The sequence below is a fragment of the Papaver somniferum genome, unplaced genomic scaffold, assembly GCF_003573695.1.
Source record: "Papaver somniferum cultivar HN1 unplaced genomic scaffold, ASM357369v1 unplaced-scaffold_109, whole genome shotgun sequence".
NCBI lineage: Eukaryota > Viridiplantae > Streptophyta > Magnoliopsida > Ranunculales > Papaveraceae > Papaver > Papaver somniferum.
The window spans coordinates 93,519-165,607 of NW_020619825.1; positions in this window are offsets into that span (position 1 = coordinate 93,519).

Consider the following 72,089-nt stretch of genomic DNA (forward strand, 5'->3'; position numbering starts at 1 on the left):
GTTCAAAACTTGGCTAAAATATCAAGATCATGTGGGTCTATAGACCAACATGTCCTGAAAATTAGCATGTTTTCAATCAAAATAGACACCTCTTGAGCTAAATTATAGCGTTCGAGTCTTTTCGAGTGTGTATTTTTCGAATATACACTCGAAACTGCTCTAAGTAGAAAATTCATGTGTATGAGGCCTAGGCTTCAAAACATGGCTAAAATATCAAGATCATGTGGGTCTATAGACCAACATGTCCTGATAATTAGCATGTTTTCAATCAAAATAGACATATCTTGAGATAAATTATAACGTTCGAGTCTTTTCGAGTGTGTATTTTTCGAATGTACACTCGAAACTGCTCTAAGTAGACAAATCTTGTTTATGAGGCCTAGACTTCAAAATTTAGCTAAAATATCAAGATCATCTGGGTCTATAGACCAACATGTCCTGATCATTAGCATGTTTCCAATAAAAATAGACACCGGTTGAGCTAAATTATAGCGTTCGAGTCTTTTCGAGTGTCTATTATTTGAATGTACACTCGAAACTGCTCTAAGTAGAAAATTCGTGTTTATGAGGCCTAGCCTTCAAAACTTGGATAACATATCAAGATCCTGTGGGTCTATAGACCAACATGTCCTAATCAATAGCATGTTTTCAATCAAAATAGACACCTCTTGAGCTAAATTATAGCGTTCGAGTCTTTTCGAGTGTGTATTTTTCGAATGTACACTCGAAACTGCTCTAAGTAGACAAATCTTATTTATGAGGCCTAGATTTCAAAATTTTGCTAAAATATCAAGATCATGTGGGTCTATAGACCAACATGTCCTGATCATTAGCATGTTTCCAATAAAAATAGAAACATGTTGAGCTAAATTATAACGTTCGAGTCTTTTCGAGTGTGTATTATTCGAATGTACACTCGAAACTGCTCTCTAAGTAGAAAATTCGTGTTTATGAGGCCTAGGCTTCAAAACTTGGCTAAAATATCAAGATCATGTGGGTCTATAGACCAACATGTCCTGATAATTAGCATGTTTTCAATCAAAATAGACACCTCTTGAGATAAATTATATCGTTCGAGACTTTTCGAGTGTGTAATTTTCGAATGTACAGTCGAAACTGCTTTAAGTATAAAAATCTTGTTTATGTGGCCTAGACTTCAAAATTTGGCTAAAATATCAAGATCATGTGGGTCTACAGACCAACATGTCCTGATCATTAGCATGTTTCCAATCAAAATAGACACCTCTTGAGCTAAATTATAGCGTTCGAGTCTTTTCGAGTGTGTATTTTTCGAATGTACACTCGAAACTGCTCTAAGTAGAAAATTCGTGTTTATGAGGCCTAGGCTTCAAAACTTGGCTAAAATATCAAGATCATGTGGGTCTATAGACCAACATGTCCTGATAATTAGCATGTTTTCAATCAAAATAGACATCGGTTGAGCTAAATTATAGCGTTCGAGTCTTTTTGAGTGTGTATTATTTGAATGTACACTCGAAAATGCTCTAAGTAGAAAATTCGTGTTTATGAGGCCTAGCCTTAAAAACTTGGATAACATATCAAGATCCTGTGGGTCTATAGACCAACATGTCCTGATCAATAGCATGTTTTCAATCAAAATATACACCTCTTGAGCTAAATTATAGCGTTCGAGTCTTTTCGAGTGTGTATTTTTTGAATGTACACTCGAAACTGCTCTAAGTAGACAAATCTTATTTATGAGGCCTAGATTTCAAAATTTTGCTAAAATATCTAGATCATGTGGGTCTATAGACCAACATGTCCTGATCATTAGCATGTTTCCAATAAAAATAGAAACATGTTGAGCTAAATTATAGCGTTCGAGTCTTTTCGAGTGTGTATTATTCGAATGTACACTCGAAATTGCTCTCTAAGTAGAAAATTCGTGTTTATGAGGCCTAGGGTTCAAAACTTGGCTAAAATATCAAGATCATGTGGGTCTATAGACCAACATGTCTTGATAATTAGCATGTTTTCAATCAAAATAGACACCTCTTGAGATAAATTATAGCGTTCGAGTCTTTTCGAGTGTGTATTTTTCGAATGTACACTCGAAACTGCTCTAAGTAGAAAAATCTTGTTTATGTGGCCTAGACTTCAAAATTTGGATAAAATATCAAGATCATGTGGGTCTATAGACCAACATGCCTGATAATTAGCATGTTTTCAATCAAAATAGACACCTCTTGAGCTAAATTATAGCGTTCGAGTCTTTTCGAGTGTGTATTTTTCGAATGTACACTCGAAACTGCTCTAAGTAGAAAAATCTTGTTTATGTGGCCTAGACTTCAAAATTTGGCCAAAAAAAAAAGATCATGTGGGTCAATAGACCAACATGTCCTGATCAATAGCATGTTTTCAATCAAAATAGACACCTCTTGAGCTAAATTATAGCGTTCGAGTCTTTTCGAGTGTGTATTTTTCGAATGTACACTCGAAACTGCTCTAAGTAGAAAAATCTTGTTTATATGGCCTAGACTTCAAAATTTGGCTAAAATATTAAGATCATGTAGGTCTATTGACCAACATGTCCTGATCATTAGCATGTTTCCAATCAAAATAGACACCTCTTGAGCTAAATTATAGCGTTCGAGTCTTTTCGAGTGTGTATTATTCGAATATACACTCGAAACTCCTCTAAGTAGAAATATCCTGTTTATGAGGCCTAGCCTTCAAAACTTGGCTATCATATGAAGATCATGTGGGTCAATAGACCAACATGTCCTGATCAATAGCATGTTTTCAATCAAAATAGACACCTCTTGAGCTAAATTATAGCGTTCGAGTCTTTTCGAGTGTGTATTTTTCGAATGTACACTCGAAACTGCTCTAAGTAGACAAATCTTGTTTATGAGGCCTAGATTTCCAAATTTAGCTAAAATATCAAGATCATCTGGATCTATAGACCAACATGTCCTGATCATTAGCATGTTTCCAATAAAAATAGACACCGGTTGAGCCAAATTATAGTGTTCGATTCTTTTCGAGTGTGTATTATATGAATGTACACTCGAAACTGCTCTAAGTAGAAAAATCTTGTTTATGTGGCCTAGACTTCAAAATTTGGCTAAAATATCAAGATCATGTGGGTCTATAGACCAACATGTCCTGATCATTAGCATGTTTCCAATAAAAATAGAAACCTGTTGAGCTAAATTATAGCGTTCGAGTCTTTTCGAGTGTGTATTATTCGAATGTACACTCGAAACTGCTCTCTAAGTAGAAAATTCGTGTTTATGAGGCCTAGGGTTCAAAACTTGGCTAAAATATCAAGATCATGTGGGTCTATAGACTAACATGTTCTGAAAATTAGCATGTTTTCAATCAAAATAGACACCTCTTGAGCTAAATTATAGCGTTCGAGTCTTTTCGAGTGTGTATTTTTCGAATATACACTCGAAACTGCTATAAGTAGAAAATTCATGTGTATGAGGCCTAGGCTTCAAAACATGGCTAAAATATCAAGATCATGTGGGTCTATAGACCAACATGTCCTGATAATTAGCATGTTTTCAATCAAAATAGACATATCTTGAGATAAATTATAACGTTCGAGTCTTTTCGAGTGTGTATTTTTCGAATGTACACTCGAAACTGCTCTAAGTAGACAAATCTTGTTTATGAGGCCTAGACTTCAAAATTTAGCTAAAATATCAAGATCATCTGGGTCTATAGACCAACATGTCCTGATCATTAGCATGTTTCCAATAAAAATAGACACCGGTTGAGCTAAATTATAGCATTCGAGTCTTTTCGAGTGTCTATTATTTGAATGTACACTCGAAACTGCTCTAAGTAGAAAATTCGTGTTTATGAGGCCTAGCCTTCAAAACTTGGCTAACATATGAAGATCATGCGGGTCAATAGACCAACATGTCCTGATCAATAGCATGTTTTCAATCAAAATAGATACCTCTTGAGCTAAATTATAGCGTTCGAGTCTTTTCGAGTGTGTATTTTTCGAATGTACACTCGAAACTGCTCTAAGTAGACAAATCTTGTTTATGAGGCCTAGATTTCAAAATTTTGCTAAATTATCAAGATCATATGGGTCTATAGACCAACATGTCCTAATCATTAGCATGTTTCCAATAAAAATAGAAACCTGTTGAGCTAAATTATAGCGTTCAAGTCTTTTCGAGTGTGTATTATTCGAATGTACACTCGAAACTGCTCTTAGTAGAAAATTCGTGTTTATGAGGCCTAGGCTTCAAAACTTGGTCAAAATATCAAGATCATGTGGGTCTATAGACCAACATGTCCTGATAATTAGCATGTTTTCAATCAAAATAGACACCTCTTGAGCTAAATTATAGCGTTCGAGTCTTTTCGACTGTGTATTTTTCGAATGTACACTCGAAACTGCTCTAAGTAGAAAAATCTTGTTTATGTGGCCTAAACTTCAAAATTTGGCTAAAATATCAAGATCATGTGGGTCTATAGACCTAAATGTCCTGATCAATAGCATGTTTTCAATAAAAATAGACACCTCTTGAGCTAAATTATAGCGTTCGAGTCTTTTCGAGTGTGTATTTTTCGAGTGTACACTCGAAACTGCTCTAATTAGAAAAATCTTGTTTATGTGGCCTAGACTTCAAAATTAGGCTAAAATATTAAGATCATGTAGGTCCATAGACCAACATGTCCTGATCATTAGCATGTTTCCAATCAAAATAGACACCTCTTGAGCTAAATTATAGCGTTCGAGTCTTTTCGAGTGCGTATTTTTTGAATATACACTCGAAACTGCTCTAAGTAGACAAATCTTGTTTATGAGGCCTAGATTTCAAAATTTTGCTAAATTATCAAGATCATATGGGTCTATAGACCAACATGTCCTAATCATTAGCATGTTTCCAATAAAAATAGAAACCTGTTGAGCTAAATTATAGCGTTCAAGTCTTTTCGAGTGTGTATTATTCGAATTTAGACTCGAAACTGCTCTAAGTAGACAAATCTTATTTATGAGGCCTAGGCTTCAAAACTTGGCTAAAATATCAAGATCATGTGGGTCTATAGACCAACATGTCCTGATAATTAGCATGTTTTCAATCAAAATAGACACCTCTTGAGCTAAATTATAGCGTTCGAGTCTTTTCGACTGTGTATTTTTCGAATGTACACTCGAAACTGCTCTAAGTAGACAAATCTTGTTTATGAGGCCTAGATTTCAAAATTTTGCTAAAATATCAAGATCATATGGGTCTATAGACCAACATGTCCTGATCATTAGCATGTTTCCAATAAAAATAGAAACCTGTTGAGCTAAATTATAGCGTTCAAGTCTTTTCGAGTGTGTATTATTCGAATGTACACTCGAAACTGCTCTTAGTAGAAAATTCGTGTTTATGAGGCCTAGGCTTCAAAACTTGGTCAAAATATCAAGATCATGTGGGTCTATAGACCAACATGTCCTGATAATTAGCATGTTTTCAATCAAAATAGACACCTCTTGAGCTAAATTATAGCGTTCGAGTCTTTTCGACTGTGTATTTTTCGAATGTACACTCGAAACTGCTCTAAGTAGAAAAATCTTGTTTATGTGGCCTAAACTTCAAAATTTGGCTAAAATATCAAGATCATGTGGGTCTATAGACCTAAATGTCCTGATCATTAGCATGTTTCCAATAAAAATAGAAACCTGTTGAGCTAAATTATAGCGTTCGAGTCTTTTCGAGTGTGTATTATTCGAATGTACACTCGAAACTGCTCTCTAAGTAGAAAATTCGTGTTTATGAGGCCTAGGGTTCAAAACTTGGCTAAAATATCAAGATCATGTGGGTCTATAGACCAACATGTCCTGAAAATTAGCATGTTTTCAATAAAAATAGACACCTCTTGAGCTAAATTATAGCGTTCGAGTCTTTTCGAGTGTGTATTTTTCGAGTGTACACTCGAAACTGCTCTAATTAGAAAAATCTTGTTTATGTGGCCTAGACTTCAAAATTAGGCTAAAATATTAAGATCATGTAGGTCTATAGACCAACATGTCCTGATCATTAGCATGTTTCCAATCAAAATAGACACCTCTTGAGCTAAATTATAGCGTTCGAGTCTTTTCGAGTGTGTATTTTTTGAATATACACTCGAAACTGCTCTAAGTAGAAAATTCGTGTGTATGAGGCCTAGGATTCAAAACTTGGCTAAAATATCAAGATCATGTGGGTCTATAGACTAACATGTCCTGATAATTAGCATGTTTTCAATCAAAATAGACATCGGTTGAGCTAAATTATAGCGTTCGAGTCTTTTTGAGTGTGTATTATTTGAATGTACACTCGAAAATGCTCTAAGTAGAAAATTCGTGTTTATGAGGCCTAGCCTTAAAAACTTGGATAACATATCAAGATCCTGTGGGTCTATAGACCAACATGTCCTGATCAATAGCATGTTTTCAATCAAAATAGACACCTCTTGAGCTAAATTATAGCGTTCGAGTCTTTTCGAGTGTGTATTTTTCGAATGTACACTCGAAACTGCTCTAAGTAGACAAATCTTATTTATGAGGCCTAGATTTCAAAATTTTGCTAAAATATAAAGATCATGTGGGTCTATAGACCAACATGCCCTGATCATTAGCATGTTTCCAATAAAAATAGAAACCTGTTGAGCTAAATTATAGCGTTCGAGTCTTTTCGAGTGTGTATTATTCGAATGTACACTCGAAACTGCTCTAAGTAGAAAATTCGTGTTTATGAGGCCTAGGCTTCAAAACATGGCTAAAATATCAAGATCATGTGGCTCTATAGACCAACATGTCCTGATAATTAGCATGTTTTCAATCAAAATAGACACCTCTTGAGCTAAATTATAGCGTTCGAGTCTTTTCGAGTGTGTATTTTTCGAATGTACAGTCGAAACTGCTCTAAGTAGAAAAATCTTGTTTATGTGGCCTAGACTTCAAAATTTGGATAAAATATCAAGATCATGTGGCTCTATAGACCAACATGTCCTGATCATTAGCATGTTTCCAATAAAAATAGAAACCTGTTGAGAAAAATTATAGCGTTCGAGTCTTTTCGAGTGTGTATTATTCGAATGTACACTCGAAATTGCTCTCTAAGTAGAAAATTCGTGTTTATGAGGCCTAGGGTTCAAAACTTGGCTAAAATATCAAGATCATGTGGGTCTATAGACCAACATGTCTTGATAATTAGCATGTTTTCAATCAAAATAGACACCTCTTGAGATAAATTATAGCGTTCGAGTCTTTTCGAGTGTGTATTTTTCGAATGTACACTCGAAACTGCTCTAAGTAGACAAATCTTGTTTATGAGGCCTAGATTTCAAAATTTTGCTAAAATATCAAGATCATCTGGATCTATAGACCAACATGTCCTGATCATTAGCATGTTTCCAATAAAAATAGAAACCTGTTGAGCTAAATTATAGCGTTCTAGTCTTTTCGAGTGTGTATTATTCGAATGTACACTCGAAACTGCTCTAAGTAGAAAATCCGTGTTTATGAGGCCTAGGCTTAAAAACTTGGATAAAATATCAAGATCATGTGGGTCTATAGACCAACATGTCCTGATAATTAGCATGTTTTCAATCAAAATAGACACCTCTTGAGCTAAATTATAGCGTTCGAGTCTTTTCGAGTGTGTATTTTTCGAATATACACTCGAAACTGCTCTAAGTAGAAAATTCGTGTGTATGAGGCCTAGGCTTCAAAACTTGGCTAAAATATCAAGATCATGTGGGTCTATAGACCAACATGTCCTGATAATTAGCATGTTTTCAATCAAAATAGACATATCTTGAGATAAATTATAACGTTCGAGTCTTTTCGAGTGTGTATTTTTCGAATGTACACTCGAAACTGCTCTAAGTAGACAAATCTTGTTTATGAGGCCCAGACTTCAAAATTTAGCTAAAATATCAAGATCATCTGGGTCTATAGACCAACATGTCCTGATCATTAGCATGTTTCCAATAAAAATAGACACCGGTTGAGCTAAATTATAGCGTTCGAGTCTTTTCGAGTGTCTATTATTTGAATGTACACTCGAAACTGCTCTAAGTAGAAAATTCGTGTTTATGAGGCCTAGCCTTCAAAACTTGGCCAACATATGAAGATCATGCGGGTCAATAGACCAACATGTCCTGATCAATAACATGTTTTCAATCAAAATAGACACCTCTTGAGCTAAATTATAGCGTTCGAGTCTTTTCGAGTGTGTATTTTTCGAATGTACAGTCGAAACTGGTCCAAGTAGAAAAATCTTGTTTATGTGGCCTAGACTTCAAAATTTGGCTAAAATATCAAGATCATGTGGGTCTATAGACCAACATGTCCTGATAATTAGCATGTTTTCAATCAAAATAGACACCTCTTGAGCTAAATTATCGCGTTCGAGTCTTTTCGAGTGTGTATTTTTCGAATGTACTGTCGAAACTGCTCAAAGTAGAAAAATCTTGTTTATGTGACCTAGACTTCAAAATTTGGCTAAAATATCAAGATCATGTGGGTCTATAGACCAACATGTCCTGATCATTAGCATGTTTCCAATAAAAATAGAAACCTGTTGAGCTAAATTATAGCGTTCGAGTCTTTTCGAGTGTGTATTATTCGAATGTACACTCGAAATTGCTCTCTAAGGAGAAAATTCGTGTTTATGAGGCCTAGGGTTCAAAACTTGGCTAAAATATCAAGATCATGTGGGTCTATAGACCAACATGTCCTGATAATTAGCATGTTTTCAATCAAAATAGACACCTCTTGAGCTAAATTATAGCGTTCGAGTCTTTTCGAGTGTGTATTTTTCGAATATACACTCGAAACTGCTCTAAGTAGAAAATTCGTGTGTATGAGGCCTAGGCTTCAAAACTTGGCTAAAATATCAAGATCATGTGGGTCTATAGACCAACATGTCCTGATAGTTAGCATGTTTTCAATCAAAATAGACATATCTTGAGATAAATTATAACGTTCGAGTCTTTTCGAGTGTCTATTTTTCGAATGTACACTCGAAACTGCTCTAAGTAGACAAATCTTGTTTATGGGACCCAGACTTCAAAATTTAGCTAAAATATCAAGATCATCTGGGTCTATAGACCAACATGTCCTGATCATTAGCATGTTTCCAATAAAAATAGACACCGGTTGAGCTAAATTATAGCGTTCGAGTCTTTTCGAGTGTCTATTATTTGAATGTACACTCGAAACTGCTCTAAGTAGAAAATTCGTGTTTATGAGGCCTAGCCTTCAAAACTTGGCCAACATATGAAGATCATGCGGGTCAATAGACCAACATGTCCTGATCAATAACATGTTTTCAATCAAAATAGACACCTCTTGAGCTAAATTATAGCGTTCGAGTCTTTTCGAGTGTGTATTTTTCGAATGTACAGTCGAAACTGGTCTAAGTAGAAAAATCTTGTTTATGTGGCCTAGACTTCAAAACATGGCTAAAATATCAAGATCATATGGGTCTATAGACCAACATGTCCTGATAATTAGCATGTTTTCAATCAAAATAGACACCTCTTGAGCTAAATTATCGCGTTCGAGTCTTCTCGAGTGTGTATTTTTCGAATGTACTGTCGAAACTGCTCAAAGTAGAAAAATCTTGTTTATGTGACCTAGACTTCAAAATTTGGCTAAAATATCAAGATCATGTGGGTCTATAGACCAACATGTCCTGATCATTAGCAAGTTTCCAATAAAAATAGAAACCTGTTGAGCTAAATTATAGCGTTCGAGTCTTTTCGAGTGTGTATTATTCGAATGTACACTCGAAATTGCTCTCTAAGGAGAAAATTCGTGTTTATGAGGCCTAGGGTTCAAAACTTGGCTAAAATATCAAGATCATGTGGGTCTGTAGACCAACATGTCTTGATAATTAGCATTTTTTCAATCAAAATAGACACCTCTTGAGATAAATTATAGCGTTCGAGTCTTTTCGAGTGTGTATTTTTCGAATGTACACTCGAAACTGCTCTAAGTAGAAAAATCTTGTTTATGTGGCCTGGACTTCAAAATTTGGATAAAACATCAAGATCATGTGGGTCTATAGACCAACATGTCCTGATCAATAGCATGTTTTCAATCAAAATAGACACCTCTTGAGATAAATTATAGCGTTCGAGTCTTTTCGAGTGTGTATTTTTCGAATGTACACTCGAAACTGCTCTAAGTAGACAAATCTTGTTTATGAGGCCTAGATTTCAAATTTTGCTAAAATATCAAGATCATCTGGATCTATAGACCAACATGTCCTGATCATTAGCATGTTTCCAATTAAAATAGAAACCTGTTGAGCTAAATTATAGCGTTCGAGTCTTTTCGAGTGTGTATTATTCGAATGTACACTCGAAACTGCTCTAAGTAGATAATCCGTGTTTATGAGGCCTAGGCTTCAAAACTTGGATAAAATATCAAGATCATGTGGGTCTATAGACCAACATGTCCTGATAATTAGCATGTTTTCAATCAAAATAGACACCTCTTGAGCTAAATTATAGCGTTCGAGTCTTTTCGAGTGTGTATTTTTCGAATATACACTCGAAACTGCTCTAAGTAGAAAATTCGTGTGTATGAGGCCTAGGCTTCAAAACTTGGCTAAAATATCAAGATCATGTGGGTCTATAGACCAACATGTCCTGATAATTAGCATGTTTTCAATTAAAATAGACATATCTTGAGATAAATTATAACGTTCGAGTCTTTTCGAGTGTGTATTTTTCGAATGTACACTCGAAACTGCTCTAAGTAGACAAATCTTGTTTATGAGGCCCAGACTTCAAAATTTAGCTAAAATATCAAGATCATCTGGGTCTATAGACCAACATGTCCTGATCATTAGCATGTTTCCAATAAAAATAGACACCGGTTGAGCTAAATTATAGCGTTCGAGTCTTTTCGAGTGTCTATTATTTGAATGTACACTCGAAACTGCTCTAAGTAGAAAATTCGTGTTTATGAGGCCTAGCCTTCAAAACTTGGCCAACATATGAAGATCATGCGGGTCAATAGACCAACATGTCCTGATCAATAGCATGTTTTCAATCAAAATAGACACCCCTTGAGCTAAATTATAGCGTTCGAGTCTTTTCGAGTGTGTATTTTTCGAATGTACAGTCGAAACTGCTATAAGTAGAAAAATCTTGTTTATGTGGCCTAGACTTCAAAATTTGGCTAAAATATCAAGATCATGTGGGTCTATAGACCAACATGTCCTGATCATTAGCATGTTTCCAATAAAAATAGACACCGGTTGAGCTAAATTATAGCGTTCGAGTCTTTTCGAGTGTCTATTATTTGAATGTACACTCGAAACTGCTCTAAGTAGAAAATTCGTGTTTATGAGGCCTAGCCTTCAAAACTTAGCTAACATATGAAGATCATGCGGGTCAATAGACCAACATGTCCTGATCAATAACATGTTTTCAATCAAAATAGACACCTCTTGAGCTAAATTATAGCGTTCGAGTCTTTTCGAGTGTGTATTTTTCGAATGTACACTCGAAACTGCTCTAAGTAGACAAATCTTGTTTATGAGGCCTAGATTTCAAATTTTTTCTAAGATATCAAGATCATCTGGGTCTATAGACCAACATGTCCTGATCATTAGCATGTTTCCAATAAAAATAGAAACCTGTTGAGCTAAATTATAGCGTTCGAGTCTTTTCGAGTGTGTATTATTCGAATGTACACTCTAAACTGCTCTAAGTAGAAAATTCGTGTTTATGAGGCCTAGGCTTCAAAACTTGGATAAAATATCAAGATCATGTGGGTCTATAGACCAACATGTCCTGATAATTAGCATGTTTTCAATCAAAATAGACACCTCTTGAGCTAAATTATAGCGTTCGAGTCTTTTCGAGTGTGTATTTTACGAATGTACACTCGAAACTGCTCTAAGTAAAAAAATATTGTTTATGTGGCCTAGACTTCCAAATTTGGCTAAAATATCAAGATCATGTGGATCTATTGACCAACATGTCCTGATCATTAGCATGTTTTCAATCAAAATAGACACCTCTTGACCTAAATTATAGCGTTCTAGTCTACTCGAGTGTGTATTTTTCGAATGTACACTCGAAACTGCTCTAAGTAGAAAATTCGTGTTTATGAGGCCTAGGCTTCAAAACTTGGATAAAATATCAAGATCATGTGGGTCTATAGACCAACATGTCCTGATAATTAGCATGTTTTCAATCAAAATAGACACCTCTTGAGCTAAATTATAGCGTTCGAGTCTTTTCGAGTGTGTATTTTTCGAATGTACACTCGAAACTGCTCTAAGTAGAAAAATCTTGTTTATGTGGCCTAGACTTCAAAATTTGGCTAAAATATCAAGATCATGTGGGTCTATAGACCAACATGTCCTGATCATTAGAATGTTTCCAATCAAAATAGACACCTCTTGAGCTAAATTATAGCGTTCTAGTCTTTTCGAGTGTGTATTTTTCGAATGTACACTCGAAACTGCTCTAAGTAGAAAACTTGTGTTTATGAGGCCTAGGATTCAAAACTTGGCTAAAATATCAAGATCATGTGGGTCTATAGACCAACATGTCCTGATAATTAGCATGTTTTCAATCAAAATAGACACCTCTTGAGCTAAATTATAGCGTTCGAGTCTTTTCGAGTGTGTATTTTTCGAATGTACACTCGAAACTGCTCTAAGTAGAAAAATCTTGTTTATGTGGCCTAGACTTCAAAATTTGGCTAAAATATCAAGATCATGTGGGTCTATAGACCAACATGTCCTGATAAATAGCATGTTTTCAATCAAAATAGACATCTCTTGAGATAAATTATAGCGTTCGAGTCTTTTCGAGTGTGTATTATTCGAATGTACACACGAAACTGCTCTAAGTAGAATATCCGTGTTTATGAAGCCTAGGCTTCAAAACTTGGATAAAATATCAAGATCATGTGGGTCTATAGACCAACATGTCCTGATAATTAGCATGTTTTCAATCAAAATAGACACCTCTTGAGCTAAATTATAGCGTTCGAGTCTTTTCGAGTGTGTATTTTTCGAATGTACACCCGAAACTGCTCTAAGTAGAAAAATCTTGTTTATGTGGCCTAGACTTCAAAATTTGGCTAAAATATCAAGATCATGTGGGTCTATAGACCAACATGTCCTGATCAATAGCATGTTTTCAATCAAAATAGACGTCTCTGGAGCTAAACTATAGCGTTCGAGTCTTTTCGAGTGTGTATTTTTTGAATGTACACTTGAAACTGCTCTAAGTAGAAAAATCTTGTTTATGTGGCCTAGACTTCAAAATTTGGCTAAAATATCAAGATCATGTGGGTCTATAGACCAACATGTCCTGATAATTAGCATGTTTTCAATCAAAATAGACATCTCTGGAGCTAAATTAGAGCGTTCGAGTCTTTTCGAGTGTGTATTTTTTGAATGTACACTTGAAACTGCTCTAAGTAGAAAAATCTTGTTTATGTGGCCTAGACTTCAAAATTTGGCTAAAATATCAAGATCATGTGGGTCTATAGACCAACATGTCCTGATAATTAGCATGTTTTCAATCAAAATAGACATCTCTTAAGATAAATTATAGCGTTCGAGTCTTTTCGAGTGTGTATTATTCGAATGTACACTCGAAACTGCTCTAAGTAGAATATTTGTGTTTATGAGGCCTAGGCTTCAAAACTTGGCTAAAATATCAAGATCATGTGGGTCTATAGACCAACATGTCCTGATAATTAGCATGTTTTCAATCAAAATAGACACCTCTTGAGCTAAATTATAGCGTCCGAGTCTTTTCGAGTGTGTATTTTTCGAATGTACACTCGAAACTGCTCTAAGTAGAAAATTCGTGTTTATGAGGCCTAGGCTTCAAAACTTGGCTAAAATATCAAGATCATGTGGGTCTATAGACCAACATGTCCTGATAATTAGCATGTTTTCAATCAAAAAAGACACCTCTTGAATTAAATTATAGCGTTCGAGTCTTTTCGAGTGTGTATTATATGAATGTACACTCGAAACTGCTCTAAGTAGACAAATCTTTTTTATGAGGCCTAGACTGAAAAATTTAGCTAAAATATCAAGATCATCTGGGTCTATAGACCAACATGTCCTGATCATTAGCATGTTTCCAATAAAAATAGAAACCTGTTGAGCTAAATTATAGCGTTCGACTCTTTTCGAGTGTGTATTATTCGAATGTACACTCGAAACTGCTCTAAGTAGAAAATTCGTGTTCATGAGGCCTAGGATTCAAAACTTGGATAAAATATCAAGATCATGTGGGTCTATAAACCAACATGTCCTGATAATTAGCATGTTTTCAATCAAAATAGAAACCTGTTGAGCTAAATTATGGTGTTCGAGTCTTTTCGAGTGTGTATTATTCGAATGTACACTCGAAACTGCTCGAAGTAGAAAATTCGTGTTTATGAGGCCTAGGATTCAAAAATTTGCTAAAATATCAAGATCATGTGGTTCTATAGACCAACATGTCCTGATAATTAGCATGTTTTCAACCAAAATAGACACCTCTTGAGCTAAATTATAGCGTTCGAGTCTTTTCGAGTGTGTATTTTTCGAATGTACAGTCGAAACTGCTCTAAGTAGAAAAATCTTGTTTATGTGGCCTAGACTTCAAAATTTGGATAAAATATCAAGATCATGTGGGTCTATAGACCAACATGTCCTGATCATTAGCATGTTTCCAATCAAAATAGACACCTCTTGAGCTAAATTATAGCGTTCGAGTCTTTTGGAGTGTGTATTTTTCGAATGTACAGTCGAAACTGCTCTAAGTAGAAAATTCGTGTTTATGAGGCCTAGGCTTCGAAACTTGGCTAAAATATCAAGATCATGTGGGTCTATAGACCAACATGTCTTGATAATTAGCATGTTTTCAATCAAAATAGACATCGCTTGAGCTAAATTATAGCGTTCGAGTCTTTTCAAGTGTGTATTTTTCGAATGTACACTCGAAACTGCTCTAAGTAGAAAATTCGTGTTTATGAGGCCTAGGATTCAAAACTTGGCTAAAATATCAAGATCATGTGGGTCTATAGACCAACATGTCCTGATAATTAGCATGTTTTCAATCAAAATAGACATTTCTTGAGCTAAATTATAGCGTTCGAGTCTTTTCGAGTGTGTATTTTTCGAATGTACACTCGAAACTGCTCTAAGTAGACAAATCTTGTTTATGAGGCCTAGATTTCAAAATTTTGCTAAAATATCAAGATCATCTGGGTCTATAGACCAACATGTCCTGATCATTAGCATGTTTCCAATAAAAATAGAAACATGTTAAGCTAAATTATAGCGTTCGAGTCTTTTCGAGTGTGTATTATTCGAATGTACACTCGAAACTGCTCTAAGTAGAAAAATCTTGTTTATGTGGCCTAGACTTCAAAATTTGGCTAAAATATCAAGATCATGTGGGTCTATAGACCAACATGTCCTGATCATTAGCATGTTTCCAATAAAAATAGACACCGGTTGAGCTAAATTATAGCGTTCGAGTCTTTTCGAGTGTCTATTATTTGAATGTACACTCGAAACTGCTCTAAGTAGAAAATTCGTGTTTATGAGGCCTAGCCTTCAAAACTTAGCTAACATATGAAGATCATGCGGGTCAATAGACCAACATGTCCTGATCAATAACATGTTTTCAATCAAAATAGACACCTCTTGAGCTAAATTATAGCGTTCGAGTCTTTTCGAGTGTGTATTTTTCGAATGTACACTCGAAACTGCTCTAAGTAGACAAATCTTGTTTATGAGGCCTAGATTTCAAAATTTTTCTAAAATATCAAGATCATCTGGGTCTATAGACCAACATGTCCTGATAATTAGCATTTTTTCAATCAAAATAGACACCTCTTGAGCTAAATTATAGCGTTCGAGTATTTTCGAGTGTGTATTTTTCGAATGTACACTCGAAACTGCTCTAAGTAGAAAAATCTTGTTTATGTGGCCTAGACTTCAAAATTAGGCTAAAATATCAAGATCATGTAGGTCTATAGACCAACATGTCCTGATCATTAGCATGTTTCCAATCAAAATAGACACCTCTTGAGCTAAATTATAGCGTTCGAGTCTTTTCGAGTGTGTATTTTTCGAATATACACTCGAAACTGCTCTAAGTAGAAAATTCGTCTGTATGAAGCCTAGGCTTCAAAACTTGGCTAAAATATCAAGATCGTGTGGGTCTATAGACCAACATGTCCTGATAATTAGCATGTTTTCAATCAAAATAGACATCGGTTGAGCTAAATTATAGCGTTCGAGTCTTTTCGAGTGTGTGTTATTTGAATGTACACTCGAAAATGCTCTAAGTAGAAAATTCGTGTTTATGAGGCCTAGCCTTCAAAACTTGGATAACATATCAAGATCCTGTGGGTCTATAGACCAACATGTCCTGATCAATAGCATGTTTTCAATCAAAATAGACACCTCTTGAGCTAAATTATAGCGTTCGAGTCTCTTCGAGTGTGTACTTTTCGAATGTACACTCGAAACTGCTCTAAGTAGAAAATTCGTGTTTATGAGGCCTAGATTTCAAAATTTTGCTAAAATATCAAGATCATGTGGGTCTATAGACCAACATGTCCTGATCATTAGCATGTTTCCAATAAAAATAGAAACCTGTTGAGCTAAATTATAGCGTTCGAGTCTTTTCAAGTGTGTATTATTCGAATGTACACTCGAAACTGCTCTAAGTAGAAAATTCGTGTTTATGAGGCCTAGGCTTCAAAACATGGCTAAAATATCAAGATCATGTGGGTCTATAGACCAACATGTCCTGATAATTAGCATGTTTTCAATCAAAATAGACACCTCTTGAGCTAAATTATAGCGTTCGAGTCTTTTCGAGTGTGTATTTTTCGAATGTACAGTCGAAACTGCTCTACGTAGAAAAATCTTGTTTATGTGGGTTAGACTTCAAAATTTGGCTAAAATATCAAGATCATGTGGGTCTATAGACCAACATATCCTGATAATTAGCATGTTTTCAATCAAAATAGACACCTCTTGAGCTAAATTATCGCGTTCGAGTCTTTTCGAGTGTGTATTTTTCGAATGTACTGTCGAAACTGCTCAAAGTAGAAAAATCTTGTTTATGTGACCTAGACTTCAAAATTTGGCTAAAATATCAAGATCATGTGGGTCTATAGACCAACATGTCCTGATCATTAGCAAGTTTCCAATAAAAATAGAAACCTGTTGAGCTAAATTATAGCGTTCGAGTCTTTTCGAGTGTGTATTATTCGAATGTACACTCGAAATTGCTCTCTAAGGAGAAAATTCGTGTTTATGAGGCCTAGGGTTCAAAACTTGGCTAAAATATCAAGATCATGTGGGTCTATAGACCAACATGTCTTGATAATTAGCATTTTTTCAATCAAAATAGACACCTCTTGAGATAAATTATAGCGTTCGAGTCTTTTCGAGTGTGTATTTTTCGAATGTACACTCGAAACTGCTCTAAGTAGAAAAATCTTGTTTATGTGGCCTGGACTTCAAAATTTGGATAAAATATCAAGATCATGTGGGTCTATAGACCAACAGGTCCTGATCAATAGCATGTTTTCAATCAAAATAGACACCTCTTGAGATAAATTATAGCGTTCGAGTCTTTTCGAGTGTGTATTTTTCGAATGTACACTCGAAACTGCTCTAAGTAGACAAATCTTGTTTATGAGGCCTAGATTTCAAAATTTTGCTAAAATATCAAGATCATCTGGATCTATAGACCAACATGTCCTGATCATTAGCATGTTTCCAATTAAAATAGAAACCTGTTGAGCTAAATTATAGCGTTCGAGTCTTTTCGAGTGTGTATTATTCGAATGTACACTCGAAACTGCTCTAAGTAGAAAATCCGTGTTTATGAGGCCTAGGCTTCAAAACTTGGATAAAATATCAAGATCATGTGGGTCTATAGACCAACATGTCCTGATAATTAGCATGTTTTCAATCAAAATAGACACCTCTTGAGCTAAATTATAGCGTTCGAGTCTTTTCGAGTGTGTATTTTTCGAATATACACTCGAAACTGCTCTAAGTAGAAAATTCGTGTGTATGAGGCCTAGGCTTCAAACCTTGGCTAAAATATCAAGATCATGTGGGTCTATAGACCAACATGTCCTGATAATTAGCATGTTTTCAATTAAAATAGACATATTTTGAGATAAATTATAACGTTCGAGTCTTTTCGAGTGTGTATTTTTCGAATGTACACTCGAAACTGCTCTAAGTAGACAAATCTTGTTTATGAGGCCCAGACTTCAAAATTTAGTTAAAATATCAAGATCATCTGGGTCTATAGACCAACATGTCCTGATCATTAGCATGTTTCCAATAAAAATAGACACCGGTTGAGCTAAATTATAGCGTTCGAGTCTTTTCGAGTGTCTATTATTTGAATGTACACTCGAAACTGCTCTAAGTAGAAAATTCGTGTTTATGAGGCCTAGCCTTCAAAACTTGGCCAACATATGAAGATCATGCGTGTCAATAGACCAACATGTCCTGATCAATAGCATGTTTTCAATCAAAATAGACACCCCTTGAGCTAAATTATAGCGTTCGAGTCTTTTCGAGTGTGTATTTTTCGAATGTACAGTCGAAACTGCTCTAAGTAGAAAAATCTTGTTTATGTGGCCTAGACTTCAAAATTTGGCTAAAATATCAAGATCATGTGGGTCTATAGACCAACATGTCCTGATCATTAGCATGTTTCCAATAAAAATAGACACCGGTTGAGCTAAATTATAGCGTTCGAGTCTTTTCGAGTGTCTATTATTTGAATGTACACTCGAAACTGCTCTAAGTAGAAAATTCGTGTTTATGAGGCCTAGCCTTCAAAACTTAGCTAACATATGAAGATCATGCGGGTCAATAGACCAACATGTCCTGATCAATAACATGTTTTCAATCAAAATAGACACCTCTTGAGCTAAATTATAGCGTTCGAGTCTTTTCGAGTGTGTATTTTTCGAATGTACACTCGAAACTGCTCTAAGTAGACAAATCTTGTTTATGAGGCCTAGATTTCAAAAATTTTCTAAAATATCAAGATCATCTGGGTCTATAGACCAACATGTCCTGATAATTAGCATTTTTTCAATCAAAATAGACACCTCTTGAGCTAAATTATAGCGTTCGAGTCTTTTCGAGTGTGTATTTTTCGAATGTACACTCGAAACTGCTCTAAGTAGAAAAATCTTGTTTATGTGGCCTAGACTTCAAAATTAGGCTAAAATATCAAGATCATGTAGGTCTATAGACCAACATGTCCTGATCATTAGCATGTTTCCAATCAAAATAGACACCTCTTGAGCTAAATTATAGCGTTCGAGTCTTTTCGAGTGTGTATTTTTCGAATATACACTCGAAACTGATCTAAGTAGAAAATTCGTCTGTATGAAGCCTAGGCTTCAAAACTTGGCTAAAATATGAAGATCGTGTGGGTCTATAGACCAACATGTCCTGATAATTAGCATGTTTTCAATCAAAATAGACACCTCTTGAGCTAAATTATAGCGTTCGAGTCTTTTCGAGTGTGTATTTTTCGAATGCACAGTCGAAACTGCTCTACGTAGAAAAATCTTGTTTATGTGGCCTAGACTTCAAAATTTGGCTAAAATATCAAGATCATGTGGGTCTATAGACCAACATGTCCTGATCATTAGCATGTTTCCAATAAAAATAGACACCGGTTGAGCTAAATTATAGCGTTCGAGTCTTTTCGAGTGTCTATTATTTGAATGTACACTCGAAACTGCTCTAAGTAGAAAATTCGTGTTTATGAGGTCTAGCCTTCAAAACTTGGCTAACATATGAAGATCATGCGGGTCAATAGACCAACATGTCCTGATCAATAGCATGTTTTCAATCAAAATAGACACCTCTTGAGATAAATTATAGCGTTCGAGTCTTTTCGAGTGTGTATTATTCGAATGTACACTCGAAACTGCTCTTAGTAGAAAATTCGTGTTTATGAGGCCTAGGCTTCAAAACTTGGCCAAAATATCAAGATCATGTGGTTCTATAGACCAACATGTCCTGATAATTAGCATGTTTTCAATCAAAATAGACACCTCTTGAGCTAAATTATAGCGTTCGAGTCTTTTCGACTGTGTATTTTTCGAATGTACACTCGAAACTGCTCTAAGTAGAAAAATCTTGTTTATGTGGCCTAAACTTCAAAATTTGGCTAAAATATCAAGATCATGTGGGTCTATAGACCAACATGTCCTGATCAATAGCTTGTTTTCAATAAAAATAGACACCTTTTGAGCTAAATTATAGCGTTCGAGTCTTTTCGAGTGTGTATTTTTCGAGTGTACACTCGAAACTGCTCTAAGTAGAAAAATCTTGTTTATGTGGCCTAGACTTCAAAATTAGGCTAAAATATCAAGATCATGTAGGTATATAGACCAACATGTCCTGATCATTAGCATGTTTCCAATCAAAATAGACACCTCTTGAGCTAAATTATAGCGTTCGAGTCTTTTCGAGTGTGTATTTTTCGAATATACACTCGAAACTGCTCTAAGTAGAAAATTCGTGTGTATGAAGCCTAGGCTTCAAAAATTGGCTAAAATATCAAGATCATGTGGGTCTATAGACCAACATGTCCTGATAATTAGCATGTTTTCAATCAAAATAGACATCGGTTGAGCTAAATTATAGCGTTCGAGTCTTTTCGAGTGTGTGTTATTCGAATGTACACTCGAAACTGCTCTAAGTAGAAAATTCGTGTTTATGAGGCCTAGCCTTCAAAACTTGGATAACATATCAAGATCATGTGGGTCTATAGACCAACATGTCCTGATAATTAGCATGTTATCAATCAAAATAGACACCTCTTGAGCTAAATTATAGCGTTCGAGTCTTTTCGAGTGTGTATTTTTCGAATGTACACTCGAAACTGCTCTAAGTAGAAAAATCTTGTTTATGTGGCATGGACTTCAAAATTTGGATAAAATATCAAGATCATGTGGGTCTATAGACCAACATGTCCTGATCAATAACAGGTTTTCAATCAAAATAGACACCTCTTGAGATAAATTATAGCGTTCGAGTCTTTTCGAGTGTGTATTTTTCGAGTGTACACTCGAAACTGCTCTAAGTAGAAAAATCTTGTTTATGTGGCCTAGACTTCAAAATTAGGCTAAAATATCAAGATCATGTAGGTCTATAGACCAACATGTCCTGATCATTAGCATGTTTCCAATCAAAATAGACACGTCTTGAGCTAAATTATAGCGTTCGAGTCTTTTCGAGTGTGTATTTTTCGAATATACACTCGAAACTGCTCTAAGTAGAAAATTCGTGTGTATGAAGCCTAGGCTTCAAAACTTGGCTAAAATATCAAGATCATGTGGGTCTATAGACCAACATGTCCTGATAATTAGCATGTTTTCAATCAAAATAGACATCGGTTGAACTAAATTATAGCGTTCGAGTCTTTTCGAGTGTGTGTTATTCGAATGTACACTCGAAACTGCTCTAAGTAGAAAATTCGTGTTTATGAGGCCTAGCCTTTAAAACTTGGATAACATATCAAGATCATGTGGGTCTATAGACCAACATGTCCTGATAATTAGCATGTTTGCAATCAAAATAGACACCTCTTGAGCTAAATTATAGCGTTCGAGTCTTTTCGAGTGTGTATTTTTCGAATGTACACTCGAAACTGCTCTAAGTAGAAAAATCTTGTTTATGTGGCCTGGACTTCAAAATTTGGATAAAATATCAAGATCATGTGGGTCTATAGACTAACATGTCCTGATCAATAGCATGTTTTCAATCAAAATAGACACCTCTTGAGATAAATTATAGCGTTCGAGTTTTTTCGAGTGTGTATTTTTCGAATGTACACTCGAAACTGCTCTAAGTAGAAAAATCTTGTTTATGAGGCCTAGATTTCAAAATTTTGCTAAAATATCAAGATCATCTGGATCTATAGACCAACATGTCCTGATCATTAGCATGTTTCCAATAAAAATAGAAACCTGTTGAGCTAAATTATAGCGTTCGAGTCTTTTCGAGTGTGTATTATTCGAATGTACACTCGAAACTGCTCTAAGTAGAAAATCCGTGTTTATGAGGCCTAGGCTTCAAAACTTGGCTAAAATATCAAGATCATGTGGGTCTATAGACCAACATGTCCTGATAAATAGCTTGTTTTCAATAAAAATAGACACCTCTTGAGCTAAATTATAGCGTTCGAGTCTTTTCGAGTGTGTATTTTTCGAGTGTACACTCGAAACTGCTCTAAGTAGAAAATTCGTGTGTATGAAGCCTAGGCTTCAAAACTTGGCTAAAATATTAAGATCATGTGGGTCTATAGACCAACATGTCCTGATAATTAGCATGTTTTCAATCAAAATAGACATCGGTTGAGCTAAATTATAGCGTTCGAGTCTTTTCGAGTGTGTGTTATTTGAATGTACACTCGAAACTGCTCTAAGTAGAAAATTCGTGTTTATGAGGCCTAGCCTTCAAAACTTGGCTAACATATGAAGATCATGCGGGTCAATAGACCAACATGTCCTGATCAATAGCATGTTTTCAATCAAAAAAGACACCTCTTGAGCTAAATTATAGCGTTCGAGTCTTTTCAAGTGTGTATTTTTCGAATATACACTCGAAACTGCTCTAAGTAGAAAATTCGTGTGTATGAAGCCTAGGCTTCAAAACTTGGCTAAAATATCAAGATCATGTGGGTCTATAGACCAACATGTCCTGATAATTAGCATGTTTTCAATCAAAATAGACATCGGTTGAGCTAAATTATAGCGTTCGAGTCTTTTCGAGTGTGTGTTATTCGAATGTACACTCGAAACTGCTCTAAGTAGAAAATTCGTGTTTATGAGGCCTAGCCTTCAAAACTTGGATAACATATCAAGATCATGTGGGTCTATAGACCAGCATGTCCTGATAATTAGCATGTTTTCAATCAAAATAGACACCTCTTGAGCTAAATTATAGCGTTCGAGTCTTTTCGAGTGTGTATTTTTCGAATGTACACTCGAAACTGCTCTAAGTAGAAAAATCTTGTTTATGTGGCCTAGACTTCAAAATTAGGCTAAAATATCAAGATCATGTAGGTCTATAGACCAACATGTCCTGATCATTAGCATGTTTCCAATCAAAATAGACATCTCTTGAGCTAAATTATAGCGTTCGAGTCTTTTCGAGTGTGTATTTTTCGAATATACACTCGAAACTGCTCTAAGTAGAAAATTCGTGTGTATGAAGCCTAGGCTTCAAAACTTGGCTAAAATATCAAGATCATGTGGGTCTATAGACCAACATGTCCTGATAATTAGCATGTTTTCAATCAAAATAGACATCGGTTGAGCTAAATTATAGCGTTCGAGTCTTTTCGAGTGTGTGTTATTCGAATGTACACTCGAAACTGCTCTAAGTAGAAAATTCGTGTTTATGAGGCTTAGTCTTCAAAACTTGGATAACATATCAAGATCATGTGGGTCTATAGACCAACATGTCCTGATAATTAGCATGTTTTCAATCAAAATAGACACCTCTTGAGCTAAATTATAGCGTTCGAGTCTTTTCGAGTGTGTATTTTTCGAATGTACACTCGAAACTGCTCTAAGTAGAAAAATCTTGTTTATGTGGCCTGGACTTCAAAATTTGGATAAAATATCAAGATCATGTGGGTCTATAGACCAACATGTCCTGATCAATAACAGGTTTTCAATCAAAATAGACACCTCTTGAGATAAATTATAGCGTTCGAGTCTTTTCGAGTGTGTATTTTTCGAGTGTACACTCGAAACTGCTCTAAGTAGAAAAATCTTGTTTATGTGGCCTAGACTTCAAAATTAGGCTAAAATATCAAGATCATGTGGGTCTATAGACCAACATGTCCTGATCATTAGCATGTTTCTAATCAAAATAGACACCTCTTGAGCTAAATTATAGCGTTCGAGTCTTTTCGAGTGTGTATTTTTCGAATATACACTCGAAACTGCTCTAAGTAGAAAATTCGTGTGTATGAAGCCTAGGCTTCAAAACTTGGCTAAAATATCAAGATCATGTGGGTCTATAGACCAACATGTCCTGATAATTTGCATGTTTTCGATCAAAATAGACATCGGTTGAGCTAAATTATAGCGTTCGAGTCTTTTTGAGTGTGTGTTATTCGAATGTACACTCGAAACTGCTCTAAGTAGAAAATTCGTGTTTATGAGGCCTAGCCTTCAAAACTTGGATAACATATCAAGATCATGTGGGTCTATAGACCAGCATGTCCTGATAATTAGCATGTTTTCAATCAAAATAGACACCTCTTGAGCTAAATTATAGCGTTCGAGTCTTTTCGAGTGTGTATTTTTCGAATGTACACTCGAAACTGCTCTAAGTAGAAAAATCTTGTTTATGTGGCCTGGACTTCAAAATTTGGATAAAATATAAAGATCATGTGGGTCTATAGACCAACATGTCCTGATCAATAACATGTTTTCAATCAAAATAGACACCTCTTGAGATAAATTATAGCGTTCGAGTCTTTTCGAGTGTGTATTTTTCGAATGTACACTCGAAACTGCTTTAAGTAGACAAATCTTGTTTATGAGGCCTAGATTTCAAAATTTTGCTAAAATATCAAGATCATGTGGGTCTATAGACCAACATGTCCTGATAATTAGCATGTTTCCAATAAAAATAGAAACCTGTTGAGCTAAATTATAGCGTTCGAGTCTTTTCGAGTGTGTATTTTTCGAGTGTACACTCGAAACTGCTCTCTAAGTAGAAAATTCGTGTTTATGAGGCCTAGGGTTCAAAACTTGGCTAAAATATCAAGATCATGTGGGTCTATAGACCAACATGTCCTGATAATTAGCATGTTTTCAATCAAAATAGACACCTCTTGAGCTAAATTATAGCGTTCGAGTCTTTTCGAGTGTGTATTATTCGAATGTACACTCGAAACTGCTCTCTAAGTAGAAAATTCGTGTTTATGAGGCCTAGCCTTCAAAACTTGGATAACATATCAAGATCATGTGGGTCTATAGACCAACATGTCCTGATAAATAGCTTGTTTTCAATAAAAATAGACACCTCTTGAGCTAAATTATAGCGTTCGAGTCTTTTCGAGTGTGTATTTTTCGAGTGTACACTCGAAACTGCTCTAAGTAGAAAAATCTTGTTTATGTGCCCTAGACTTCAAAATTAGGCTAAAATATCAAGATCATGTAGGTCTATAGGCCAACATGTCCTGATCATTAGCATGTTTCCAATCAAAATAGACACCTCTTGAGCTAAATTATAGCGTTCGAGTCTTTTCGAGTGTGTATTTTTCGAATATACACTCGAAACTGCTCTAAGTAGAAAATTCGTGTGTATGAAGCCTAGGCTTCAAAACTTGGCAAAAATATCAAGATCATGTGGGTCTATAGACCAACATGTCCTGAAAATTAGCATGTTTTCAATCAAAATAGACATCGGTTGAGCTAAATTATAGCGTTCGAGTCTTTTCGAGTGTGTGTTATTTGAATGTACACTCGAAACTGCTCTAAGTAGAAAATTCGTGTTTATGAGGCCTAGCCTTCAAAACTTGGCTAACATATGAAGATCATGCGGGTCAATAGACCAACATGTCCTGATCAATAGCATGTTTTCAATCAAAAAAGACACCTCTTGAGCTAAATTATAGCGTTCGAGTCTTTTCGAGTGTGTATTTTTCGAATATACACTCGAAACTGCTCTAAGTAGAAAATTCGTGTGTATGAAGTCTAGGCTTCAATACTTGGCTAAAATATCAAGATCATGTGGGTCTATAGACCAACATGTCCTGATAATTAGCATGTTTTCAATCAAAATAGACATCGGTTGAGCTAAATTATAGCGTTCGAGTCTTTTCGAGTGTGTGTTATTCGAATGTACACTCGAAACTGCTCTAAGTAGAAAATTCGTGTTTATGAGGCCTAGCCTTCAAAACATGGATAACATATCAAGATCATGTGGGTCTATAGAACAACATGTCCTGATAATTAGTTGGTTTTCAATCAAAATAGACACCTCTTGAGCTAAATTATAGCGTTCGAGTCTTTTCGAGTGTGTATTTTTCGAATGTACACTCGAAACTGCTCTAAGTAGAAAAATCTTGTTTATGTGGCCTGGACTTCAAAATTTGGATAAAATATCAAGATCATGTGGGTCTATAGACCAACATGTCCTGATCAATAGCATGTTTTCAATCAAAATAGACACCTCTTGAGATAAATTATAGCGTTCGAGTCTTTTCGAGTGTGTATTTTTCGAATGTACACTCGAAACTGCTCTAAGTAGACAAATCTTGTTTATGAGGCCTAGATTTCAAAATTTTGCTAAAATATCAAGATCATCTGGATCTATAGACCAACATGTCCTGATCATTAGCATGTTTCCAATAAAAATAGAAACCTGTTGAGCTAAATTATAGCGTTCGAGTCTTTTCGAGTGTGTATTATTCGAATGTACACTCGAAACTGCTCTAAGTAGAAAATCCGTGTTTATGAGGCCTAGGCTTCAAAACTTGGCTAAAGTATCAAGATCATGTGGGTCTATAGACCAACATGTCCTGATCAATAGCTTTTTTTCAATAAAAATAGACACCTCTTGAGCTAAATTATAGCGTTCGAGTCTTTTCGAGTGTGTATTTTTCGAGTGTACACTCGAAACTGCTCTAAGTAGAAAAATCTTGTTTATGTGGCCTAGACTTCAAAATTAGGCTAAAATATCAAGATCATGTAGGTCTATAGACCAACATGTCCTGATCATTAGCATGTTTCCAATCAAAATAGACACCTCTTGAGCTAAATTATAGCGTTCGAGTCTTTTCGAGTGTGTATTTTTCGAATATACACTCGAAACTGCTCTAAGTAGAAAATTCGTGTGTATGAAGCCTAGGCTTCAAAACTTGGCTAAAATATCAAGATCATGTGGGTCTATAGACCAACATGTCCTGATAATTAGCATGTTTTCAATCAAAATAGACATCGGTTGAGCTAAATTATAGCGTTCGAGTCTTTTCGAGTGTGTGTTATTTGAATGTACACTCGAAACTGCTCTAAGTAGAAAATTCGTGTTTATGAGGCCTAGACTTCAAAACTTGGCTAACATATAAAGATCATGCGGGTCAATAGACCAACATGTCCTGATCAATAGCATGTTTTCAATCAAAAAAGACACCTCTTGAGCTAAATTATAGCGTTCGAGTCTTTTCGAGTGTGTATTTTTCGAATGTACACTCGAAACTGCTCTAAGTAGACAAATCTTGTTTATGAGGCCTAGATTTCAAAATTTTGCTAAAATATCAAGATCATCTGGGTCTATAGACCAACATGTCCTGATCATTAGCATGTTTCCAATAAAAATAGAAACCTATTGAGCTAAATTATAGCGTTCGAGTCTTTTCGAGTGTGTATTATTCGAATGTACACTCGAAACTGCTCTAAGTAGAAAATTCGTGTTTATGAGGCCTAGGCTTCAAAACTTGGATAAAATATCAAGATCATGTGGGTCTATAGACCAACATGTCCTGATAAATAGCATGTTTTCAATCAAAATAGACACCTCTTGAGCTAAATAATAGCGTTCGAGTCTTTTCGAGTGTGTATTTTTCGAATGTACACTCGAAACTGCTCTAAGTAGACAAATCTTGTTTATGAGGCCTAGATTTCAAAATTTTGCTAAAATATCAAGATCATCTGGGTCTATAGACCAACATGTCCTGATCATTAGCATGTTTCCAATAAAAATAGAAACCTGTTGAGCTAAATTATAGCGTTAGAGTTTTTTCGAGTGTGTATTATATGAATGTACACTCGAAAATGCTCTAAGTAGAAAATTCGTGTTTATGAGTCCTAGCCTTCAAAACTTGGTTAACATATCAAGATCATGTGGGTCTATAGACCAACATGTCCTGATCAATAGCATGTTTTCAATCAAAATAGACACCTCTTGAGCTAAATTATAGCGTTCGAGTCTTTTCGAGTGTGTATTTTTCGAATGTACACTCGAAACTGCTCTAAGTAGACAAATCTTGTTTATGAGGCCTAGATTTCAAAATTTTGCTAAAATATCAAGATCATCTGGGTCTATAGACCAACATGTCCTGATCATTAGCATGTTTCCAATAAAAATAGAAACCTGTTGAGATAAATTATAGCGTTCGAGTCTTTTAGAGTGTGTATTATTCGAATGTACACTCGAAACTGCTCTAAGTAGAAAATTCGTGTTTATGAGGACTAGGATTCAAAACTTGGCTAAAATATCAAGATCATGTGGGTCCATAGACCAACATGTCCTTATAATTAGCATGTTTTCAATCAAAATAGACACCTCTTGAGCTAAATTATAGCGTTCGAGTCTTTTCGAGTGTGTATTTTTCGAATGTACACTCGAAACTGCTCTAAGTAGACAAATCTTGTTTATGAGGCCTAGATTTCAAAATTTTGCTAAAATATCAAGATCATCTGGGTCTATAGACCAACATTTCCTAATCATTAGCATGTTTCCAATAAAATAGAAACATGTTGATCTAAATTATAGCGTTCGAGTCTTTTCGATTGTGTATTTTTCGAATGTACACTCGAAACTGCTCTAAGTAGAAAAATCTTGTTTATGTGGCCTAGACTTCAAAATTTGGCTAAAATATCAAGATCATCTGGGTCTATAGACCAACATGACCTGATAATTAGCATGTTTTCAATCAAAATAGACACCTCTTGAGCTAAATTATAGCGTTCGAGTCTTTTCGAGTGTGTACTTTTCGAATGTACACTCGAAACTGCTCTAAGTAGACAAATCTTGTTTATGAGGCCTAGATTTCAAAATTTTGCTAAAATATCAAGATCATCTGGGTCTATAGACCAACATGTCCTGATCATTAGCATGTTTCCAATAAAATAGAAACCTGTTGAGCTAAATTATAGCGTTCGAGTCTTTTCGATTGTGTATTTTTCGAATGTACACTCGAAACTGCTCTAAGTAGAAAAATCTTGTTTATGTGGCCTAGACTTCAAAATTTGGCTAAAATATCAAGATCATGTGGGTCTATAGACCAACATGTCCTGATCATTAGCATGTTTCCAATCAAAATAGACACCTCTTGATCTAAATTATAGCGTTCGAGTCTTTTCGAGTGTGTATTTTTTGAATGTACACTTGAAACTGCTCTAAGTAGAAAAATCTTGTTTATGTGGCCTAGACTTCAAAATTTGGCTAAAATATCAAGATCATGTGGGTCTATAGGCCAACATGTCCTGATCAATAGCATGTTTTCAATCAAAATAGACACCTCTTGAGCTAAATTATAGCGTTCGAGTCTTTTCGAGTGTGTATTTTTTGAATGTACACTTGAAACTGCTCTAAGTAGAAAAATCTTGTGTATGTGGCCTAGACTTCAAAATTTGGCTAAAATATCAAGATCATGTGGGTCTATAGACCAACATGTCCTGATCAATAGCATGTTTTCAATCAAAATAGACACCTCTTGAGCTAAATTATAGCGTTCGAGTCTTTTCGAGTGTGTATTTTTCGAATGTACACTCGAAACTGCTCTAAGAAGACAAATCTTATTTATGAGGCCTAGACTTCAAAATTTAGCTAAAATATCAAGATCATCTGGGTCTATAGACCAACATGTCCTGATCATTAGCATGTTTCTAATAAAAATAGACACCGGTTGAGCTAAATTATAGCGTTCGAGTCTTTTCGAGTGTATATTATTTGAATGTACACTCGAAACTGCTCTAAGTAGAAAAATCTTGTTTATGTGGCCTAGACTTCAAAATTTGGATAAAATATCAAGATCATGTGGGTCTATCGACCAACATGTCCCGATAATTAACATGTTTACAATCAAAATAAACACCTCTTGAGCTAAATTATAGCGTTTGAGTCTTTTCGAGTGTGTATTTTTCGAATGTACACTCGAAACTGCTCTAAGTAGACAAATCTTGTTTATGAGGCCTAGACTTCAAAATTTAGATAAAATATCAAGATCATCTAGGTCTATAGACCAACATGTCCTGACCATTAGCATGTTTCCAATAAAAATAGACACCGGTTGAGCTAAACTATAGCGTTCGAATCTTTTCGAGTGTATATTATTTGAATGTACACTCGAAACTGCTCTAAGTAGAAAATTCGTGTTTATGTGGCCTAGACTTCAAAATTTGGCTAAAATATGAAGATCATGTGGGTCTATAGACCAACATGTCCTGATCAATAGCATGTTTACAATCAAAATAAACACCTCTTGAGCTAAATTGTAGTGTTCGAGTCTTTTCGAGTGTGTATTTTCCGAATGTACACTCGAAACTGCTCTAAGTAGAAAAATCTTGTTTATGTGGCCTAGACTTCAAAATTTGGCTAAAATATCAAGATCATGTAGGTCTATAGACCAACAAGTCCTGATCATTAGCATGGTTCCAATCAAAATAGACACCTCATGTATAAAATTATAGCGTTCTAGTCTTTTCGAGTGTGTATTTTTCGAATATACACTCGAAACTGCTCTAAGTAGAAAATTCGTGTGTATGAGGCCTAGGCTTCAAAACTTGGCTAAAATATCAAGATCATGTGGGTCTATATACCAACATGTCCTGATAATTAGCATGTTTTCAATCAAAATAGACATCTCTTGAGATAAATTATAGCGTTCGAGTCTTTACGAGTGTGTATTATTCGAATGTACACTCGAAACTGCTCTAAGTAGAAAATCCGTGTTTATGAGGCCTAGGCTTCAAAACTTGGATAAAATATCAAGATCATGTGGGTCTATAGACCAACATGTCCTGATAATTAGCATGTTTTCAATCAAAATAGACACCTCTTGAGCTAAATTATAGCGTTCGAGTCTTTTCGAGTGTGTATTTTTCGAATGTACACTCGAAACTGCTCTAAGTAGAAAAATCTTGTTTATGTGGCCTAGACTTCAAAATTTGGCTAAAATATCAAGATCATGTACGTCTATAGACCAACAAGTCCTGATCATTAGCATGTTTCCAATCAAAATAGACACCTCTTGAGCTAAATTATAGCGTTCGAGTCTTTTCGAGTGTGTATTTTTCGAATATACACTCGAAACTGCTCTAAGTAGAAAATTCGTGTGTATGAAGCCTAGGCTTCAAAACTTGGCTAAAATATCAAGATCATGTGGGTCTATAGACCAACATGTCCTGATAATTAGCATGTTTTCAATCAAAATAGACATCGGTTGAGCTAAATTATAGCGTTCGAGTCTTTTCGAGTGTGTGTTATTTGAATGTACACTCGAAACTGCTCTAAGTAGAAAATTCGTGTTTATGAGGCCTAGCCTTCAAAACTTGGCTAACATATGAAGATCATGCGGGTCAATAGACCAACATGTCCTGATCAATAGCATGTTTTCAATCAAAAAAGACACCTCTTGAGCTAAATTATAGCGTTCGAGTCTTTTCGAGTGTGTATTTTTCGAATGTACACTCGAAACTGCTCTAAGTAGACAAATCTTGTTTATGAGGCCTAGATTTCAAAATTTTGCTAAAATATCAAGATCATCTGGGTCTATAGACCAACATGTCCTGATCATTAGCATGTTTCCAATAAAAATAGAAACCTGTTGAGCTAAATTATAGCGTTCAAGTCTTTTCGAGTGTGTATTATTCGAATGTACACTCGAAACTGCTCTAAGTTGAAAATTCGTGTGTATGAGGCCTAGGCTTCAATACTTGGCTAAAATATCAAAATCATGTGGGTCTATAGACCAACATGTCCTGATAATTAGCATGTTTTCAATCAAAATAGACATATCTTGAGATAAATTATAACGTTCGAGTCTTTTCGAGTGTGTATTTTTCGAGTGTACACTCGAAACGGCTCTAAGTAGAAAAATCTTGTTTATGTGGCCTAGACTTCAAAATTAGGCTAAAATATCAAGATCATGTAGGTCTGTAGACCAACATGTCCTGATCATTAGCATGTTTCCAATCAAAATAGACACCTCTTAAGCTAAATTATAGCGTTCGAGTCTTTTCGAGTGTGTATTTTTCGAATATACACTCGAAACTGTTCTAAGTAGAAAATTCGTGTGTATGAGGCCTAGGCTTCAAAACTTGGCTAAATCATCAAGATCATGTGGGTCTATAGACTAACATGTCCTGATAATTAGCATGTTTTCAATCAAAATAGACATATCTTGAGATTAATTTTAAAGTTCGAGTTTCGAGTGTGTATTTTTCGAATGTACACTCGAAACTGCTCTAAGTAGACAAATCTTGTTTATGAGGCCTAGACTTCAAAATTTAGCTAAAATATCAAGATCATCTAGGTCAATAGACCAACATGTCCTGATCATTAGCATGTTTCCAATAAAAATAGACACCGGTTGAGCTAAATTATAGCGTTCGAGTCTTTTCTAGTGTCTATTATTTGAATGTACACTCGAAACTGCTCTAAGTAGAAAATTCGTGTTTATGAGGCCTAGCCTTCAAAACTTGGCTAACATATGAAGATCATGCGGGTCAATAGACCAACATGTCCTGATCAATAGCATGTTTTCAATCAAAATAGACACCTCTTGAGCTAAATTATAGCGTTCGAGTCTTTTCGAGTGTGTATTTTTAAAATGTACACTCGAAACTGCTCCAAGTAGACAAATCTTGTTTATGAGTCATAGATTTCAAAATTTTGCTAAAATGTCAAGATCATCTGGGTCTATAGACCAACATGTCCTGATCATTCGCATGTTTCCAATAAAAATAGACACCGGTTGAGCTAAATTATAGCGTTCGAGTCTTTTCGAGTGTGTATTATATGAATGTACACTCGAAACTGCTCTAAGTAGAAAATTCGTGTTTATGAGGCCTAGCCTTCAAAACATGGCTAACATATCAAGATCATGTGGGTCTATAGACCAACATGTCCTGATCAATAGCATGTTTTCAATCAAAATAGATACCTCTTGAGCTAAATTATAGCGTTCGAGTCTTTTCAAGTGTGTATTTTTAAAATGTACACTCGAAACTGCTCCAAGTAGACAAATCTTGTTTATGAGGCATAAATTTCAAAATTTTGCTAAAATGTCAAGATCATCTGGGTCTATAGACCAACATGTCCTGATCATTAGCATGTTTCCAATAAAAATAGAAACCTGTTGAGCTAAATTATAGCGTTCGAGTCTTTTCGAGTGTGTATTATTCGAATGTACACTCGAAACTGCTCTAAGTAGAAAATTCGTGTTTATGAGGCCTAGGCTTCAAAACTTGGCTAAAGTATCAAGATCATGTGGGTCTATAGACCAACATGTCCTGATAATTATCATGTTTTCAATCAAAATAGACACCTCTTGAGCTAAATTATAGCATTTGAGTCTTTTCGAGTGTGTATTTTTCGAATGTACAGTCGAAACTGCTCTAAGTAGAAAAATCTTGTTTATGTGGCCTAGACTTCAAAATTTGGCTAAAATATCAAGATCATGTGGGTCTATATTCCAACATGTCCTGATCATTAGCATGTTTCCAATCAAAATAGACACCTCTTGATCTAAATTATAGCGTTCGAGTCTTTTCGAGTGTGTATTTTTCGAATGTACACTCAAAACTGCTCTAAGTAGAAAATTCGTGTTTATGAGGCCTAGGCTTCAAAACTTGGCTAAAATATCAAGATCATGTGGGTCTATAGACCAACATGTCCTGATAATTAGCATGTTTTCAATCAAAATAGACATCGGTTGAGCTAAATTATAGCGTTCGAGTCTTTTCGAGTGTGTATTATTTGAATGTACACTCGAAACTGCTCTAAGTAGAAAATTCGTGTTTATGAGGCCTAGCCTTCAAAACTTGGATAACATATCAAGATCATGTGGGTCTATAGACCAACATGTCCTGATCAATCGCATGTTTTCAATCAAAATAGACACCTCTTGAGCTAAATTATAGCGTTCAAGTCATTTCGAGTGTGTATTTTTCGAATGTACACTCGAAACTTCTCTAAGTAGACAAATCTTATTTATGAGGCCTAGATTTCAAAATTTTGTTAAAATATCAAGATCGTGTGGGTCTATAGACCAACATGTCCTGATCATTAGCATGTTTCCAATAAAAATAGAAACCTGCTGAGCTAAATGATAGCGTTCGAGTCTTTTCGAGTGTGTATTATTCGAATGTACACTAGAAACTGCTCTAAGTAGAAAATTCGTGTTTATGAGGCCTAGGCTTCAAAACTTGGCTAAAATATCAAGATCATGTTGGTCTATAGACCAATATGTCCTGATAATTAGCATGTTTTCAATCAAAATAGACACCTCTTGAGCTAAATTATAGCGTTTGAGTCTTTTCGAGTGTGTATTTTTCGAATGTACAGTCGAAACTGCTCCAAGTAGAAAAATCTTGTTTATGTGGCCTAGACTTCAAAATTTGGCTAAAATATCAAGATCATGTGGGTCTATAGACCAACATGTCCTGATCATTAGCATGTTTCCGATAAAAATAGAAACCTGTTGAGCAAAATTATAGCGTTCGAGTCTTTTCGAGTGTGTATTATTCGAATGTACACTCGAAACTGCTCTCTAAGTAGAAAATTCGTGTTTATGAGGCCTAGGGTTCAAAACTTGGCTAAAATATCAAGATCATGTGGGTCTATAGACCAACATGTCCTGATAATTAGCATGTTTTCAATCAAAATAGACACCTCTTGAGCTAAATTATAGCGTTCGAGTCTTTTCGAGTGTGTATTATTCGAATGTACACTCGAAACTGCTCTCTAAGTAGAAAATTCGTGTTTATGAGGCCTAGCCTTCAAAACTTGGCTAACATATCAAGATCATGTGGGTCTATAGACCAACATGTCCTGATCAATAGCATGTTTTCAATCAAAATAGACACCTCTTGAGATAAATTATAGTGTTCGAGTCTTTTCGAGTGTGTATTTTTCGAATGTACACTCGAAACTGCTCTAAGTAGACAAATCTTGTTTATGAGGCCTAGATTTCAAAATTTTGCTAAAATATCAAGATCATCTGGATCTATAGACCAACATGTCCTGATAATTAGCATGTTTTCAATCAAAATAGACACCTCTTGAGCTAAATTATAGCGTTCGAGTCTTTTCGAGTGTGTATTTTTCGAATGTACACTCGAAACTGCTCTAAGTATAAAAATCTTGTTTATGTGGCCTAGACTTCAAAATTTGGCTAAAATATCAAGATCATGTGGGTCTATAGACCAACATGTCCTGATCATTAGCATGTTTCCAATCAAAATAGACACCTCTTGATCTAAATTATAGCGTTCGAGTCTTTTCGAGTGTGTATTTTTTGAATGTACACTTGAAACTGCTCTAAGTAGAAAAATCTTGTTTATGTGGCCTAGACTTCAAAATTTGGCTAAAATATCAAGATCATGTGGGTCTATAGACCCACATGTCCTGATCAATAGCATGTTTTCAATCAAAATAGACACCTCTTGAGCTAAATTATATCCTTCGAGTCTTTTCGAGTGTGTATTTTCCGAATGTACACTCGAAACTGCTCTAAGTAGAAAAATCTTGTTTATGTGGCCTAGACTTCAAAATTTGGCTAAAATATCAAGATCATGTGGGTCTATAGACCAACATGTCCTGATCAATAGCATGTTTTCAGTCAAAATAGACACCTCTTGAGCTAAATTATAGCGTTCGAGTCTTTTCGAGTGTGTATTATTCGAATGTACACTCGAAACTGCTCTAAGTAGAAAATTTGTGTTTATGAGGCCTAGGATTCAAAACTTGGCTAAAATATCAAGATCATGTGGGTCTATAGACCAACATGTCCTGATAATTAGCATGTTTTCAATCAAAACATACACCTCTTGAGCTAAATTATAGCGTTCGAGTCTTTTCGAGTGTGTATTTTTCGAATGTACAGTCGAAACTGCTCTAAGTAGAAAAATCTTGTTTATGTGGCCTAGACTTCAAAATTTGGCTAAAATATCAAGATCATGTGGGTCTATAGACCAACATGTCCTGATCATTAGCATGTTTCAAATCAAAATAGACACCTCTTGAGCTAAATTATAATGTTCTAGTCTTTTCGAGTGTGTATTTTTCGAATGTACACTCGAAACTGCTCTAAGTAGAAAAATCTTGTTTATGTGGCCTAGACTTCAAAATTTGGCTAAAATATCAAGATCATGTGGGTCTATAGACCAACATGTCCTGATCAATAGCATGTTTACAATCAAAATAGACACCCCTTGAGCTAAATTATAGCGTTCGAGTCTTTTCGATTGTGTATTTTTCGAATGTACACTCGAAACTGCTCTAAGTAGAAAAATCTTGTTTATGTGGCCTAGACTTCAAAATTTGGCTAAAATATCAAGATCATGTGGATCTATAGACCAACATGTCCTGATAATTAGCATGTTTTCAATCAAAATAGACATCTCTTGAGCTAAATTATAGCGTTCGAGTCTTTTCGAGTGTGTATTTTTTTAATGTACACTCGAAACTGCTCTAAGTAGAAAATTTGTGTTTATGAGGCCTAGGCTTCAAAACTTGGCTAAAATATCAAGATCATGTGGGTCTATAGACCAACATGTCCTGATAATTAGCATGTTTTCAATAAAAATAGACACCTCTTGAGCTAAATTATAGCGTTCGAGTCTTTTCGAGTATGTATTTTTCGAATGTACAGTCGAAACTGCTCTAAGTAGAAAAATCTTGTTTATGTGGCCTAGACTTCAAAATTTGGCTAAAATATCAAGATCATGTGGGTCTATAGACCAACATGTCCTGATCATTAGCATGTTTCCAATCAAAATAGACACCTCTTGATCTAAATTATAGCGTTCGAGCCTTTTCGAGTATGTATTTTTCGAATGTACAGTCGAAACTGCTCTAAGTAGAAAAATCTTGTTTATGTGGCCTAGACTTCAAAATTTGGCTAAAATATCAAGATCATGTGGGTCTATAGACCAACATGTCCTGATCATTAGCATGTTTCCAATCAAAATAGACACCTCTTGAGCTATATTATAGTGTTCTAGTCTTTTCGAGTGTGTATTTTTCGAATGTACACTCGAAACTGCTCTAAGTAGAAAAATCTTGTTTATGTGGCCTAGACTTCAAAATTTGGCTAAAATATCAAGATCTTGTGGGTCTATATACCAACATGTCCTGATCAATAGCATGTTTCCAATCAAAATAGACACCTCTGGAGCTAAATTATAGCGTTCGAGTCTTTTCGAATGTGTATTTTTCGAATGTACAGTCGAAACTGCTCTAAGTAGAAAAATCTTGTTTATGTGGCCTAGACTTCAAAATTTGGCTAAAATATCAAGATCATGTGGGTCTATAGACCAACATGTCCTGATCATTAGCATGTTTCCAATCAAAATAGACACCTCTGGAGCAAAATTATAGCGTTCGAGTCTTTTCGAATGTGTATTTTTCGAATGTACACTCGAAACTGCTCTAAGTAGAAAAATCTTGTTTATGTGGCCTAGACTTCAAAATTTGGATAAAATATCAAGATCATGTGGGTCTATAGACCAACATGTCCTGATCATTAGCATGTTTCCAATAAAAATAGAAACCTGTTGAGAAAAATTATAGCGTTCGAGTCTTTTCGAGTGTGTATTATTCGAATGTACACTCGAAATTGCTCTCTAAGTAGAAAATTCGTGTTTATGAGGCCTAGGGTTCAAAACTTGGCTAAAATATCAAGATCATGTGGGTCTATAGACCAACATGTCCTGATAATTAGCATGTTTTCAATCAAAATAGACACCTCTTGAGCTAAATTATAGCGTTTGAGTCTTTTCGAGTGTGTATTTTTCGAATGTACAGTCGAAACTGCTCTAAGTAGAAAAATCTTGTTTATGTGGCCTAGACTTCAAAATTTGGCTAAAATATCAAGATCATGTGGGTCTATAGACCAACATGTCCTGATCATTAGCATGTTTCCAATCAAAATAGACACCTCTTGATCTAAATTATAGCGTTCGAGTCTTTTCGAGTGTGTATTTTTCGAATGTACACTCAAAACTGCTCTAAGTAGAAAATTCGTGTTTATGAGGCCTAGGCTTCAAAACTTGGCTAAAATATCAAGATCATGTGGGTCTATAGACCAACATGTCCTGATAATTAGCATGTTTTCAATCAAAATAGACATCGGTTGAGCTAAATTATAGCGTTCGAGTCTTTTCGAGTGTGTATTATTTGAATGTACACTCGAAACTGCTCTAAGTAGAAAATTCGTGTTTATGAGGCCTAGCATTCAAAACTTGGATAACATATCAAGATCATGTGGGTCTATAGACCAACATGTCCTGATCAATCGCATGTTTTCAATCAAAATAGACACCTCTTGAGTTAAATTATAGCGTTCAAGTCATTTCGAGTGTGTATTTTTCGAATGTACACTCGAAACTTCTCTAAGTAGACAAATCTTATTTATGAGGCCTAGATTTCAAAATTTTGCTAAAATATCAAGATCGTGTGGGTCTATAGACCAACATGTCCTGATCATTAGCATGTTTCCAATAAAAATAGAAACCTGCTGAGCTAAATGATAGCGTTCGAGTCTTTTCGAGTGTGTATTATTCGAATGTACACTCGAAACTGCTCTAAGTAGAAAATTCGTGTTTATGAGGCCTAGGCTTCAAAACTTGGCTAAAATATCAAGATCATGTTGGTCTATAGACCAATATGTCCTGATAATTAGCATGTTTTCAATCAAAATAGACACCTCTTGAGCTAAATTATAGCGTTTGAGTCTTTTCGAGTGTGTATTTTTCGAATGTACAGTCGAAACTGCTCTAAGTAGAAAAATCTTGTTTATGTGGCCTAGACTTCAAAATTTGGCTAAAATATCAAGATCATGTGGGTCTATAGACCAACATGTCCTGATCATTAGCATGTTTCCAATAAAAATAGAAACCTGTTGAGCAAAATTATAGCGTTCGAGTCTTTTCGAGTGTGTATTATTCGAATGTACACTCGAAACTGCTCTCTAAGTAGAAAATTCGTGTTTATGAGGCCTAGGGTTCAAAACTTGGCTAAAATATCAAGATCATGTGGGTCTATAGACCAACATGTCCTGATAATTAGCATGTTTTCAATCAAAATAGACACCTCTTGAGCTAAATTATAGCGTTCGAGTCTTTTCGAGTGTGTATTATTCGAATGTACACTCGAAACTGCTCTCTAAGTAGAAAATTCGTGTTTATGAGGCCTAGCCTTCAAAACTTGGCTAACATATCAAGATCATGTGGGTCTATAGACCAACATGTCCTGATCAATAGCATGTTTTCAATCAAAATAGACACCTCTTGAGATAAATTATAGCGTTCGAGTCTTTTCGAGTGTGTATTTTTCGAATGTACACTCGAAACTGCTCTAAGTAGACAAATCTTGTTTATGAGGCCTAGATTTCAAAATTTTGCTAAAATATCAAGATCATCTGGATCTATAGACCAACATTTCCTGATCATAAGCATGTTTCCAATAAAAATAGAAACCTGTTGAGCTAAATTATAGCGTTCGAGTCTTTTCGAGTGTGTATTATTCGAATGTACACTCGAAACTGCTCTAAGTAGAAAATCCGTGTTTATGAGGCCTAGGCTTCAAAACTTGGATAAAATATCAAGATCATGTGTGTCTATAGACCAACATGTCCTGATAATTAGCATGTTTTCAATCAAAATAGACACCTCTTGATCTAAATTATAGCGTTCGAGTCTTTTCGAGTGTGTATTTTTCGAATATACACTCGAAACTGCTCTAAGTAGAAAATTCGTGTGTATGAGGCCTAGGCTTCAAAACTTGGCTAAAATATCAAGATCATGTGGGTCTATATAACAACATGTCCTGATAATTAGCATTTTTTCAATCAAAATAGACACCTCTTGAGCTAAATTATAGCGTTCTAGTCTTTTCGAGTGTGTATTTTTCGAATGTACACTCGAAACTGCTCTAAGTAGAAAAATCTTGTTTATGTGGCCTAGACTTCAAAATTTGGCTAAAATATCAAGATCATGTGGGTCTATAGACCAACATGTCCTGATCATTAGCATGTTTCCAATCAAAATAGACACCTCTTGATCTAAATTATAGCGTTATAGTCTTTTCGAGTGTGTATTTTTCGAATGTACACTCGAAACTGCTCTAAGTAGAAAATTTGTGTTTATGAGGCCTAGGATTCAAAATTTGGCTAAAATATCAAGATCATGTGGGTCTATAGACCAACATGTCCTGATCATTAGCATGTTTCCAATCAAAATAGACACCTCTTGAGCTAAATTATAGCGTTCTAGTCTTTTCGAGTGTGTATTTTTCGAATGTACACTCGAAACTGCTCTAAGTAGAAAATTTGTGTTTATGAGGCCTAGGCTTCAAAACTTGGCTAAAATATCAAGATCATGTGGGTCTATAGACCAACATGTCCTGATAATTAGCATGTTTTCAATCAAAATAGACATCTCTGGAGCTAAATTATAGCGTTCGAGTCTTTTCGAGTGTGTATTATTCGAATGTACACTCGAAACTGCTCTAAGTAGAAAATTCGTGTTTATGAGGCCTAGGCTTCAAAACTTGGCTAAAATATCAAGATCATGTGGGTCTATAGACCAACATGTCCTGATAATTAGCATGTTTTCAATCAAAATAGACATCGGTTGAGCTAAATTATAGCGTTCGAGTCTTTTCGAGTGTGTATTATTTGAATGTACACTCGAAACTGCTCTAAGTAGAAAATTCGTGTTTATGAGGCCTTGCCTTCAAACCTTGGATAACATATCAAAATCATGTGGGTCTATAGACCAACATGTCCTGATCAATAGCATGTTTTCAATCAAAATAGACACCTCTTGAGCTAAATTATAGCGTTCGAGTCTTTTCGAGTATGTATTTTTCGAATGTACAGTCGAAACTGCTCTAAGTAGAAAAATCTTGTTTATGTGGCCTAGACTTCAAAATTTGGCTAAAATATCAAGATCATGTGGGTCTATAGACCAACATGTCCTGATCATTAGCATGTTTCCAATCAAAATAGACACCTCTTGATCTAAATTATAGCGTTCGAGCCTTTTCGAGTATGTATTTTTCGAATGTACAGTCGAAACTGCTCTAAGTAGAAAAATCTTGTTTATGTGGCCTAGACTTCAAAATTTGGCTAAAATATCAAGATCATGTGGGTCTATAGACCAACATGTCCTGATCATTAGCATGTTTCCAATCAAAATAGACACCTCTTGATCTAAATTATAGCGTTCTAGTCTTTTCGAGTGTGTATTTTTCGAATGTACACTCGAAACTGCTCTAAGTAGAAAAATCTTGTTTATGTGGCATAGATTTCAAAATTTGGCTAAAATATCAAGATCATGTGGGTCTATAGACCAACATGTCCTGATCAATAGCATGTTTTCAATCAAAATAGACACCTCTTGAGCTAAATTATAGCGTTCGAGTCTTTTCGAGTGTGTATCTTTCGAATGTACACTCGAAACTGCTCTAAGTAGAAAAATCTTGTTTATGTGGCCTAGACTTCAAAATTTGGCTAAAATATCAAGATCATGTGGGTCTGTAGACCAACATGTCCTGATCAATAGCATGTTTTCAATCAAAATAGACACCTCTTGAGCTAAATTATAGCGTTCGAGTCTTTTCGAGTGTGTATTTTTCGAATGTACACTCGAAACTGCTCTAAGTAGAAAAATCTTGTTTATGTGGCCTAGACTTCAAAATTTGGCTAAAATATCAAGATCATGTAGGTCTATAGACCAACATGTCCTGATCATTAGCATGTTTCCAATCAAAATAGACACCTCTTGAGCTAAATTATAGCGTTCGAGTCTTTTCGAGTGTGTATCTTTCGAATGTACACTCGAAACTGCTCTAAGTAGAAAAATCTTGTTTATGTCGCCTAGACTTCAAAATTTGGCTAAAATATCAAGATCATGTAGGTCTATAGACCAACATGTCCTGATCATTAGCATGTTTCCAATCAAAATAGACACCTCTTGAGCTAAATTATAGCGTTCGAGTCTTTTCGAGTGTGTATTTTTCGAATATACACTCGAAACTGCTCTAAGTAGAAAATTCGTGTGTATGAGGCCTAGGCTTCAAAACTTGGCTAAAATATCAAGATCATGTGGGTCTATAGACCAACATGTCCTGATAATTAGCATGTTTTCAATCAAAATAAACATCTCTTGAGATAAATTATAACGTTCGAGTCTTTTCGAGTGTGTATTTTTCGAATGTACACTCGAAACTGCTCTAAGAAGACAAATCTTGTTTATGAGGCCTAGACTTCAAAATTTAGCTAAAATATCAAGATCATCTGGGTCTATAGACCAACATGTCCTGATCATTAGCATGTTTCCAATAAAAATAGACACCGGTTGAGCTAAATTATAGCGTTCGAGTCTTTTCGAGTGTATATTACTTGAATGTACACTCGAAACTGCTCTAAGTAGAAAAATCTTGTTTATGTGGCCTAGACTTCAAAATTTGGCTAAAATATCAAGATCCATGTTGGTCTATAGACCAACATGTCCTGATCATTAGCATGGTTCCAATCAAAATAGACACCTCTTGTGCTAAATTATAGCGTTCTAGTCTTTTCGAGTGTTTATTTTTCGAATATACACTCGAAACTGCTCTAAGTAGAAAATTCGTGTGTATGAGGCCTAGGCTTCAAAACTTGGCTAAAATATCAAGATCATGTGGGTCTATAGACCAACATGTCCTGATAATTAGCATGTTTCCAATAAAAATAGAAACCTGTTGAGCTAAATTATAGCGTTCGAGTCTTTTCGAGTGTGTATTTTTCGAGTGTACACTCGAAACTGCTCTCTAAGTAGAAAATTCGTGTTTATGAGGCCTAGGGTTCAAAACTTGGCTAAAATATCAAGATCATGTGGGTCTATAAACCAACATGTCCTGATAATTAGCATGTTTTCAATCAAAATAGACACCTCTTGAGCTAAATTATAGCGTTCGAGTCTTTTCGAGTGTGTATTATTCGAATGTACACTCGAAACTGCTCTCTAAGTAGAAAATTCGTGTTTATGAGGCCTAGCCTTCAAAACTTGGATAACATATCAAGATCATGTGGGTCTATAGACCAACATGTCCTGATAAATAGCTTGTTTTCAATAAAAATAGACACCTCTTGAGCTAAATTATAGCGTTCGAGTCTTTTCGAGTGTGTATTTTTCAAGTGTACACTCGAAACTGCTCTAAGTAGAAAAATCTTGTTTATGTGGCCTAGACTTCAAAATTAGGCTAAAATATCAAGATCATGTAGGTCTATAGACCAACATGTCCTGATCATTAGCATGTTTCCAATCAAAATAGACACCTCTTGAGCTAAATTATAGCGTTCGAGTCTTTTCGAGTGTGTATTTTTCGAATATACACTCGAAACTGCTCTAAGTAGAAAATTCGTGTGTATGAAGCCTAGGCTTCAAAACTTGGCTAAATTATCAAGATCATGTGGGTCTATAGACCAACATGTCCCGAAAATTAGCATGTTTTCAATCAAAATAGACATCGGTTGAGCTAAATTATAGCGTTCGAGTCTTTTCGAGTGTGTGTTATTAGAATGTACACTCGAAACTGCTCTAAGTAGAAAATTCGTGTTTATGAGGCCTAGCCTTCAAAACTTGGCTAACATATGAAGATCATGCGGGTCAATAAACCAACATGTCCTGATCAATAGCATGTTTTCAATCAAAAAATACACCTCTTGAGCTAAATTATAGCGTTCGAGTCTTTTCGAGTGTGTATTTTTCGAATATACACTCGAAACTGCTCTAAGTAGAAAATTCGTGTGTATGAAGCCTAGGCTTCAAAACTTGGCTAAAATATCAAGATCATGTGGGTCTATAGACCAACATGTCCTGATAATTAGCATGTTTTCAATCAAAATAGACATCGGTTGAGCTAAATTATAGCGTTCGAGTCTTTTCGAGTGTGTGTTATTCGAATGTACACTCGAAACTGCTCTAAGTAGAAAATTCGTGTTTATGAGGCCTAGCCTTCAAAACTTGGATAACATATCAAGATCATGTGGGTCTATAGAACAACATGTCCTGATAATTAGCATGTTTTCAATCAAAATAGACACCTCTTGAGCTAAATTATAGCGTTCGAGTCTTTTCGAGTGTGTATTTTTCGAATGTACACTCGAAACTGCTCTAAGTAGAAAAATCATGTTTATGTGGCCTGGACTTCAAAATTTGGATAAAATATCAAGATCATGTGGGTCTATAGACCAACATGTCCTGATCAATAGCATGTTTTCAATCAAAATAGACACCTCTTGAGATAAATTATAGCGTTCGAGTCTTTTCGAGTGTGTATTTTTCGAATGTACACTCGAAACTGCTCTAAGTAGACAAATCTTGTTTATGAGGCCTAGATTTCAAAATTTTGCTAAAATATCAAGATCATCTGGATCTATAGACCAACATGTCCTGATCATTAGCATGTTTCCAATAAAAATAGAAACCTGTTGAGCTAAATTATAGCGTTCGAGTCTTTTCGAGTGTGTATTATTCGAATGTACACTCGAAACTGCTCTAAGTAGAAAATCCGTGTTTATGAGGCCTAGGCTTCAAAACTTGGCTAAAGTATCAAGATCATGTGGGTCTATAGACCAACATGTCCTGATCAATAGCTTTTTTTCAATAATAATAGACACCTCTTGAGCTAAATTATAGCGTTCGAGTCTTTTCGAGTGTGTATTTTTCGAGTGTACACTCGAAACTGCTCTAAGTAGAAAAATCTTGTTTATGTGGCCTAGACTTCAAAATTAGGCTAAAATATCAAGATCATGTAGGTCTATAGACCAACATGTCCTGATCATTAGCATGTTTCCAATCAAAATAGACACCTCTTGAGCTAAATTATAGCGTTCGAGTCTTTTCGAGTGTGTATTTTTCGAATATACACTCGAAACTGCTCTAAGTAGAAAATTCGTGTGTATGAAGCCTAGGCTTCAAAACTTGGCTAAAATATCAAGATCATGTGGGTCTATAGACCAACATGTCCTGATAATTAGCATGTTTTCAATCAAAATAGACATCGGTTGAGCTAAATTATAGCGTTCGAGTCTTTTCGAGTGTGTGTTATTTGAATGTACACTCGAAACTGCTCTAAGTAGAAAATTCGTGTTTATGAGGCCTAGACTTCAAAACTTGGCTAACATATAAAGATCATGCGGGTCAATAGACCAACATGTCCTGATCAATAGCATGTTTTCAATCAAAAAAGACACCTCTTGAGCTAAATTATAGCGTTCGAGTCTTTTCGAGTGTGTATTTTTCGAATGTACACTCGAAACTGCTCTAAGTAGACAAATCTTGTTTATGAGGCCTAGATTTCAAAATTTTGCTAAAATATCAAGATCATCTGGGTCTATAGACCAACATGTCCTGATCATTAGCATGTTTCCAATAAAAATAGAAACCTATTGAGCTAAATTATAGCGTTCGAGTCTTTTCGAGTGTGTATTATTCGAATGTACACTCGAAACTGCTCTAAGTAGAAAATTCGTGTTTATGAGGCCTAGGCTTCAAAACTTGGATAAAATATCAAGATCATGTGGGTCTATAGACCAACATGTCCTGATAAATAGCATGTTTTCAATCAAAATAGACACCTCTTGAGCTAAATAATAGCGTTCGAGTCTTTTCGAGTGTGTATTTTTCGAATGTACACTCGAAACTGCTCTAAGTAGACAAATCTTGTTTATGAGGCCTAGATTTCAAAATTTTGCTAAAATATCAAGATCATCTGGGTCTATAGACCAACATGTCCTGATCATTAGCATGTTTCCAATAAAAATAGAAACCTGTTGAGCTAAATTATAGCGTTAGAGTTTTTTCGAGTGTGTATTATATGAATGTACACTCGAAAATGCTCTAAGTAGAAAATTCGTGTTTATGAGTCCTAGCCTTCAAAACTTGGTTAACATATCAAGATCATGTGGGTCTATAGACCAACATGTCCTGATCAATAGCATGTTTTCAATCAAAATAGACACCTCTTGAGCTAAATTATAGCGTTCGAGTCTTTTCGAGTGTGTATTTTTCGAATGTACACTCGAAACTGCTCTAAGTAGACAAATCTTGTTTATGAGGCCTAGATTTCAAAATTTTGCTAAAATATCAAGATCATCTGGGTCTATAGACCAACATGTCCTGATCATTAGCATGTTTCCAATAAAAATAGAAACCTGTTGAGATAAATTATAGCGTTCGAGTCTTTTAGAGTGTGTATTATTCGAATGTACACTCGAAACTGCTCTAAGTAGAAAATTCGTGTTTATGAGGACTAGGATTCAAAACTTGGCTAAAATATCAAGATCATGTGGGTCCATAGACCAACATGTCCTTATAATTAGCATGTTTTCAATCAAAATAGACACCTCTTGAGCTAAATTATAGCGTTCGAGTCTTTTCGAGTGTGTATTTTTCGAATGTACACTCGAAACTGCTCTAAGTAGACAAATCTTGTTTATGAGGCCTAGATTTCAAAATTTTGCTAAAATATCAAGATCATCTGGGTCTATAGACCAACATTTCCTAATCATTAGCATGTTTCCAATAAAATAGAAACATGTTGATCTAAATTATAGCGTTCGAGTCTTTTCGATTGTGTATTTTTCGAATGTACACTCGAAACTGCTCTAAGTAGAAAAATCTTGTTTATGTGGCCTAGACTTCAAAATTTGGCTAAAATATCAAGATCATGTGGTCTATAGACCAACATGTCCTGATCAATAGCATGTTTACAATCAAAATAGACACTTCTTGAGCTAAATTATAGCGTTCGAGTCTTTTCGAGTGTGTATTTTTCTAATGTACACTCAAAACTGCTCTAAGTAGAAAAATCTTGTTTATGTGGCCTAGACTTCAAAATTTGGCTAAAATATCAAGATCATGTGGGTCTATAGACCAACATGTCCTGATAATTAGCATGTTTTCAATCAAAATAGACACCTCTTGAGCTAAATTATAGCGTTCGAGTCTTTTCGAGTGTGTATTTTTCGAATGTACACTCGAAACTGCTCTAAGTAGAAAAATCTTGTTTATGTGGCCTAGACTTCAAAATTTGGATAAAATATCAAGATCATGTGAGTCTATAGACCAACATGTCCTGATCAATAGCATGTTTTCAATCAAAATAAACACCTCTTGAGCTAAATTATAGCGTTCGAGTCTTTTCGAGTGTGTATTTTTCGAATGTACACTCGAAACTGCTCTAAGTAGAAAAATCTTGTTTATGTGGCCTAGACTTCAAAATTTGGCTAAAATATCAAGATCATGTGGGTCAATAGACCAACATGTCCTGATCAATAGCATGTTTTCAATCAAAATAGATACCTCTTGAGCTAAACTATAGCGTTCGAGTCTTTTCGAGTGTGTATTTTTCGAATGTACACTCGAAACTGCTCTAAGTAGACAAATCTTGTTTATGAGGCCTAGATTTCAAAATTTTGCTAAAATATCAAGATCATCTGGATCTATAGACCAACATGTCCTGATCATTAGCATGTTTCCAATAAAAATAGAAACCTGTTGATCTAAATTATAGTGTTCGAGTCTTTTCGAGTGTGTATTATTCGAATGCACTCGAAACTGATCTAAGTAGAAAATCCGTGTTTATGAGGCCTAGGCTTCAAAACTTGGATAAAATATCAAGATCATGTGGGTCTATAGACCAACATGTCCTGATAATTAGCATGTTTTCATTCAAAATAGACACCTCTTGAGCTAAATTATAGCGTTCGAGTCTTTTCGAGTGTGTATTTTTCGAATGTACACTCGAAACTGCTCTAAGTAGACAAATCTTGTTTATGAGGCCTAGATTTCAAAATTTTGCTAAAATATCAAGATCATCTGGGTCTATAGACCAATATGTTCTGATCATTAGCATGTTTCCAATAAAAATAGAAACCTGTTGAGCTAAATTATAGCGTTCTAGTCTTTTCGAGTGTGTATTATTCGAATGTACACTCGAAACTGCTCTAAGTAGAAAATTCGTGTTTATGAGGCCTAGGCTTCAAAACTTGGCTAAAATATCAAGATCATGTGGGTCTATAGACCAACATGTCCTGATCAATAGCATGTTTTCAATCAAAATAGACACCTCTTGAGCTAAATTATAGCGTTTGAGTCTTTTCGAGTGTGTATTTTTCGAATGTACACTCGAAACTGCTCTAAGTAGAAAAATCTTGTTTATGTGGCCTAGACTTCAAAATTTGGCTAAAATATCAAGATCATGTGGGTCTATAGACCAACATGTCCTGATCAATAGCATGTTTTCAATCAAAATAGACACCTCTTGAGCTAAATTATAGCGTTCTAGTCTTTTCGAGTGTGTATTTTTCGAATGTACACTCGAAACTGCTCTAAGTAGAAAATCCGTGTTTATGAGGCCTAGGGTTCAAAACTTGGATAAAATATCAAGATCATGTGGGTCTATATACCAACATGTCCTGATAATTAGCATGTTTTCAATCAAAATAGACACCTCTTGAGATAAATTATAGCGTTCGAGTCTTTTCGAGTGTGTATTTTTCGAATGTACACTCGAAACTGCTCTAAGTAGAAAAATCTTGTTTATGTGGCCTAGACTTCAAAATTTGGCTAAAATATCAAGATCATGTGGGTCTATAGACCAACATGTCCGTATCAATAGCATGTTTTCAATCAAAATAGACATCTCTTGAGCTAAATTATAGCGTTCGAGTCTTTTCGAGTGTGTATTTTTCGAATGTACACTCGAAACTGCTCTAAGTAGAAAAATCTTGTTTATGTGGCCTAGACTTCAAAATTTGGCTAAAATATCAAGATCATGTGAGTCTATAGACCAACATGTCCTGATAATTGGCATGTTTTCAATCAATATAGACACCTCTTGAGATAAATTATAGCTTTCGAGTCTTTTCGAGTGTGTATTTTTCGAATATACACTCGAAACTGCTCTAAGTAGAAAATTCGTGTGTATGAGGCCTAGGCTTCAAAACTTGGCTAAAATATCAAGATCATGTGGGTCTATAAACCAACATATCCTGATAATTGGCATGTTTTCAATCAAAATAGACATCTCTTGAGATAAATTATAGCGTTCGAGTCTTTTCGAGTGTGTATTATTCGAATGTACACTCGAAACTGCTCTAAGTAGAAAATCCATGTTTACGAGGCCTAGGCTTCAAAACTTGGATAAAATATCAAGATCATGTGGGTCTATATACCAACATGTCCTGATAATTAGCATGTTTTCAATCAAAATAGACACCTCTTGAGATAAATTATAGCGTTCGAGTCTTTTCGAGTGTGTATTTTTCGAATGTACACTCGAAACTGCTCTAAGTAGAAAAATCTTGTTTATGTGGCCTAGACTTCAAAATTTGGCTAAAATATCAAGATCATGTGGGTCTATAGACCAACATGTCCTGATCATTAGCATGTTTTCAATCAAAATAGACACCTCTTGAGCTAAATTATAGCGTTCTCTTTTCGAGTGTGTATTTTTCAAATGTACACTCGAAACTGCTCTAAGTAGAAAAATCTTGTTTATGTGGCCTAGACTTCAAAATTTGGCTAAAATATCAAGATCATGTGGGTCTATAGACCAACATGTCCTGATCAATAGCATGTTTTCAATCAAAAAAGACACCTCTTGAGCTAAATTATAGCGTTCGAGTCTTTTCGAGTGTGTATTTTTCGAATGTACACTCGAAACTGCTCTAAGTAGACAAATCTTGTTTATGAGGCCTAGATTTCAAAATTTTGCTAAAATATCAAGATCATCTGGGTCTATAGACCAACATGTCCTGATCATTAGCATGTTTCCAATAAAAATAGAAACCTGTTGAGCTAAATTATAGCGTTCAAGTCTTTTCGAGTGTGTATTATTCGAATGTACACTCGAAACTGCTCTAAGTTGAAAATTCGTGTGTATGAGGCCTAGGCTTCAAAACTTGGCTAAAATATCAAGATCATGTGGGTCTATAGACCAACATGTCCTGATAATTAGCATGTTTTCAATCAAAATAGACATATCTTGAGATAAATTATAACGTTCGAGTCTTTTCGAGTGTGTATTTTTCGAATGTACACTCGAAACTTCTCTAAGTAGACAAATCTTGTTTATGAGGCCTAGACTTCAAAATTTGGCTAAAATATCAAGATCATGTGGGTCTATAGACCAACATGTCCTGATCAATAGCATGTTTTCAATAAAAATAGACACCTCTTGAGCTAAATTATAGCGTTCGAGTCTTTTCGAGTGTGTATTTTTCGAGTGTACACTCGAAACGGCTCTAAGTAGAAAAATCTTGTTTATGTGGCCTAGACTTCAAAATTAGGCTAAAATATCAAGATCATGTAGGTCTGTAGACCAACATGTCCTGATCATTAGCATGTTTCCAATCAAAATAGACACCTCTTAAGCTAAATTATAGCGTTCGAGTCTTTTCGAGTGTGTATTTTTCGAATATACACTCGAAACTGTTCTAAGTAGAAAATTCGTGTGTATGAGGCCTAGGCTTCAAAACTTGGCTAAAATATCAAGATCATGTGGGTCTATAGACCAACATGTCCTAATAATTAGCATGTTTTCAATCAAAATAGACATATCTTGAGATTAATTTTAAAGTTCGAGTTTCGAGTGTGTATTTTTCGAATGTACACTCGAAACTGCTCTAAGTAGACAAATCTTGTTTATGAGGCCTAGACTTCAAAATTTAGCTAAAATATCAAGATCATCTAGGTCTATAGACCAACATGTCCTGATCATTAGCATGTTTCCAATAAAAATAGACACCGGTTGAGCTAAATTATAGCGTTCGAGTCTTTTCTAGTGTCTATTATTTGAATGTACACTCGAAACTGCTCTAAGTAGAAAATTCGTGTTTATGAGGCCTAGCCTTCAAAACATGGCTAACATATCAAGATCATGTGGGTCTATAGACCAACATGTCCTGATCAATAGCATGTTTTCAATCAAAATAGATACCTCTTGAGCTAAATTATAGCGTTCGAGTCTTTTCAAGTGTGTATTTTTAAAATGTACACTCGAAACTGCTCCAAGTAGACAAATCTTGTTTATGAGGCATAGATTTCAAAATTTTGCTAAAATGTCAAGATCATCTGGGTCTATAGACCAACATGTCCTGATCATTAGCATGTTTCCAATAAAAATAGAAACCTGTTGAGCTAAATTATAGCGTTCGAGTCTTTTCGAGTGTGTATTGTTCGAATGTACACTCGAAACTGCTCTAAGTAGAAAATTCGTGTTTATGAGGCCTAGGCTTCAAAACTTGGCTAAAGTATCAAGATCATGTGGGTCTATAGACCAACATGTCCTGATAATTATCATGTTTTCAATCAAAATAGACACCTCTTGAGCTAAATTATAGCATTTGAGTCTTTTCGAGTGTGTATTTTTCGAATGTACAGTCGAAACTGCTCTAAGTAGAAAAATCTTGTTTATGTGGCCTAGACTTCAAAATTTGGCTAAAATATCAAGATCATGTGGGTCTATATTCCAACATGTCCTGATCATTAGCATGTTTCCAATCAAAATAGACACCTCTTGATCTAAATTATAGCGTTCGAGTCTTTTCGAGTGTGTATTTTTCGAATGTACACTCAAAACTGCTCTAAGTAGAAAATTCGTGTTTATGAGGCCTAGGCTTCAAAACTTGGCTAAAATATCAAGATCATGTGGGTCTATAGACCAACATGTCCTGATAATTAGCATGTTTTCAATCAAAATAGACATCGGTTGAGCTAAATTATAGCGTTCGAGTCTTTTCGAGTGTGTATTATTTGAATGTACACTCGAAACTGCTCTAAGTAGAAAATTCGTGTTTATGAAGCCTAGCCTTCAAAACTTGGATAACATATCAAGATCATGTGGGTCTATAGACCAACATGTCCTGATCAATCGCATGTTTTCAATCAAAATAGACACCTCTTGAGCTAAATTATAGCGTTCAAGTCATTTCGAGTGTGTATTTTTCGAATGTACACTCGAAACTTCTCTAAGTAGACAAATCTTATTTATGAGGCCTAGATTTCAAAATTTTGCTAAAATATCAAGATCGTGTGGGTCTATAGACCAACATGTCCTGATCATTAGCATGTTTCCAATAAAAATAGAAACCTGCTGAGCTAAATGATAGCGTTCGAGTCTTTTCGAGTGTGTATTATTCGAATGTACACTAGAAACTGCTCTAAGTAGAAAATTCGTGTTTATGAGGCCTAGGCTTCAAAACTTGGCTAAAATATCAAGATCATGTTGGTCTATAGACCAATATGTCCTGATAATTAGCATGTTTTCAATCAAAATAGACACCTCTTGAGCTAAATTATAGCGTTTGAGTCTTTTCGAGTGTGTATTTTTCGAATGTACAGTCGAAACTACTCCAAGTAGAAAAATCTTGTTTATGTGGCCTAGACTTCAAAATTTGGCTAAAATATCAAGATCATGTGGGTCTATAGACCAACATGTCCTGATCATTAGCATGTTTCCGATAAAAATAGAAACCTGTTGAGCAAAATTATAGCGTTCGAGTCTTTTCGAGTGTGTATTATTCGAATGTACACTCGAAACTGCTCTCTAAGTAGAAAATTCGTGTTTATGATGCCTAGGGTTCAAAACTTGGCTAAAATATCAAGATCATGTGGGTCTATAGACCAACATGTCCTGATAATTAGCATGTTTTCAATCAAAATAGACACCTCTTGAGCTAAATTATAGCGTTCGAGTCTTTTCGAGTGTGTATTATTCGAATGTACACTCGAAACTGCTCTCTAAGTAGAAAATTCGTGTTTATGAGGCCTAGCCTTCAAAACTTGGCTAACATATCAAGATCATGTGGGTCTATAGACCAACATGTCCTGATCAATAGCATGTTTTCAATCAAAATAGACACCTCTTGAGATAAATTATAGTGTTCGAGTCTTTTCGAGTGTGTATTTTTCGAATGTACACTCGAAACTGCTCTAAGTAGACAAATCTTGTTTATGAGGCCTAGATTTCAAAATTTTGCTAAAATATCAAGATCATCTGGATCTATAGACCAACATGTCCTGATCATTAGCATGTTTCCAATAAAAATAGAAACCTGTTGAGCTAAATTATAGCGTTCGAGTCTTTTCGAGTGTGTATTATTCGAATGTACACTCGAAACTGCTCTAAGTAGAAAATCCGTGTTTATGAGGCCTAGGCTTCAAAACTTGGCTAAAGTATCAAGATCATGTGGGTCTATAGACCAACATGTCCTGATCAATAGCTTTTTTTCAATAATAATAGACACCTCTTGAGCTAAATTATAGCGTTCGAGTGTTTTCGAGTGTGTATTTTTCGAGTGTACACTCGAAACTGCTCTAAGTAGACAAATCTTGTTTATGTGGCCTAGACTTCAAAATTAGGCTAAAATATCAAGATCATGTAGGTCTATAGACCAACATGTCCTGATCATTAGCATGTTTCCAATCAAAATAGACACCTCTTGAGCTAAATTATAGCGTTCGAGTCTTTTCGAGTGTGTATTTTTCGAATATACACTCGAAACTGCTCTAAGTAGAAAATTCGTGTGTATGAAGCCTAGGCTTCAAAACTTGGCTAAAATATCAAGATCATGTGGGTCTATAGACCAACATGTCCTGATAATTAGCATGTTTTCAATCAAAATAGACATCGGTTGAGCTAAATTATAGCGTTCGAGTCTTTTCGAGTGTGTGTTATTTGAATGTACACTCGAAACTGCTCTAAGTAGAAAATTCGTGTTTATGAGGCCTAGACTTCAAAACTTGGCTAACATATAAAGATCATGCGGGTCAATAGACCAACATGTCCTGATCAATAGCATGTTTTCAATCAAAAAAGACACCTCTTGAGCTAAATTATAGCGTTCGAGTCTTTTCGAGTGTGTATTTTTCGAATGTACACTCGAAACTGCTCTAAGTAGACAAATCTTGTTTATGAGGCCTAGATTTCAAAATTTTGCTAAAATATCAAGATCATCTGGGTCTATAGACCAACATGTCCTGATCATTAGCATGTTTCCAATAAAAATAGAAACCTATTGAGCTAAATTATAGCGTTCGAGTCTTTTCGAGTGTGTATTATTCGAATGTACACTCGAAACTGCTCTAAGTAGAAAATTCGTGTTTATGAGGCCTAGGCTTCAAAACTTGGATAAAATATCAAGATCATGTGGGTCTATAGACCAACATGTCCTGATAAATAGCATGTTTTCAATCAAAATAGACACCTCTTGAGCTAAATAATAGCGTTCGAGTCTTTTCGAGTGTGTATTTTTCGAATGTACACTCGAAACTGCTCTAAGTAGACAAATCTTGTTTATGAGGCCTAGATTTCAAAATTTTGCTAAAATATCAAGATCATCTGGGTCTATAGACCAACATGTCCTGATCATTAGCATGTTTCCAATAAAAATAGAAACCTGTTGAGCTAAATTATAGCGTTCGAGTCTTTTCGAGTGTGTATTATTCGAATGTACACTCGAAACTGCTCTAAGTAGAAAATTCGTGTTTATGAGGCCTAGGCTTCAAAACTTGGCTAAAATATCAAGATCATGTGGGTCTATAAACCAACATGTCATGATCAATAGCATGTTTTCAATCAAAATAGACACCTCTTGAGCTAAATTATAGCGTTCGAGTCTTTTCGAGTGTGTATTATTCGAATGTACACTCGAAACTGCTCTAAGTAAAAAATTCGTGTTTATGAGGCCTAGGATTCAAAACTTGGATAAAATATCAAGATCATGTGGGTCTATAGACCAACATGTCCTGATAATTAGCATGTTTTCAATCAAAATAGACACCTCTTGAGCTAAATTATAGCGTTCGAGTCTTTACGAGTGTGTATTTTTCGAATGTACACTCGAAACTGCTCTAAGTAGAAAAATCTTGTTTATGTGGCCTAGACTTCAAAATTTGGCTAAAATATCAAGATCATGTGGGTCTATAGACCAACATGTCCTGATCAATAGCATGTTTTCAATCAAAATAGATACCTCTTGAGCTAAATTATAGCGTTCTAGTCTTTTCGAGTGTGTATTATTAGAATGTACACTCGAAACTGCTCTAAGTAGAAAATTCATGTTTATGAGGCCTAGGCTTCAAAACTTGGATAAAATAATAAGATCATGTGGGTCTATAGACCAACATGTCCTGATCAATAGCATGTTTTCAATCAAAATAGACACCTCTTGAGCTAAATTATAGCGTTCGAGTCTTTTCGAGTGTGTAGGTTTCGAATGTACACTCGAAACTGCTCTAAGTAGACAAATCTTGTTTATGAGGCCTAGATTTCAAAATTTTGCTAAAATATCAAGATCATCTGGATCTATAGACCAACATGTCCTGATCATTAGCATGTTTCCAATAAAAATAGAAACTTGTTGATCTAAATTATAGCGTTCGAGTCTTTTCGAGTGTGTATTTTTCGAATGTACACTCGAAACTGTTCTAAGTAGACAAATCTTGTTTATGAGGCCTAGACTTCAAAATTTAGCTAAAATATCAAGATCATCTGGGTCTATAGACCAACATGTCCTGATCATTAGCATGTTTCCAATAAAATAAAAACCTGTTGATCTAAATTATAGCGTTCGAGTCTTTTCGAGTGTGTATTATTAGAATGTACACTCGAAACTGCTCTAAGTAGAAAATTCGTGTTTATGAGGCCTAGGCTTCAAAACTTGGATAAAATATCAAGGTCATGTGGGTCTATAGACCAACATGTCCTGATAATTAGCATGTTTTCAATCAAAATAGACACCTCTTGAGCTAAATTATAGCGTTCGAGTCTTTTCGAGTGTGTATTTTTCGAATGTACACTCGAAACTGCTCTAAGTAGAAAAATCTTGTTTATGTGGCCTAGACTTCAAAATTTGGCTAAAATGTCAAGATCATGTGGGTCTATAGACCAACATATCCTGATCAATAGCATGTTTTCAATCAAAATAGACACCTCTTGAGCTAAATTATAATGTTCGAGTCTTTTCGAGTGTGTATTTTTCGAATGTACACTCGAAACTGCTCTAAGTAGACAAATCTTGTTTATGAGGCCTAGATTTCAAAAGTTTGCTAAAATATCAAGATCATCTAGGTCTATAGACCAACATGTGCTGATCATTAACATGTTTCCAAAAAAAATAGAAACTTGTTGAGCTAAATTATAGCGTTCGAGTCTTTTCGAGTGTGTATTATTCGAATGTACACTCGAAACTGCTCTCTAAGTAGAAAATTCGTGTTTATGAGGCCTAGGGTTCAAAACTTGGATAAAATATCAAGATCATGTGGGTCTATAGACCAACATGTCCTGATAATTAGCATGTTTTCAATCAAAATAGATATTTCTTGAACTAAATTATAGCGTTCGAGTCTTTTCGAGTGTGTATTTTTCGAATGTACACTCGAAACTGCTCTAAGTAGAAAAATCTTGTTTATGTGGCCTAGACTTCAAAATTTTGCTAAAATATCAAGATCATGTGGGTCAATAGACCAACATGTCCTGATCAATAGCATGTTTTCAATCAAAATAGACACCTCTTGAGCTAAATTATAGCGTTCGAGTCTTTTCGAGTGTGTATTTTTCGAATGTACACTCGAAACTGCTCTAAGTAGACAAATCTTGTTTATGAGGCCTAGATTTCAAAATTTTGCTAAAATATCAAGATCATCTGGATCTATAGACCAACATGTCCTGATCATTAGCATGTTTCCAATAAAAATAGAAACCTGTTTATCTAAATTATAGTGTTCGAGTCTTTTCGAGTGTGTATTATTCGAATGCACTCGAAACTGATCTAAGTAGAAAATCCGTGTTTATGAGGCCTAGGCTTCAAAACTTGGATAAAATATCAAAATCATGTGGGTCTATAGACCAACATGTCCTGATAATTAGCATGTTTTCAATCAAAATAGACACCTCTTGAGCTAAATTATAGCGTTCGAGTCTTTTCGAGTGTGTATTTTTCGAATGTACACTCGAAACTGCTCTAAGTAGAAAAATCTTGTTTATGTGGCCTAGACTTCAAAATTTGGCTAAAATATCAGGATCATGTGGGTTTATTATGTCCTGATCATTAGCATGTTTCCAATCAAAATAGACACCTCTTGAGCTAAATTATAGCGTTCTAGTCTTTTCGAGTGTGTATTTTTCGAATGTACACTCGAAAATGCTCTAAGTAGAAAAATCTTGTTTATGTGGCCTAGACTTCAAAAATTGGGTAAAATATCAAGATCATGTGGGTCTATAGACCAACATGTCCTGATCATTAGCATGTTTCCAATCAAAATAGACACCTCTTGAGCTAAATTATAGCGTTCTAGTCTTTTCGAGTGTGTATTTTTCGAATGTACACTCGAAACTGCGCTAAGTAGAAAATTTGTGTTTATGAGGCCTAGGCTTCAAAACTTGGCTAAAATATCAAGATCATGTGGGTCTATAGACCAACATGTCCTGATAATTAGCATGTTTTCAATCAAAATAGACATCTATTGAGCTAAATTATAGCGTTCGAGTCTTTTCGAGTGTGTATTTTTCGAATGTACACTCGAAACTGCTCTAAGTAGAAAAATCTTGTTTATGTGGCCTATACTTCAAAATTTGGCTAAAATATCAAGATCATGTGGGTCTATAGACCAACATGTCCTGATCATTAGCATGTTTCCAATCAAAATAGACACTTCTTGAGCTAAATTATAGCGTTCTAGTCTTTTCGAGTATGTATTTTTCGAATGTGCACTCGAAACTGCTCTAAGTAGAAAATTTGTGTTTATGAGGCCTAGACTTCAAAATTTGGCTAAAATATCAAGATCATGTGGGTCTATAGACCAACATGTCCTGATCATTAGCATGTTTCCAATCAAAATAGACACTTCTTGAGCTAAATTATAGCGTTCTAGTCTTTTCGAGTGTGTATTTTTCGAATGTGCACTCGAAACTGCTCTAAGTAGAAAATTTGTGTTTATGAGGCCTAGGCTTCAAAACTTGGCTAAAATATCAAGATCATGTGGGTCTATAGACCAACATGTCCTGATAATTAGCATGTTTTCAATCAAAATAGACATCTATTGAGCTAAATTATAGCGTTCGAGTCTTTTCGAGTGTGTATTTTTCGAATGTACACTCGAAACTGCTCTAAGTAGAAAAATCTTGTTTATGTGGCCTAGACTTCAAAATTTGGCTAAAATATCAAGATCATGTGGATCTATAGAACAACATGTCCTGATAATTAGCATGTTTTCAATAAAAATAGACATCTCTTGAGCTAAATTATAGCGTTCGAGTCTTTTCGAGTGTGTATTTTTTGAATGTACACTCGAAACTGCTCTAAGTAGAAAATTTGTGTTTATGAGGCCTAGGCTTCAAAACTTGGCTAAAATATCAAGATCATGTGGGTCTATAGACCAACATGTCCTGATAATTAGCATGTTTTCAATCAAAATAGACATCTATTGAGCTAAATTATAGTGTTCGAGTCTTTTCGAGTGTGTATTTTTCGAATGTACACTCGAAACTGCTCTAAGTAGAAAAATCTTGTTTATGTGGCCTAGACTTCAAAATTTGGCTAAAATATCAAGATCATGTGGGTCTATAGACCAACATGTCCGTATCATTAGCATGTTTCCAATCAAAATAGACACCTCTTGAGCTAAATTATAGCGTTCTAGTCTTTTCGAGTGTGTATTTTTCGAATGTACACTCGAAACTGCTCTAAGTAGAAAATTTGTGTTTATGAGGCCTAGGATTCAAAACTTGGCTAACATATCAAGATCATGTGGGTCTATAGACCAACATGTCCTGATAATTAGCATGTTTTCAATCAAAATAGACACCTCTTGAGCTAAATTATAGCGTTCGAGTCTTTTCGAGTGTGTATTTTTCGAATGTACACTCGAAACTGCTCTAAGTAGAAAAATCTTGTTTATGTGGCCTAGACTTCAAAATTTGGCTAAAATATCAAGATCATGTGGGTCTATAGACCAACATGTCCTGATCAATAGCATGTTTTCAATCAAAATAGACACCTCTTGAGCTAAATTATAGCGTTCGAGTATTTTCGAGTGTATATTTTTCGAATGTACACTCGAAACTGCTCTAAGTAGACAAATCTTGTTTATGAGGCCTAGATTTCAAAATTTTGCTAAAATATCAAGATCATCTGGGTCTATAGACCAACATGTCCTGATCATTAGCATGTTTCCAATAAAAGAGAAACCTGTTGATCTAAAATATAGGGTTCGAGTCTTTTCGAGTGTGTATTATTCGAATGTACACTCGAAACTTCTTTAAGTAGAAAATTCGTGTTTATGAGGCCTAGGCTTCAAAACTTGGATAAAATATCAAGATCATGTGGGTCTATAGACCAACATGTCCTGATAATTAGCATGTTTTCAATCAAAATGGACACCTCTTGAGCTAAATTATAGCGTTCGAGTCTTTTCGAGTGTGTGTTTTTCGAATGTACACTCGAAACTTCTCTAAGTAGAAAAATCTTGTTTATGTGGCCCAGACTTCAAAATTTGGCTAAAATATCAAGATCATGTGGGTCTATAGACCAACATGTCCTGATCATTAGCATGTTTTCAATCAAAATAGATACCTCTTGAGCTAAATTATAGCGTTCGAGTCTTTTCGAGTGTGTATTTTTCGAATGTACACTCGAAACTGCTCTAAGTAGACAAATCTTGTTTATGAGGCCTAGATTTCAAAATTTTGCTAAAATATCAAGATCATCTGGGTCTATAGACCAACATGTCCTGATCATTAGCATGTTTCCAATAAAAATAGAAACCTGTTGAGCTAAATTATAGCGTTCGAGTCTTTTCGAGTGTGTATTATTCGAATATACACTCGAAACTGCTCTAAGCAGACAAATCTTGTTTATGAGGCCTAGACTTCAAAATTTAGCTAAAATATCAAGATCATCTGGGTCTATAGACCAACATGTCCTGATCATTAGCATGTTTCCAATAAAAATAGACACCGGTTGAGCTAAATTATAGCGTTCGAGTCTTTTCGAGTGTGTATTATTTTTGAATGTACACTCGAAACTGCTCTAAGTAGAAAATTCGTGTTTATGAGGCCTAGCCTTCAAAACTTGGCTAACATATCAAGATCATGTGGGTCTATAGACCAACATGTCCTGATCAATAGCATGTTTTCAATCAAAATAGACACCTCTTGAGCTAAATTATAATGTTCGAGTCTTTTCGAGTGTGTATTTTTCGAATGTACACTCGAAACTGCTCTAAGTAGACAAATCTTGTTTATGAGGCCTAGATTTCAAAATTTTGCTAAAATATCAAGATCATCTAGGTCTATAGACCAACATGTCCTGATCATTAGCATGTTTCCTATAAAAATAAAAACCTGTTGAGCTAAATTATAGCGTTCGAGTCTTTTCGAGTGGGTATTATTCGAATGTACACTCAAAACTGCTCTCTAAGTAGAAAATTCGTGTTTATGAGGCCTAGGGTTCAAAACTTGGCTAAAATATCAAGATCATGTGGGTCTATAGACCAACATGTCCTGATAATTAGCATGTTTTCAATCAAAATAGACACCTCTTGAGCTAAATTATAGCGTTCGAGTCTTTTCGAGTGTGTATTATTCGAATGTACACTCGAAACTGCTCTCTAAGTAGAAAATTCGTGTTTATGAGGCCTAGCCTTCAAAACTTGGCTAACATATCAAGATCATGTGGGTCTATAGACCAACATGTCCTAATCAATAGCATGTTTTCAATCAAAATAGACACCTCTTGAGATAAATTATAGCGTTCGAGTCTTTTCGAGTGTGTATTTTTCGAATGTACACTCGAAACTGCTCTAAGTAGACAAATCTTGTTTATGAGGCCTAGATTTCAAAATTTTGCTAAAATATCAAGATCATCTGGATCTATAGACCAACATGTCCTGATCATTAGCATGTTTCCAATAAAAATAGAAACCTGTTGAGCTAAATTATAGCGTTCGAGTCTTTTCGAGTGTGTATTATTCGAATGTACACTCGAAACTGCTCTAAGTAGAAAATCCGTGTTTATGAGGCCTAGGCTTCAAAACTTGGATAAAATATCAAGATCATGTGTGTCTATAGACCAACATGTCCTGATAATTAGCATGTTTTCAATCAAAATAGACACCTCTTGATCTAAATTATAGCGTTCGAGTATTTTCGAGTGTGTATTTTTCGAATATACACTCGAAACTGCTCTAAGTAGAAAATTCGTGTGTATGAGGCCTAGGCTTCAAAACTTGGCTAAAATATCAAGATCATGTGGGTCTATAGACCAACATGTCCTGATAATTAGCATGTTTTCAATCAAAATAGACATATCTTGAGATAAATTATAACGTTCGAGTCTTTTCGAGTGTGTATTTTTCGAATGTACACTCAAAACTGCTCTAAGTAGAAAATTCGTGTTTATGAGGCCTATGCTTCAAAACTTGGATAAAATATCAAGATCATGTGGGTCTATAGACCAACATGTCCTGATAATTAGCATGTTTTCAATTAAAATAGACATCGGTTGAGCTAAATTATAGCGTTCGAGTCTTTTCGAGTGTGTATTATTTGAATGTACACTCGAAACTGCTCTAAGTAGAAAATTCGTGTTTATGAGGCCTAGCCTTCAAAACTTGGATAACATATCAAGATCATGTGGGTCTATAGACCAACATGTCCTGATCAATCGCATGTTTTCAATCAAAATAGACACCTCTTGAGCTAAATTATAGCGTTCGAGTCATTTCGAGTGTGTATTTTTCGAATGTACACTCGAAACTTCTCTAAGTAGACAAATCTTATTTATGAGGCCTAGATTTCAAAATTTTGCTAAAATATCAAGATCGTGTGGGTCTATAGACCAACATGTCCTGATCATTAGCATGTTTCCAATAAAAATAGAAACCTGCTGAGCTAAATGATAGCGTTCGAGTCTTTTCGAGTGTGTATTATTCGAATGTACACTCGAAACTGCTCTAAGTAGAAAATTCGTGTTTATGAGGCCTAGGCTTCAAAACATGGCTAAAATATCAAGATCATGTTGGTCTATAGACCAATATGTCCTGATAATTAGTATGTTTTCAATCAAAATAGACACCTCTTGAGCTAAATTATAGCGTTTGAGTCTTTTCGAGTGTGTATTTTTCGAATGTACAGTCGAAACTGCTCTAAGTAGAAAAATCTTGTTTATGTGGCCTAGACTTCAAAATTTGGCTAAAATATCAAGATCATGTGGGTCTATAGACCAACATGTCCTGATCATTAGCATGTTTCCAATAAAAATAGAAACCTGTTGAGCTAAATTATAGCGTTCGAGTCTTTTCGAGTGTGTATTATTCGAATGTACACTCGAAACTGCTCTCTAAGTAGAAAATTCGTGTTTATGAGGCCTAGGGTTCAAAACTTGGCTAAAATATCAAGATCATGTGGGTCTATAGACCAACATGTCCTGATAATTAGCATGTTTTCAATCAAAATAGACACCTCTTGAGCTAAATTATAGCGTTCGAGTCTTTTCGAGTGTGTATTATTCGAATGTACACTCGAAACTGCTCTCTAAGTAGAAAATTCGTGTTTATGAGGCCTAACCTTCAAAACTTGGCTAACATATCAAGATCATGTGGGTCTATAGACCAACATGTCCTGATCAATAGCATGTTTACAATCAAAATAGACACCTCTTGAGATAAATTATAGCGTTCGAGTCTTTTCGAGTGTGTATTTTTCGAATGTACACTCGAAACTGCTCTAAGTAGACAAATCTTGTTTATGAGGCCTAGATTTCAAAATTTTGCTAAAATATCAAGATCATCTGGATCTATAGACTAACATGTCCTGATCATTAGCATGTTTCCAATAAAAATAGAAACCTGTTGAGCTAAATTATAGCGTTCGAGTCTTTTCGAGTGTGTATTATTCGAATGTACACTCGAAACTGCTCTAAGTAGAAAATCCGTGTTTATGAGGCCTAGGCTTCAAAACTTGGATAAAATATCAAGATCATGTGTGTCTATAGACCAACATGTCCTCATAATTAGCATGTTTTCAATCAAAATAGACACCTCTTGAGCTAAATTATAGCGTTCGAGTCTTTTCGAGTGTGTATTTTTCGAATATACACTCGAAACTGCTCTAAGTAGAAAATTCGTGTGTATGAGGCCTAGGCTTCAAAACTTGGCTAAAATATCAAGATCATGTGGGTCTATAGACCAACATGTCCTGATAATTAGCATGTTTTCAATCAAAATAGACATATCTTGAGATAAATTATAACGTTCGAGTCTTTTCGAGTGTGTATTTTTCGAATGTACACTCGAAACTGCTCTAAGTAGACAAATCTTGTTTATGAGGCCTAGACTTCAAAATTTAGCTAAAATATCAAGATCATCTGGGTCTATAGACCAACATGTCCTGATCATTAGCATGTTTCCAATAAAAATAGACACCGGTTGAGCTAAATTATAGCGTTCGAGTCTTTTCGAGTGTCTATTATTTGAATGTACACTCGAAACTGCTCTAAGTAGAAAATTCGTATTTATGAGGCCTAGCCTGCAAAACTTGGCTAACATATGAAGATCATGCGGGTCAATAGACCAACATGTCCTGATCAATAGCATGTTTTCAATAAAAATAAACACCTCTTGAGCTAAATTATAGCGTTCGAGTCTTTTCGAGTGTGTATTTTTCGAGTGTACACTCGAAACTGCTCTAAGTAGAAAAATCTTGTTTATGTGGCCTAGACTTCAAAATTAGGCTAAAATATCAAGATCATGTAGGTCTATAGACCAACATGTCCTGATCATTAGCATGTTTCCAATCAAAATAGACACCTCTTGAGCTAAATTATAGCGTTCGAGTCTTTTCGAGTGTGTATTTTTCGAATATACACTCGAAACTGCTCTAAGTAGAAAATTCGTGTGTATGAGGCCTAGGCTTCAAAATTTGGCTAAAATATCAAGATCATGTGGGTCTATAGACCAACATGTCCTGATAATTAGCATGTTATCAATCAAAATAGACATATCTTGAGATAAATTATAAAGTTCGAGTCTTTTCGAGTGTCTATTTTTCGAATGTACACTCGAAACTGCTCCAAGTAGACAAATCTTGTTTATGAGGCCTAGACTTCAAAATGTTGCTAAAATATCAAGATCATCTAGGTCTATAGACCAACATGTCCTGATCAATAGCATGTTTTCAATCAAAATAGATACCTCTTGATCTAAATTATAGCGTTCGAGTCTTTTCGAGTGTGTATTATTTGAATGTACACTCGAAACTGCTCTAAGTAGAAAATTCGTGTTTATGAGGCCTAGCCTTCAAAACTTGGTAACATATGAAGATCACGCGGGTCAATAGACCAACATGTCCTGATCAATAGCATGTTTTCAATCAAAATAGATACCTCTTGATCTAAATTATAGCGTTCGAGTCTTTTCAAGTGTGTATTTTTAAAATGTACACTCGAAACTGCTCCAAGTAGACAAATCTTGTTTATGAGGCATAGATTTCAAAATTTTGCTAAAATGTCAAGATCATCTGGGTCTATAGACCAACATGTCCTGATCATTAGCATGTTTCCAATAAAAATAGAAACCTGTTGAGCTAAATTATAGCGTTCGAGTCTTTTCGAGTGTGTATTATTCGAATGTACACTCGAAACTGCTCTCTAAGTAGAAAATTCGTGTTTATGAGGCCTAGGGTTCAAAACTTGGCTAAAATATCAAGATCATGTGGGTCTATAGACCAACATGTCCTGATAATTAGCATGTTTTCAATCAAAATAGACATATCTTGAGATAAATTATAACGTTCGAGTCTTTTCGAGTGTGTATTTTTCGAATGTACACTCGAAACTGCTCTAAGTAGACAAATCTTGTTTATGAGGCCTAGCCTGCAAAACTTGGCTAACATATGAAGATCATGCGGGTCAATAGACCAACATGTCCTGATCAATAGCATGTTTTCAATAAAAATAGACACCTCTTGAGCTAAATTATAGCGTTCGAGTCTTTTCGAGTGTGTATTTTTCGAGTGTACACTCGAAACTGCTCTAAGTAGAAAAATCTTGTTTATGTGGCCTAGACTTCAAAATTAGGCTAAAATATCAAGATCATGTTGGTCTATAGACCAACATGTCCTGATCATTAGCATGTTTCCAATCAAAATAGACACCTCTTGAGCTAAATTATAGCGTTCGAGTCTTTTCGAGTGTGTATTTTTCGAATATACACTCGAAACTGCTCTAAGTAGAAAATTCGTGTGTATGAGGCCTAGGCTTCAAAATTTGGCTAAAATATCAAGATCATGTGGGTCTATAGACCAACATGTCCTGATAATTAGCATGTTATCAATCAAAATAGACATATCTTGAGATAAATTATAAAGTTCGAGTCTTTTCGAGTGTGTATTTTTCGAATGTACACTCGAAACTGCTCCAAGTAGACAAATCTTGTTTATGAGGCCTAGACTTCAAAATGTAGCTAAAATATCAAGATCATCTAGGTCTATAGACCAACATATCCTGATCAATAGCATGTTTTCAATCAAAATAGATACCTCTTGATCTAAATTATAGCGTTCGAGTCTTTTCGAGTGTGTATTATTTGAATGTACACTCGAAACTGCTCTAAGTAGAAAATTCGTGTTTATGAGGCCTAGCCTTCAAAACTTGGTAACATATGAAGATCATGCGGGTCAATAGACCAACATGTCCTGATCAATAGCATGTTTTCAATCAAAATAGATACCTCTTGATCTAAATTATAGCGTTCGGGTCTTTTCAAGTGTGTATTTTTAAAATGTACACTCGAAACTGCTCCAAGTAGACAAATCTTGTTTATGAGGCATAGATTTCAAAATTTTGCTAAAATGTCAAGATCATCTGGGTCTATAGACCAACATGTCCTGATCATTAGCATGTTTCCAATAAAAATAGAAACCTGTTGAGCTAAATTATAGCGTTCGAGTCTTTTCGAGTGTGTATTATTCGAGTGTACACTCGAAACTGCTCTAAGTAGAAAATTCGTGTTTATGAGGGCTAGGCTTCAAAACTTGGCTAATATATCAAGATCATGTTGGTCTATAGACCAACATGTCCTGATAATTATCATGTTTTCAATCAAAATAGACACCTCTTGAGCTAAATTATAGCGTTTGAGTCTTTTCGAGTGTGTATTTTTCGAATGTACAGTCGAAACTGCTCTAAGTAGAAAAATCTTGTTTATGTGGCCTAGACTTCAAAATTTGGCTAAAATATCAAGATCATGTGGGTCTGTAGACCAACATGTCCTGATCATTAGCATGTTTCCAATCAAAATAGACACCTCTTGATCTAAATTATAGCGTTCGAGTCTTTTCGAGTGTGTATTTTTCGAATGTACACTCAAAACTGCTCTAAGTAGAAAATTCGTGTTTATGAGGCCTAGGCTTCAAAACTAGGCTAAAATATCAAGATCATGTGGGTCTATAGACCAACATGTCCTGATAATTAGCATGTTTTCAATCAAAATAGACACCGGTTGAGCTAAATTATAGCGTTCGAGTCTTTTCGAGTGTGTATTATTTGAATGTACACTCGAAACTGCTCTAAGTAGAAAATTCGTGTTTATGAGGCCTAGCCTTCAAAACTTGGATAACATATCAAGATCATGTGGGTCTATAGACCAACATGTCCTGATCAATCGCATGTTTTCAATCAAAATAGACACCTCTTGAGCTAAATTATAGCGTTCGAGTCTTTTCGAGTGTGTATTTTTCGAATGTACACTCGAAACTTCTCTAAGTAGACAAATCTTATTTATGAGGCCTAGATTTCAAAATTTTGCTAAAATATCAAGATCATGTGGGTCTATAGACCAACATGTCCTAATCATTAGCATGTTTCCAATAAAAATAGAAACCTGCTGAGCTAAATGATAGCGTTAGAGTCTTTTCGAGTGTGTATTATTCGAATGTACACTCGAAACTGCATTAAGTAGAAAATTCGTGTTTATGAGGCCTAGGCTTCAAAACATGGCTAAAATATCAAGATCATGTGGGTCTATAGACCAACATGTCCTGATAATTAGCATGTTTTCAATCAAAATAGACACCTCTTGAGCTAAATTATAGTGTTCGAGTCTTTTCGAGTGTGTATTTTTCGAATGTACACTCGAAACTGCTCTAAGTAGACAAATCTTGTTTATGAGGCCTAGATTTCAAAATTTTGCTAAAATATCAAGATCATCTGGATCTATAGACCAACATGTCCTGATCATTAGCATGTTTTTAATAAAAATAGAAACCTGTTGATCTAAATTACAGCGTTCGAGTCTTTTCGAGTGTGTATTATTCGAATGTACACTCGAAACTGCTCTAAGTACAAAATCCGTGTTTATGAGGCCTAGGATTCAAAACTTGGATTAAATATCAAGATCATGTGGGTCTATAGACCAACATGTCCTGATAATTAGCATGTTTTCAATCAAAATAGACACCTCTTGAGCTAAATTATAGCGTTCGAGTCTTTTCGAGTGTGTATTTTTCGAATGTACACTCGAAACTGCTCTAAGTAGAAAAATATTGCTTATGTGGCCTAGACTTCCAAATTTGGATAAAATATCAAGATCATGTGGGTCTATAGACCAACATGTCCTGATCATTAGCATGTTTCCAATCAAAATAGACACCTCTTGAGCTAAATTATAGCGTTCTAGTCTTTTCGAGTGTGTATTTTTCGAATGTACACTCGAAACTGCTCTAAGTAGAAAAATATTGCTTATGTGGCCTAGACTTCCAAATTTGGCTAAAATATCAAGATCATGTGGGTCTATAAACCAACATGTCCTGATAATTAACATGTTTTCAATCAAAATAGACACCTCTTGAGCTAAATTATAGCGTTCGAGTCTTTTCGAGTGTGTATTTTTCGAATGTACACTCGAAACTGCTCTAAGTAGAAAAATCTTGTTTATGTGGCCTAAACTTCAAAATTTTGCTAAAATATCAAGATCATGTTGGTCTATAGACCAACATGTCCTGATCAATAGCATATTTTCAATAAAAATAGACACCTCTTGAGTTAAATTATAGCGTTCGAGTCTTTTCGAGTGTGTATTTTTCGAGTGTACACTCGAAACTGCTCTAAGTAGAAAAATCTTGTTTATGTGGCCTAGACTTCAAAATTAGGCTAAAATATCAAGATCATGTAGGTCTATAGACCAACATGTCCTGATCATTAGCATATTTCCAATCAAAATAGACACCTCTTGAGCTAAATTATAGCGTTCGAGTCTTTTCGAGTGTGTATTTTTCGAATATACACTCGAAACTGCTCTAAGTAGAAAATTCGTGTGTATGAGGCCTAGGCTTCAAAACTTGGATAAAATATCAAGATCATGTGGGTCTATAGACCAACATGTCCTGATAATTAGCATGTTTTCAATCAAAATAGACATATCTTGAGATAAATTATAAAGTTCGAGTCTTTTCGAGTGTGTATTTTTCGAATGTACACTCGAAACTGCTCTAAGTAGACAAATCTTGTTTATGAGGCCTAGACTTCAAAATTTAACTAAAATATCAAGATCATCTAGGTCTATAGACCAACATGTCCTGATCATTAGCATGTTTCCAATAAAAATAGACACCGGTTGAGCTAAATTATAGCGTTCGAGTCTTTTCGAGTGTCTATTATTTGAATGTACACTCGAAAATGCTCTAAGTAGAAAATTCGTGTTTATGAGGCCTAGCCTTCAAAACTTGGCTAACATATGAAGATCATGCGGGTCAATAGACCAACATGTCCTGATCAATAGCATGTTTTCAATCAAAATAGACACCTCTTGAGCTAAATTATAGCGTTCGAGTCTTTTCGAGTGTGTATTTTTAAAATGTACACTCGAAACTGCTCCAAGTAGACGAATCTTGTTTATGAGGCATAGATTTCAAAATTTTGCTAAAATGTCAAGATCATCTGGGTCTATAGACCAACATGTCCTGATCATTCACATGTTTCCTATAAAAATAGACACCGGTTGAGCTAAATTATAGCGTTCGAGTCTTTTCGAGTGTGTATTATATGAATGTACACTCGAAACTGCTCTAAGTAGAAAATTCGTGTTTATGAGGCCTAGCCTTCAAAACTTGGCTAACATATCAAGATCATGTGGGTCTATAGACCAACATGTCCTGATCAATAGCATGTTTTCAATCAAAATAGATACCTCTTGAGCTAAATTATAGCGTTCGAGTCTTTTCAAGTGTGTATTTTTAAAATGTACACTCGAAACTGCTCCAAGTAGACAAATCTTGTTTATGAGGCATAGATTTCAAAATTTTGCTAAAATGTCAAGATCATCTGGGTCTATAAACCAACATGTCCTGATCATTAGCATGTTTCAAATAAAAATAGAAACCTGTTGAGCTAAATTATAGCGTTCGAGTCTTTTCGAGTGTGTATTATTCGAATGTACACTCGAAACTGCTCTAAGTAGAAAATTTGTGTTTATGAGGCCTAGGCTTCAAAACTTGGCTAAAATATCAAGATCATGTGGGTCTATAGACCAACATGTCCTGATAATTATCATGTTTTCAATCAAAATAGACACCTCTTGAGCTAAATTATAGCGTTTGAGTCTTTTCGAGTATGTATTTTTCGAATGTACAGTCGAAACTGCTCTAAGTAGAAAAATCTTGTTTATGTGGCCTAGACTTCAAAATTTGGCTAAAATATCAAGATCATGTGGGTCTATAGACCACATGTCCTGATCATTAGCATGTTTCCAATCAAAATAGACACCTCTTGATCTAAATTATAGCGTTCGAGTCTTTTCGAGTGTGTATTTTTCGAATGTACACTCGAAACTGCTCTAAGTAGAAAATTCGTGTTTATGAGGCCTAGCCTTCAAAACTTGGATAACATATCAAGATCATGTGGGTCTATAGACCAACATGTCCTGATCAATAGCATGTTTTCAATCAAAATAGACACCTCTTGAGATAAATTATAGCGTTCGAGTCTTTTCGAGTGTGTATTTTTCGAATGTACACTCGAAACTGCTCTAAGTAGACAAATCTTATTTATGAGGCCTAGATTTCAAAATTTTGCTAAAATATCAAGATCATGTGGGTATATAGACCAACATGTCCTGATCATTAGCATGTTTCCAATAAAAATAGAAACCTGTTGAGCTAAATGATAGCGTTCGAGTCTTTTCGAGTGTGTATTATTCGAATGTACACTCGAAACTGCTCTAAGTAGAAAATTCGTGTTTATGAGGCCTAGGCTTCAAAACTTGGCTAAAATATCAAGATCATGTGGGTCTATAGACCAACATGTCCTGATAATTAGTATGTTTTCAATCAAAATAGACACCTCTTGAGCTAAATTATAGCGTTCGAGTCTTTTCGAGTGTGTATTTTACGAATGTACAGTCGAAACTGCTCTAAGTAGAAAAATATTGTTTATGTGGCCTAGACTTCAAAATTTGGCTAAAATATCAAGATCATGTGGGTCTATAGACCAACATGTCCTGATCATTAGCATGTTTCCAATAAAAATAGAAACCTTTTGAGCTAAATTATAGCGTTCGAGTCTTTTCGAGTGTGTATTATTCGAATGTACACTCGAAACTGCTCTCTAAGTAGAAAATTCGTGTTTATGAGGCCTAGGGTTCAAAACTTGGCTAAAATATCAAGATCATGTGGGTCTATAGACCAACATGTCCTGATAATTAGCATGTTTTCAATCAAAATAGACACCTCTTGAGCTAAATTATAGCGTTCGAGTTTTTTCGAGTGTGTATTTTTCGAGTGTACACTCGAAACTGCTCTAAGTAGAAAAATCTTGTTTATGTGGCCTAGACTTCAAAATTTGGATAAAATATCAAGATCATGTGGGTCTATAGACCAACATGTCCTGATCAATAGCATGTTTTCAATCAAAATAGACACCTCTTGAGCTAAATTATAGCGTTCGAGTCTTTTCGAGTGTGTATTTTTCGAATGTACACTCGAAACTGCTCTAAGTAGACAAATCTTGTTTATGAGGCCTAGATTTCAAAATTTTGCTAAAATATCAAGATCATCTGGATCTATAGACCAACATGTCCTGATCATTAGCATGTTTCCAATAAAAATAGAAACATGTTGAGCTAAATTATAACGTTCGAGTCTTTTCGAGTGTGTATTATTCGAATGTACACTCGAAACTGCTCTAAGTAGAAAATCCGTGTTTATGAGGCCTAGGCTTCAAAACTTGGCTAAAATATCAAGATCATGTGGGTCTATAGACCAACATGTCCTGATAATTAGCATGTTTTCAATCAAAATAGACACCTCTTGAGCTAAATTATAGCGTTCGAGTCTTTTCGAGTGTGTATTTTTCGAATGTACACTCGAAACTGATTTAAGTAGACAAATCTTGTTTATGAGGCCTAGATTTCAAAATTTTGCTAAAATATCAAGATCATCTCGATCTATAGACCAACATGTCCTGATCATTAGCATGTTTCCAATAAAAATAGAAACCTGTTGATCTAAATTATAGCGTTCGAGTCTTTTCGAGTGTGTATTATTCGAATGTACACTCGAAACTGCTCTAAGTAGAAAATCCGTGTTTATGAGGCCTAGGCTTCAAAACTTGGATAAAATATCAAGATCATGTGGGTCTATAGACCAACATGTCCTGATAATTAGCATGTTTTCAATCAAAATAGACACCTCTTGAGCTAAATTATAGCGTTCGAGTCTTTTCGAGTGTGTATTTTTCGAATGTACACTCGAAACTGCTCTAAGTAGAAAAATATTGCTTATGTGGCCTAGACTTCCAAATTTGGATATAATATCAAGATCATGTGGGTCTATAGACCAACATGTCCTGATCATTAGCATGTTTCCAATCAAAATAGACACCTCTTGAGCTAAATTATAGCGTTCTAGTCTTTTCGAGTGTGTATTTTTCGAGTGTACACTCGAAACTGCTCTAAGTAGAAAATTCGTGTGTATGAGGCCTAGGCTTCAAAACTTGGCTAAAATATCAAGATCATGTGGGTCTATAGACCAACATGTCCTGATAATTAG